At 38.7% G+C, this 55,308-nt stretch overlaps 1 protein-coding gene across 1 annotated transcript; it reads left to right on the top strand.

Moving 5' to 3' along the window:
• Positions 1–6,964: 6,964 nt before the first annotated feature.
• Positions 6,965–47,118, top strand: LOC139718156 (uncharacterized). Its single transcript, XM_071629643.1, has 27 exons — positions 6,965–7,034; positions 8,728–8,892; positions 9,181–9,392; positions 11,085–11,310; positions 13,686–13,802; positions 14,409–14,487; positions 15,112–15,239; positions 16,131–16,231; positions 18,071–18,316; positions 19,452–19,547; positions 25,184–25,301; positions 26,591–26,670; positions 27,794–27,917; positions 32,365–32,463; positions 36,120–36,215; positions 36,614–36,701; positions 37,826–37,899; positions 39,564–39,688; positions 40,474–40,699; positions 41,291–41,438; positions 42,278–42,444; positions 42,804–42,889; positions 43,463–43,529; positions 43,638–43,808; positions 44,722–44,928; positions 45,731–45,916; positions 46,858–47,118. Exons 1-27 carry the CDS (start codon positions 7,017–7,019, stop codon positions 46,978–46,980), a joined length of 3,573 nt encoding a protein of 1,190 aa, XP_071485744.1. The 5' UTR covers positions 6,965–7,016; the 3' UTR covers positions 46,981–47,118.
• The last annotated feature ends 8,190 nt before the right edge of the window (positions 47,119–55,308 follow it).

The following is a 55,308-nucleotide window of genomic DNA, read 5'->3' on the forward strand; positions in this document are numbered from 1 at the left end:
TACTACATGTATATGAAAGAGAAGGAGCGTTACCAGTCTGGTTACAGAAAAACCAAATCCAGTTATACTAGATAAGAAATATGATACATTTACTGCTTTATAACAGTAATTTATAGATGAAACGAAAACACACATAGAAAGACATGTTAAAATGATCTGAAACAAAGAAATAGCATGATTTGAATTTGAATGAACACGTTTGGAATTTGACTGTCTTTCTCGAAATTTAATGACTGAAATACCCTTTTCGGCCAGTCAAGGCGAATTTGAATGAACGTATAGGGTACCAGCCACTTTGAATACCCATTTAACGAATTTGAACCTTCTATCAAATGAACCAACAAAAGTGCGAAATTGGCTGGGAAAACCTAACTGGCTTTGATGTTTTGGGTATCTATGATGTAAACTAAGGCCTACTTCGATTGTAAAAGAAAAACAACTATGACTCTTTTCAGCTAAATGATGTCATAATAATTATGTGGGGAAGGGGCACTTTATGGCTACTGTAACCTGGGCCCAGTACAAGATGAAATGACTGATTTTCGTAATATGGTCATCTTGGTTGTGCACTATACAGAAGTATGCTTCCTTTGCAAATTTCTTGAGTGTTTTGCTACTGTAACCTATGGGACCCCGTATACAGGATAAGATGACTTGCTTTAGTGTTTGTGATATCTCTGTTCAGTAGGCCCTGATATTAACGTTACAAAAGAATTTGTAAGACCATTTTCAGCTGATTCACAGTACATGTGTAGTGGATGGGACACTGTGGAGCTACTGTCTGGGGCTCTGTGCAGGATAAAATAACTAGCCTTGGTGTATTGAATATCTCTGATAGGTACTTCTTCCAGTGCAAAAGAAATTACCCGTGTTTGGGGCATTACTGTGCGGGGCCCCATATACAGGATAAAATAACTGGCTTTGGTATTTTGGATATCTCTGATGGGTACTACTTCCATTGCAAAAGAAATTAGCCGTGACCCTTTTCAGCTGAATGAAACTAATGTGTGTGTGTGTGTGTGTGTGTGTGTGTGCGTGCGTGTGTGTGTGTATGTGGAGGGGGGTACTTTAGGGCTACTGATGATGATGATGAGGAGGAGGACGCGTTGTCGTTGTCGCGAAAATGAAGACGAAGGAGCGATATTTAAGAAGAAGAGATGCAAACAATAAAGAGAATAAAGCAAAACACATTGGAGCTACTGTCTGGGGCCCCGTGCAGGATAAAATATCTGACTTTGGTATTTTGATATCCGATGGATACTACTTCCATTGCAAAAGAAATTAGCCGTGACCCTTTTCGGCTGAATGAAACCAATATATATATATATATATATATATATATATATATATATGTGTGTGTGTGTGTGTGTGTGTGTGTGTGTGTGTAGGGGACACTTTGGGGCTACTGTCTGGGGCCCCGTACAGGATAAAATAACTGGCTTTAGTGCTTTGGATATCTCTGATGGGTATACTTCCATTGCAAAAGAAATTAGCCGTGACCCTTTTCGGCTGAATGAAACCATATATATATATATATATATATATATGTGTGTGTGTGTGTGTGTGTGTGTGTGTGTGTGTAGGGGGCACTTTGGGGCTACTGTCTGGGGCCCCATTCAGGATAAAATAACTGGCTTTGGTGCTTTGGATATCTCTGATGGGTATACTTCCATTGCAAAAGAAATTAGCCGTGACCCATTTTGGCTGAATGAAACTAATGGTTGTGTGTGTGTGTGTGTGTGTGTGTGTGTGTGTGTGTGTGTGTGTGTGTGTGTGTGTGGGTGTCTGGTGTGTGTGTGTGTGTGTGTGTGTGTGTGTTGGGGGGGTGCACTTCGGGGGTACTGTCTGGGACCCCGTGCAGGATAAAATAACTGGCTTTAGTGTTTTGGATATCTCTGATGAGTATGCCTACTACTTCCAATTGCAAAAGAAAGTAGCCATGACCCTTTTCAGCTGAATAAAATCAATGTGTGTGTGTGGGGGGGGGGGGGGAGATCAATTTGGGGCTACTGACTGGGGCCCCGTGCAGGATAAAATAGCTGGCTTTGGTATTTTGGATATCTCTGATGGGTACTACTTCCATTGCAAAAGAAATTAGCTATGACTCTTTTCAGCTGAATGAAACTAATGTGTGTGTGTGTGTGTTGGGGGGGGGGGGGGGGGGAGCTTCTTTGGGGCTACTGTCCGGGGCCCCGTACTGGATAACATAACTGACTTTGGTGTTTTTGATATCTCTGATTGGTACTCCTTCCATTGCAAATGAAATTAGGCGTGACTCTTCTCAGCTGCACGAATGAAATCAATGTTTGTGTGTGTTTGTACGTATGGCCTATGGGGGGGGGGGGGCACTTTGGGGCTACTGTCTGGGGCCCCGTACAGGATAAAGTAGCTGGTATTGGTGTTTTGAATATCTCTGATGGGAACTACTTCAATTGCAGAAGAAATTAGCCGTGACTCTTTTCAACTGAATAAAATCAATGTTTGTGTGTGTTTGTACGTACGCCTATGGGGGGTGGGGCCCTTTGGGGCTACTGTTTAGGGCCCCGTACAGGATAAAATAGCTGGCATTGGTGTTTTGGATATCTCTGATGGGAACTACTTCCATTGCAAAAGAAATTAGCTATGACCCTTTTCAGCTGAATAACACCATATTTGTAGGGCCCTTTGGGGCTACTGTCTGGGGCCCCGTACAGGATAAAATAGCTGGCATTGCTGTTTTCATGATAAGTACACCCAAAGGAACAATATCCACCAACTTTTGTCCGTGACCCCCTTCGGCTGAATAAATCCATTTTTCGGGGTCCCTTTTTGTGGTCCCTAGGCTTACGGTACAGGATGTGACTTGCCAGCAATTCATTTTATTGACCCTTGGACACATCCTTATATGATGAGACCATTAAAAAGTGTGACCCTTTTCAGCTGAATAAATCTTCTGGGCCCCCGGTCTATTTAGAGTTTAGCATTTCGATGATCTTGTGTGTGAATAATAGACAGAACTTGGACAGAAGAGATTCCCGACATCCTCTACAAAATCCCGTATTTCTCTTTGACCACTGAAGCATATCGAGAGGGGTTATCTGTAAGATGTGGGCAATGAGTTATAGTATCATATACCCTGAATTTGTATTTAGATTGATTCACTATTTTTAAAGATATCATTGCGGAGGGCCCCGTTGTAATTTTTTTTAGACATACTGTATATATATATTCTGCCAAATTATATTATAAAAATACTTTCATATACCGTGGGGTACAAAATTTCATGACAAAAAAAAAATCAATACTACTGTACATAAGAAACAGATGTATACATACATACATAAAATCTATTCATATATCGCAATTGTATAAATATGTTTCAATAATTCTATACCAAATATATATATATATATATATATATATATATATATATACATATATATATATATATATATACATATATATACATTTAAGTTGCTGTAGTGGAGACTTGAGAGAATAGGAGACACAAGACAGTTGTAAGGAAGAATGGAGAGAATCAGTTAAAGGGTTCACAGGTCAGTGGGGGGGGGGGGGGATATGAACCGTAAAGAAGAGAGGAAAAGGAGAAGGTTGGAGATCTCGACTCGTGGAGATAAGAGAGATATAGAAATAATGAAGATGTGAAATTCTCAATGCAATTTATCATGTCAGCCCAGCCCTGATCATCTGGTATGTTATAATTTCTCACTAAAACCATCTTCTATCACTGCTTAAAGATAATTACCAAGGCTGAGTAAAGTTGGTAATTTGTCAAGGTGTCCTCACAATATTGGAAGTTGAAGTTCACATATTCTTCCTAACAGTCTGAGTTGATTGAAAGAATCATTTTTTAAACAGCAGAAAGAGATAGAGATAATCATGACAAATTTTTTAGGGTTTCATTTCAAGCAGAATGGGTATTGCACATCATATTTAAATTTACGAGTATATAGTGGCCTATGGCAGTGTTGATGGATAGAACATAAGAGAAGCTCCATATATGATTGATGGGCCTGTATGGCACAGAGAGATGGGGGCAGAGGAGAGTGGATGGTTTTGTTGAAAAGTGGAGTGAAAAGACCATCACCTTGTAAAAATAAAACAAATTAAAATGCCCCCAATAAGCCAAACAAATGTGTAGTAAACTGTGAACATGAATGGTGCCCTGAATTTTGCTGTCGTTGTTAGGATCATCAATACTTGCAGGTCAAGTTTGAGAGCCAATCTCGGGGACCGTCCCTATGTACACCTGTACTTGCTTTATACATAGAAAGTGATGAATAGATAGTGCATGGTATACATATACAGGTATGTGAACATCTGTTGCAGAGATGCCAAGTTCAAAAAACTTTTATGAGTGAGATTTTCATGACTCGGCGTCTCGGCGCTCGCGCGCATGCGCGCGCGAACGATGGGGATGTCCCCTCTCCCATGGTAGGGAGCTTTTTTTGTTATCTGGTGCATACTTACCGGTAAGTGACTATATTTTTATTAATTTTGAAAGACAAAAGGGAAATATACCTTCAATTGCTATTATCACTTTAATCCTTTGAGCTGTGCTCCTCATTTTTGGCCCAAGTTGCAGACTTCACCCGATGCGTGAGAAAAATGGGTGTCATATGCGCGAGATCGTGAGACAGACCCTATGAAAATGCTTGAGTCTCACGCAGAATGCGTGAGACTTGGTAGCTCTGCTGTTGATAAAAAAGAAATAGGGATAGATTGGTGGATCATAGATGGACAGAGGAGTAAATCTCGTATACAAATAAAATACATGAATGTAACTAAGATATATTCATTTCAAGCCCCATCCCCAGAAATACAAAATACAAACAAATAGACCGACAGACCGACGCAAAAAGCAGACATGGCAGTCAACCTTTATTGATCGATCCTTTCCGATAAATCACGGCAAGTGCTGTTTGGTCCTTGTAGCACAATCAGCGTCCGATCGCTCTTTGAGTGCGCTCTCGCAGTGTATCATCGCATCGCTCGAGGTCGAGCAACTACAATGATGTGTACCTGGGGGAGGCGTCTTCCGTTGTTATGGTGAGGATCGTAGGGGACCGTACGTCGCAGGGCGCTGGCTCGGGCTGGAATGGCTCGGCTAGCTAGCTCTGCATGCATTGCGTCGCGTCTCTGGTCGTCGGGGCCATGCCTTATGGGGGCAAGTTGACGCACTAGCTGGTACAGTGGTTGGTCGTAAAGTGGTGTTGATGTTGCACGCTCTGTCTCTAATGTGCTGCATCTACAAATACACGTAGAGGATTTTCTAGACTCTAATCAAACTCAAGTGGATAGTTGATGTGCCTCCTGAGCATCCCTTACGTCGTTTGGAATATCTGCAGCTAAAAACTGAGGCATAACATAATATTCAACATTATCCTACCGTACTGGGGTGAGTGTGTCGTTGATTTTTTATCCTACTGGTAGGCCTATGGGATATATGCGGCTATGGTACGAGTAGGAATCGCTTTTGGTTTTTTAGTATTAGAAGTCAGTTCTAGATAGTGTATCTAGACGTCTATAAGTATAACCCTAACTGGCCTAATTAGCTGCCTAACTTAGACTGTCAATGATATTATCACTTTAATTCAAATAAGATGATTATAAATCGGTAGATTAAAAGATGACTATCACTCAGATTATTTTGGGAAGATTTTCATATGATTTTTAAACAAACCTCACAAGTGACTACAGGTACCCCTTCCCTACCCTAAACTAGTAAAACCCCGGAGCACTCCTTGCCCTAACCGCAGCAGCGACCCCATACGGACAAATACGTACCGTAATGATGTTACTGTGTTACAGCGCCCCGCGACGGGGTTATCCTTGCCCTTGCTTGGCCACACTCCACAGTTACACTGTGTGAGCGTTGGAGCTGGTCGCAGTTACCCGGCCCCTACCGTATCCTGGTCTGGGTCTGTTGAGTCTAACGTTAGGCTTCCTGGAATGAAAGTTGTAGCAGATGCAGCAAATAAAAAGCAAAAAGTAGCAATCCTGCTCAATGCTAGAGGTATGACTACCTGCCCACTAACGCGTTAAATAAAATCCCTCTTCTAACAGGCTATTCTCATTCAGTGAAGACTTGAAGTAGAAATCTAGAATTTTGCAATGCATGACTTTGCTCGTTCATTAAAGCGTATGGCACAGTGCATGAGTGTGCTGGTTCATACCATTTGCTGACTATTGCTATAGTCATCTTGGGCAAACCATGAGGGGTCGGCATCATTCACCTGTTTTCTTGTGTGGGTGGATATAGAGGAACCACTTCACCTGGTTGGCACCCTGCTCTTGTGATGAATGAATGATCAAGTGGGGCCGGACTTTTTATATGCATATGTTGTGGCTATAACGCACACACGAGACCTCCATTAATGTCCTATTCGAGGGACAAACTTTGCTCATAAAGATGCCAGTAAAATTTCCTCTGATCTCTGCACAGTTTGATGACCAGAGATGGGAAAGGGTGGCCATTTCCAGTCAGAAAAAAAATAATATGATCCTTGCACACAGCCCTAGTCCTGTGAGTTTTAGTTAATTGATTTAACAAACAATGATCCTTGGACGCAGCCCTAGTCCTGTGAGTTTTAGTTAATTGATTTAACAAACACAGCACATCTAGATTGTATCTATACGATGATCATAGGTTTGTATGGTGCACACTCTTTGGTCCAGACACAGTAATGGTAGTATTATGGTATTTAAAGAACAAAATAAATTAATATGACTACTAGATATCCATAGCGATATTTTTAAAGGGAGGTATGATATTTTTCTAGTCAATCATCAATTCTCTCCTCAATCTGATGTCCAGGTGTACTTGGCTTAGCTGCTGTGGGACCTTTCCACTGTGATGCTAATTGGGACTTAACTAAGTGGCCTACATCTCTGCACCCGATGACGACCAACCCATCACCATGAGCCGTGCTGCTCCACAGGCTCCAACAAGAGCCCAGTCAATCAATACTGGCAGTGCTTTACCATCCAGACAGTCCTTTCGATCCTCCCAAGGCATGGCTGGTGTTCCAAAGGTTTGCAAGCAGTAAAGAAAAGCTTTGTTGAGAAGGGGGTTTGTGACTGTCGTGTCAACTCAACATGGTAGCAATCTATTTATTATTCAAAAAGTTTAGGCCTACTGTGTGCATTGTAAATCAGTTATCAGACAGTCTTGACTCTTGATTTCTTTTGCCCCCATAAATGGCAGTTTTTACTATATGGAGCTAAAAGTAAAGTTTTCAGTCCTGAAGGTGATAATTTTGAGAATGTATTTTCTAGTGCGTACTTTTTGATTTGATGATATTCTGCATAAATTGCTGCACTCTTGTGTGGATGTGTTATGTTGAGCTACATGCTGCATAGCTGTTTGACTTTCACATCAATACCACTCCATCCACCAGTATGTGATTGGCATGGATTCAGAACATATTTTTGTCTTAAAACTGTCCATCATATGGCCCTCTACTGTTCATAGCTTGTTTTTCAGTTATTAGTACACTGTATTTACAAGTCTGTAAACTTTCTTTGAAAAAAAAAATCACACACAAAGAATGTGACCAATCTAATCTTCTGTGTGAAGTCATTTTGCTCCCTCTGATTCTAATACAGTGCACTCCCGTTACAACGAACACGGTTATAACGAAATTTCGTTACAACGAAGTAAAACTTCTGGTCCCAAAATTATTGCCATTAAAGTCTATGGTACGAAATTCGCTTATAACGAACACGGTTGTAGCGAAATTTTCGATATAACGAAGTTTTTTCCAAGCACCACTGACAAAGAAAAACAAAAGAAATGTGCTCCATTATAACGAAATGCAGATTGCTTTCGAAAATACGTCTTGTAGTGGAAAAAGGCATATTACAATGTCTCTGCATGGGTGAACGCGTCACATCACTGTGTCTTCGCTTGGTGTGTCACCCACAGTTTCGGAGGGGAACTTGTGTTATTGTAATACAATAATCTGAAATTGATTAACTATTTGTTTTATTGTTCACATAGCTTTCCAGTGTATGACGAGTATTCAACAAACAGAATATCATATATGCGTGGCTTCCTTGTTTTCGTTATATATTGTATTTGTTTGGTTATAACGAAATTTCGTTATAAAACGAAAGAAAACTGCCGGTCCCGAGCATTTCGTTATAACGGGAGTGCACTGTATGTTTGCTCGGCTCTCTGTGAAACCATTGAAAGGGATTATGCAAGGATGCAAGTTAAAACCAGGGTTAGGCCACTTTTTCTTTTCTTGTCTTTTTATGTTGGAAGTATTTTACACCATACCAGTCACATCATGTAGAAATTAGCATAGGGATTCAAGGGTTTAAGTTCAAAGCACAGATCAGTCATGTAAACTCAGTTGATTCAAATGAAACACCTGTATGGACAGGCATCGGTTTATCTGTTGTTGCTGTGTTGGAAATGTGTTTTCTTGAATGGTTTATAAGCATTATAGCAGATATTGTACTTGTCTCACTGACCCAGATATACACTGTAGTATGAAGAAAAAAGAATAGCAATGGATGGCATCTATGTCACACTTTAAACAATTTCCAAATGAAAGGGATAATTTATGAATATGTTTATATTAATGGAGGATTACTGAGGTATTGCAAGAAGACAGAAGATGTGAGAACTGTATCTTCATATGGAGATTTAGATGGAGATGGAGTTGGTAACAATCAATGTGAAGAAATCATTGATATTTTCACACCCTTGACTGACAGGCTGTCTACAGACCCATGGTGACTGTTGCTAAGCACCGCTCAGTCAGCAGGATGTCGGGGTCCAGCACTGAACCACCACCCCTTGGCAGACACAGCACCCTCAATCAGGACAGACTGAGCACCATCAATGAGGACAGACTTGATACAGACTCCATCATGACTGTGGTAGGTTCAGGGATGGGTGGTAACAGGAGTGAAGAGTAACCACCATGCAAGGGGACATTAATGCTTGACTTTAGGTTCACTAAACATCTATCAAAATGTTTGCATTCATCATACCCAGGCTGGCATTCATGTAAATATTTGCTAGCATATTGCCAGGTATCCATGCTAAGTTTAAATTGCTTATGGATATATTTTTTACCCCTTTTCACAGCATATCATATAAACATTGTCACTACTTTTAATGGCATTAACTTCAGAATAAAAGTCGTTTGTGCTTTCCAACACCAGCTGACAAATGACATACCCAAGCCTCGGTATGTATACCAGCCTCCATCAGATGAGTACGCAGCCCGTGAGATGAAGACCATCACAGACTATATGGCAGATACCCATGTTAGTGATCACATGCAGGCTCTATGCCAGGGACTGCTATCAGAGGTGAACCTGCCATACAACCCCTACCCGGCATTCCTGAAGAAGATGCGCCATTTACCAGAGGGGTATGTATCGATTATGGACTAGATTTTGTGTCAGTTGGAGAAAAACAGGAATTCTGCTTCTCCATACACACCCCAATCCCCCCCCCCCCCCCCCCCATAAAAAAAAGAAGAAGAAAAAGAAAAAGAAAAGACAAACACACACACACACACACACAAAGATAAAAAACAAAAAACAAATGAGTAAACAAGCAAACAAATATTACACAAAGAAGAGCAAGGCAAAACACTGGTCTAGATTTCTACTTAACAAAAAAAAAATTGTCGGGTGTTCCATTCTCACAGCCTTTTGTCTGCAGATCTTCTTTATAAACCCTGCTATTTGCAGAGTCTTTTTTTTATCCTTTTATTCTCAGAGCACTTGTCAACTCTTTCAGCATCAGAGCCCTATTTTTTAAAACTTTGTGTGTTCTCATTGCTTCTGAAACCTTTCACTTTGAGCCTTTAAACCCCTATACATTCTTAGAGCTTTAATGTGAGCCTTCCATCTTTGCGGAGCCTTTTTCTCTTCATCTAGGCATTCTCTCAACCTTCAATATCCTTCAATCATCATCTTTATCTACATACATGTACATGTGTAGTTTGGCATCCTTTTGTGTTAGCTAAAGATCTTAATTGTTATAATGGCAAGGAGCATCACGGGAAGGGTGCATCAAGGTCAAATCTATGTTGAGGCTGAGATAAAGATGTATGTTACATAGATTGTAGCATACGGGTAGATTATGTCTGTGATATGTATTGTGTAGTTTATAGTGCCATTTAGTTGTAAAGAAGAACTCTTGCGTGGTCTCAGTTTGTTGATATATAATGCTTTGGTGAAATATTAAATATATAATCTATTTGTATTATAATAGTAGCTTTGTCAATTTATTGTTTTGTACCTTGAACTTGACAAAGACTATAACTTGTGAGTACCAAAATGGAAAGCTAGTAATGACCCTATTTGTCCCATATCCATACATAGAATACCTGAAGAGACAAGATTTGTATTATGATTTGTTTGTTTTACTTCTTTTTGTGCCCTTTCAGGAAAAAGAATATTAAAAGACTTGGAATTTAGATTTAAAAAAAAGAAAGAGATATTTCCCTGTAGAAAGCAGGTCTCCAGACCCAAAGTCTCTTTTTCAAAGATTTCATTAAAGGGAACCCTAACCCAAAGAGAAATGTGGATTGAGTGAAAGCAGCAACATTAGTAGAACATATCAGTGAAAATTTGAGGAAAAATGAACAATTGATGCAAAAGTTATGAATTTTTGAAGTTTTGATGTTGGAACCGCTGGATGAGGAGACTACTAGAAATTATGACGTATGTGTCGACAACAATATAAAGGGAATTCCACAGAAATTCATTTTTCATAAAAATTACACATTCCATCAACTTTGTACTGACATATGTTAGGGTAGCAATCATTCCCCCTGCTTTCTGAAAGTGGTTAGTCAAGTGCTCTTTCATTATGCTAGAAAAGTGCATTTTTGTGGAATTTTCTTTATATTTTCTTTATATTGTTGTCCACACATGCGTCATAACTTTTGCATCGATTGTTCAATTTTCCTCAAACTTTCACTTATGTGTTCTACTAATGTTGCTGCTTTCACTCAATCCACATTGCTCTTTGGGTTTGGGTTTACATGATAGAGAAAAAACAATCTCACTACTGGAATTGTTATGTTTTACATATTGTGCCATCCCTGCAGATTTCACATGTATGCAGAAACCAATGAAAACATCAGGGCCAAGCTACTGAGCCCTGTGCAGAAGACCAGCAGTCCCATAATCTGGGGTGTCAAAGGTCAAACCAATGTTTGGGGCCTGAAGGACATTGTCCAGGTAGTAGACCCACAGTCCATCAAGAATCAGGCCTGGCTGCTGTCCACGGTACTGCCCCTGAGGCTGGCAGAGATGGAGGGGAGTAGTGTTAAGGTAGGGGCTTGACAATTAAGAGTATGTATTGTAATTGCCTTCAGTTCATTTTATTAACACTGCTTCAGATCAAAGAATCCGACATTGCCTATACATTAAGATGATGTGTATGGTGGTGTGTCACTAGAATGTATGATGTGGGTTTGTGTGTGCATTCACATTAATTTGTGTAAGACTAAATGCCACTGTGTTCCAGTAGCTGTGTTTCTCACCCAGCTGTGTTTAATGTCTGTCTGTAGGCTAACATAATTCAAATACAGTGGAAACTCGATATAACGAGATGGTCGGGACCGAGTCATTTTCCTTGTTATAGCCGATATCTCGTTATATCAGTAGGCATAAAAGAAGGCATAACATAAAGACATTAATTTGCACATGTGGGACTACCCAACATATTTCAATCAATACTGATAACTTGATGTTGTGTGTGAGGGAATTACTCACCTTTATGGGTAAGACGATGTTTTTCGCCAAGGAAATCGAATATCAAGAATGTGTTTCTTATTAATTGTAGATGTTTGAATTTGTAAATTTATATAGCTTGCGATTGTATCAAGATCGTCTGTGGATTGGTATGTGGTTATCGTATATATGGGTGTGTGTTGTGTGGAAAGCTTGAATATGGTCTGCACAATGCTGTGTGTATGTGACACATTCTGTATGTACATTATGACTGCGTGTGTGTGTGTGAAGATGGGGAATTCCCTACGTAGAAGGCCAATCACAGCATCAGATTGCCTCACACCTGCTAAACGTCATGATGATGTCATGTATACAGATGGCCATCCCACCACATTTTCTGCATGTATCAGTGTGCGCGCACACACACACTTACACGTACAACATGCAGTGCTAGCTGGAGTGCATTGAAGAAAATGATTATGTGTGTACAAGACAGTTTTTGGCGCATCAAGCTTTTAATCTCGGAAGATGATAGCACAGGCGAAGTAAAGCTTTACCGAAGGCATTTTGCTTTACCTCGCTATAGCAGGTTTGATTGACTATGTTTTTCTTTGTTTGGAAGTCACAAAATTTACCTCGTTATAGCCGATCTCGCTATAAGAGTAGCATTTTACATAGACTTGTGTGGAAGGAAATTTGGGACCGGGAAAATTTCCTCGTTATAACCGATATCTCGTTATAGCAGTGTTCGTTATACCGAGTTTCCCCTGTATAATACCATGCCTGAACTGTTGGTTTGTTTGCAACTGATTGACAAATTGCCCGACATCGATGTGTTGGCTTGTTTGTTGGTTTATTAATGTTTGTGGATTTAATCCATGCAGGGATGTGCTTCATTCCAAAGTATGTTATCATGATGAGAAAAAATGAGTGATTGCAATAAATAAAGCCAGTCTAGTAAGTGGTTATTTCACTTTTTTTTTTTTAAGTGTACTTCTAAGTGAAAAGTAACTGGAATGAAAGTAGGATGATAACAATTGCACAGTGAAAGTGTGAGGGAAGTTGGCAAGTAAGTTGACACACTTCAGAATCTCTGTAAACCATCTTTGTGATGGACACCTCGGCTGCTCTGTCTTAACAGTTGCTTCACCTTGATATCAATTCAGTTTAATGGTTTGTGTATTTCCATCTTCCAAAAAGAAAAAGAAAACACGATTCAAAGCGTTACAAGTTGTTGATTTGTCTTTCATTCAATCTGATAAGGACAGTTTTTTTCGAAGACAGTATAAAGTATATGCACGAATGATGTCATTAAAAAAAGAAACAATGTACACTTTGTCATGGTAACAAAACAAAAAAATTAAGTAATCATAACGACGGAAAACAGTGTTCCACTGAAAAGCTAAGCTTGTAAGACGTGGAACACTGGAAACAAAACAACAACAGCACCAATTTGTAATACCAATAAGATATGTTTATATTAAATTCATCTATATACCATGATATGTCATTCTTCTATAATATCTCCCATCATTTGAATGGAAGTGTCACTAAATTTAACATTTTCTTGGAAAATATACAACTCTGCATAGATACTTTATTATGATCATTGCATTTAAGTTCAAATTTCTGATGTATACTGAAAAATGACACAAATTGTTTTTCACAGATAGGGTGTAGAAAGAATTATATTTGTTGTCCTCTGTTGTCCACAGTAAATAAGGAATATGTGCTAGGACATAACCACGTTATCTAAACAGCTCTTTGGTCTTAAAAGAAATATCACTCTTCTGATTTTAGTATCAACGTTAGAATCAAAACAAGGATAGAACTGGTCTTGTTCACTAGAGTGTCACTTTATTGCTGTTGTTCTATTGCACTCTTTGGGAAGTGTGGCAAAATCTTTGATGTGTATTTCAAAAGCTCATTTTATGTCCATGTTTCAAGAGTTTTACGATCTGGTTTCCTTCCAGGGTAACATGCTACTTGCTTTGACAGGGCCTGCAGTATTTTCTGGAACTTTTTACAAAGAGTATCCTTCTGTTGATTTCATTCTGGAATTCATGCTGTATGGAACCAACATTGACATGGTAAGTTTCATTTAGTGTATGTATATGCAGCTGTATTGGGCTTTTACTTTGTTTTCAATCACACTGTTCATAAATGCATTGGGCAGATATAGACTCATTGCCATATAAAGGAAGCCTTTTACTTCCTTTAATGGGAGATGAATGATGATCAAAACATGCTTGAAATCTCTTTTCAATGTCTGTACATTATTTAAAGAATACATGTTCCACATGTTGGAATTGTTTCAAAAGTCAAACATTCTACAGGGTTTTTCTTAATTTTTCCCCTTTAGATTTTATTTGTTAGCCTCATATTGAAGTAAGAATGTCATATCAGTCAAAATATTTACATATTAGTTTTCATGAAATACATGTAGATGATTTTTTGTGTGTAGATGAAGCGCAACTGATTTTTTTTTTTCAAAGAATATGATCAGTAACATCTGAAATATTGTCAGAGTCTGGATGAAAACAGTCCCAAACAAATAAGTAAATGGATATATATGCATATGGGTATCATGCTTATACCATTTGCTGTAGGTATGTCTACATTGAAGAGGCACAAAATGAACATTTATCAGTAATTGAATTTTATCTTGATAATGTCATATCACTGTTAATTGGCAGGCTTTGCAAGTCTTTGCCATGACCTTGAGAGAAGATGTGAAAAGAACTGTGTCCAGCAAGAGTCCACATCAGTGCCTAGGTAAGCAAAACAGAGTCACCATGTCACATGCAATTTTCTTTGTTGCTATTTTCCAACACTCTTAATGATGAGCCAGTAGAGTGCTTTAAAACTCTGGCCTCTCCCTCTCTTTAAGCCGTATATTCTCTTTTTATTTCATTTATTTATTTTTTTACTTTTTCACTTCTGAAGAGCCTCTTACCTTTTATAATGCTTTAAATCCTTAATTCTTGAGCCTGTTCTTTTTTAATGTATTCTCAGATCATGTGAACTTTTCAATCCAACATCCTTGTTAACTCCTTTATCCTCAAGAGCCCTAAAATCCTTATCAATTCTGAACTTTCCACCAGTGTAATACAGCTATCATGTTGCTATAAGCGACCCGTATAGGAAAAGGCTTATGATTATTCATATGGCCTTGTGAAAGGCTAATTGTATTAGTTAATGGTAGGGGACACCACTGGGAGATTACATCAAAGTCAAATTTATCGTCAAGCACAAGTTAGCATCAAGCCCCACAGGGCTATTGTCTTTTACAACTTTGTGACTCTGTGGATGCCATGAAGTTTTTTCATAGCTAGTCCATGAATTCATTTAACATAATTTACTTTTGAGTACTAAGTGTGTAATGATTTGTGACTTCAGGTATCTCACTCCATACTGCCGATAACAAAGAAGTTCTGTGGGACAGGAAAAGGATAGAATCGGAGAAGGATGAGTTTTGCACTTCAGTAGCAGTGGCCACAAAACAACGAAGACCTCCAGTAATGAAGGTAGCAAGCATGTTAATTGCTTTGCATACAACAGTTGATTTTGCTGTCCTCCCCTCTCTCTTAATCAGAGGAAACATTTATCTCTTGCGTCATTTTCACTACTCAAATAATATTATTTCTCCAGGACATCATATTGTTAGAATGCTGTGAGAGTATGTATTTTCACAATACAAACACTGACAGCCTGTTTTTTGAAAGAGTAAATATCAATGTATTCCTTTGAACATATGACAGACTATTGAATTGTCTCCTGAAGGGAACATTCAACTAATCTTTCAATGGTATCTAATGGTATGTGTTGTTCTACCCCTGATATTTTCTCTTTGTCATCATAACTTTAGAATGACTCATTGCAATGGCATTTTTCAGCAGAATGTATATAGTTCAACAAGAAATGGAATGAAATGGCTGAGTACAGACCAATTAATTGAAGAAAAATATCGGGGCCAATGTCATCTTATTGGATTACTCTGTGACATTTGGTTTAATTGTGCTTGTGATAGGAGCATTTTGCCTGGAAAATTCTATTCACTGAATGAAATATAATTCATGATGTCTCAATAGTCAGAGTCCAAGGATCAAATTAGAACATTTTGTCAAAACTTTTAATCACTACCTTCAGAAAGGATACGAGAAGGTAATCATGCGGAGAAAAAATGAGCATGTAGTGGTAAAATAGGATGGACATAGATGACAAAGTTGAAGGCATTCCCATTTACACGGTGATATCAGAATCATTCAGTAATCAAGTGTGCATTGTCTTTCAGTTCATGACAAATAACTTTGCAATAGCTGTCTTCTTTTCTTTTCTTTTTCAAGATGGCAATCTGTCTAACTATGTAAGAAACTGTGCTGTGTTACGTCACTAGTAATTGATTTTTGTGCACACAGTGTGTCTTTGCCACAGACGGTGATATGAAGACTTTCAAGAGAGGAACTAAGAAGTATGTTTTCCATTTCATCGAGACGGATGATGACACTGGAGTTGAGAGGTAAAAACAACATAGTCTGCCATCCATGCAGTATGTATCATGTGAAGTGCTAAATCTTGTTGTCCCCGCCGAACGAGTTCGAGCAGGGGACTATGAAACGGGCTCCGTATGTGTGTGTGTCTGTGTGTCTGTCCGTCTGTCCGTCCATCCGTCTGTGCGTCCGTGTGTGATCAAAATGTTCAATTTGCTTCTTCTCTGTCATTTATGAGTTAATTTTGATTCTGTTCGCTTTATATGATAGCACTACATGGGAGCTTTGAAACTTCTACACAGAATTTCAGTTGTGACCTTTTACCTTGACCTTTGACCTATATTGTACATTTTGCTTCAAAATGCTACTCCTTCGCCATTTCTAACCCGATTTTGATTCTGTTTGCTGTACATGATAGCACTACATGGGAGCTTTGAAACTTCTACACAGAATTTCAGTTGTGACCTTTGACCTTGACCTTTGACCTATATTGTACATTTTGCTTCAAAATGCTACTCCTTCGCCATTTCTAACCCGATTTTGATTCCGTTTGCTTTATGTGATGGCACTAGGTGAGGGCTTCAAAAGTTCTACACAGAATTTTGACCTTTGACTTCTTTGACCTTTGACCTTGATTTTTGACCTATATTGTACATTTTGCTACAAAATGCTACTCCTTCGCCATTTGTAACCCGATTTCAATTTCGTTTGCTTTAAGTGATGGCACTAGGTGAGGGCTTCAAAACTTCTACACAGAATTTTGACCTTTGACTTCTTTGACCTCTGACCTTGATTTTTGACCTGTATTGTACATTTTGCTACCAAATGCTACTCCTTCGCCATTTCTAACCCTATTTTGATTCCGTTTGCTTTATGTGATGGCACTAGGTGAGGGCTTCAAAACTTCTACACAGAATTTTGACCTTTGACTTCTTTGACCTTTGACCTTAATTTTTTACCTATATTGTACATTGGCTACAAAATGCTACTCCTTCGCCATTTCTAACCTGATTTCGATTCTGTTTGCTTTATGTGATGGCACTAGGTGAGGGCTTCAAAACTTCTACACAGAATTTTGACCTTTGACTTCTTTGACCTTTGACCTTGATCTTTTTACCTATATTGTACATTTTGCTACTAAATGCTACTTCCGGCGGGGACATATATTACGCACCGCGTAATTTCTACTTTTCCTTGTTTGAGATTACAATTGTGATGTGAGTCCAAGAATGTTTTTATCAAATAAATTATTTCACTATGAATTCAGATTTCTTGTGCTATTTTGGAACACTTCATGGCCCCTTGAGACTTCTTAAAAACATTGTGAAATTCCCCAGTTATGAAATTGTATGCTATCATGTGAGACGGTCAGAATATTCCCCTAGTCAAAACACTGAGTGCACTGAAACAGCGAAGAAAAATAAAGCTCGGAAAGGACATCTTGCCTGAATATCAAACAGGGAAATATGATAACATTAGTGCTTATTCTCTCTATCTAGCCATCAGCTTACCTAAAACTAGTAACCAGTTTTCCTGTTACGTAGGTCAGATTTGTAATTTATAGAAATGGTGCATATATCTTTGATATATCGACATAGAAGAGATCCTTCATTTCTTTGAGATAGATAATGGAATAGCAGAGTAGTGTATAATTTACAGCTGTTTTGCTAAATTTCACTCTGCACTGTTTGCACATTTTTCTTATGGCTTGAAAATATTACTTCCTAAAGACAAGCCCTCCTTTCCATCTTTTATTTTTTCTTGTCTACGTGTGTGATATGAACAAATTGATAAATAAGTAAGTAAATAAATTAATATATGTGAATGGCATGCTTTTGTTTTTGTTTTGCTTTGTCCTATTTGCACAGATTTACAAGTTTCTCGGAGCACCCCTTTGCCACTTTGTTTTCATCGATCTTCCTGAGGAAGGCCGATGCTGAGGCATATGTTGCAGCCTTCAAGCGGCAGCACGGCAGTCCCACCCGGGCCACCACCACCCAGGCCACAACAAGGGATGGAGGCACCAGTCGAGCTGGAAGAGGGCGGAGACAGGAACAGCCACAGAGACACACCAATGTGGAGGCCCTGGGAGAGAATGTGAAAGTTGTCATCAGGTGAGTTTTAGATCTTGCCAATCACAAGGGATTTTACCAGAAGATTTGAAGGACAGTCCTGTGTAAGCTGAAAAGGTATACAGAACATATTCATTGGAACATATGAATTAATTCACCAGCCCACTTACACCATCTTTAACGGGGCTGCATATGCAAATATCATCATATCTTTTGCAATGAAACTCACTTGTATGATTGAGATGATGAATCAGGGCATTGTCGGCTTGCTTCCTTTCTTTATATTGTAAGGAAAGTTAAAAAAAGGGGGGATGGAGAAGCTTAGCCCCGTATAAATCTTGTTCGTTAGATGAGACATTCCGTACCCTTGCACTGATTATAAACCAATGTTCATAGAAAATTACTGCCTGCCTAGTGGTGGGTTGTTCATACCTTCACAATTTAGAATGAAATGATAAATGACATTTAGAGAGTAATTGACCAGAAAAGTTGTTCCATAATTACTTTATGGGTACACTTAAGAATTAACTCTCACATGTTAGAATCAAATACGCATGAATGAAATAAGTAAAATGAAGAGGTTAAATGTTACCAAATATTTCTTGGTTGTTTGCATTTTTGGGATTCATTTGAAATTACATGTACAAGTTGTGTTGAGAAATGAAAATCTTTGTCAAACTCTTTTTAATGATATTGTACAACAGGGCATATTTGTATTGCTTACATTGCTCACATGTTTTTGCAAGTAATAGTGAAGATCATTATGGGATGCACCTGAAACTGCTTTGCATACACTTTTGTTTGTGGAAACAAATCAGCCAATATGGTTAGGTCAATACATCTCTAGTTGTGTTGTAAGGATTTAAACTATACCTTTCATATTTTAAGGAGACGATTCAGTAAGATTGTAAGTAATAATGAAAATGACGATAATGATAGTAATGAAATATTTAGATAGTGTATTTTCCATGTACATGTTGAAATGTGCTGTACAATTATTAATGAAACAAGTGAGTCTTACAATGTTTTTTAAGATGTTGAGAGATTGCTGGTGGTGGAGAGATTGCTGGTTGTGGGGAGTTTGGGAAGGAAAGACAGTTGCTGCTTGTTGATCATGCCCCTCACATAGATACAACATGTGCTTTGTGTTTTCCTTAATTTGCCAATGTTATCCAAGGAATGACATGGAAAGAGAACTGGCCCGACTGAGCTTCCTGAATGGAGAGAGCTCAAGAATCTTTCATCTCTTGCTGCTGATCATCCTGATGGACAGGTAAGGTGGATTCATTCACTGACATCCATTGGACTTGGCTCAAGGTCTCTAGAAATCCAAAGGGCAAGCAAAGCTCACATAGCTTATTGGAAGTACAGTCAAAAAGAAAAAGAAACAAATGTTGATCTGGCTTTCATTGTGCTGGGTCACATGCACTGAAAATATTAGGAACAAGAAGCCTTTAACAGACTACCAATAAGATTGCTGAAGTCACCTGTCTCAAAATGTCTAATTAGTAGTGTGTATACCTACTGTGATTACTATCCTGATTAAAAGTGTAGTGTTGTGTATGTCCCTTTCGTGCTATCCTTGTTGCAACAGTGAAAGGAAAAAGAAAATACATCGCAAAAACAGAGTAAAGCCCGTGAACTTGTTTTTATACCGTTATATATACAGTTCAAGGGGTCTGTGTTTATAATTGGTGTGTGTATTGTAAAATACATTTGGTTGTACTAAGTACAATCACATTCAACAAATTCTGAAGATGGCTCGTCCTGGTGCTTCAAATTTTACATCTGAAAGCCAGCTGACATCTATTTGTGTGCATTTGTGTCTGTCTTATTGCTTGTAGGGCCCAGAAGAGGTAGTTGCAATTTCCTTAATTACTAATGTACATACCATTAAGGGACATTGCAGAACAGTTTGCATCAAGGTTGAATTTTGATCTTCAAGTAAAGGTGTTTTGGTACCATCAGCTTAGCTTTTTCTGAGATCTCTACTTTTTATGCCTCCGCCACGAAGTGACGCTGGAGGCATTATGTTTTCGGGTTGTCCGTCCGTCCGTCCTTCCGTCCGTAATCAATTTTGTGGACAGCGTATATAAAAAACTGTTAGAGGTATCCCAATGAAACTTGGCATGTACATGTATGAGTGGGTGAAGTTGTGCCTATCAACTTTTGGGCGCATATGCTCAAGGTCAAAGGTCAAAAGGTCAAGGTCAAATGCTCAAAATTTCACTATTTCCCCTATATCTATGCAATGTCTGGAGGTATTTTCTTGAAACTTGGTGTATACATGAACTACCAAATAAAGATTCCCCAGAGAGAACTTTGAGTCATGAGGTCAAAGGTCAAGGGTCAAAGGTCGAGTGAAAATTTAAGATTTCACTATTTTCTCCATATCTCACAAATATTTCAAGGTATCTTCATGGAACTTAGTATATATGCATGTACTGACTGGCAGTGATCATGTAGGGAATTTAGGAGTCTGGGTCAAAGGTCAGGGTCAAAGGTCAGGGTCAAAGGTCAGGGGTCAAAGGTCAAAGTCAACTCGTCAAAATATCACTATTTCTCTCTTATCTATGCAATGCCTGCAGGATTTTTTTCTTGAAACTTAGTGTATGCATGTATTATCCAATACAGATTCTCTTTGAAGTTTCTTGCCAAAAGGTCAAAGAGCAAGTGAAAGTGCTAAATTTCACTTCTTCTTTAAACTTATAAAAGGGTCAAAAGTTGGTTACAAATCCTCAAATCCCCAAATACCTGCACTCTTAGACAGTATATCCATTCATCCAAACAAACCTAGTTCAAGGAAAGTGAACACTCAATGCATTTGTGATAAACCTGTCATTTTAATATTTTGCCAGTTATGTGACACTGTCATCACACATTGTCAAGACATTGTGCTATAGTTCTATTTGGTGAACCATGCATTATGGCGGAGGCATACCAGTCGCAATAGCAACATTTCTATTATTCTCTGAACCTCTGTGTACCCTTTCATTTTGCAACAAAATTTAATAACCCTCTCATTATCAGCTATTTTGTAGGCCCTATGATATAACATTACCCTTTAATTAACCCCTTTATTCTTAGAACCTCTGTCCACCCTTTCATTTTCCAGAAAATGTTCAGTATCCCTTTCAGTCCCAGCTATTTTGTAGGCCATTTGATATTACAGTTCCCTTTAATTAACCCCTTTATTCTCAAAACCTGTGTGCTCCCTTTCATTTTGCATAAAATTTTTAATAACCCTCTCATTCCCAGCTATTTTGTAGGCCATTTGATATTACAGTTCCCTTTAATTAACCCCTCTATTCACAGAACCTCTGTGCACCCTTTCATTTTGCAAAAAAAGTTTCAATAACCCTTCCAATCCCAGCTAATTTGTAGGCCGTTTGATGTGGCAGTACATCTGGTTAACCCCTTTATTCCCAGAACCTCTGTGCCCCCTTTTATTTGCCAGAAAATTTTCAATAACCCGTTCATTCCGAGCTATTTTGTAGGCCCTTTGATATGACAGTTCCCTTTAATTAACCCCTTTATTCTCTGAACCTCTGTTACCCTTTCATCTTCCAGAAAATTTGTAATAACCCTTTCATTTCCAGCTATTTTGTAGGCCATTTCATATGACAGTTCCCTTTAAATAACCCCTTTATTCTCAGAATCTCTGTGCACCCTTTCATTTTGCGAAATAGTTTTAATTATAAACCTTCCAATCCCAGCTATTTTGTAGGCCCTTTGATGTGCCAGTAAACCTGGTTAACCCCTTTATTCTCGAAACTTCTGTGCACCCTTTTATTTTCCAGAAAATTTTCAATACCCCTTTCATTCCCAGCTATTTTGTAGACCATTTCATATGACAGTTCCCTTTAATTCACCCCTTTATTCTCAGAACCTGTGTGCACCCTTTCATTTTCCAAAAAAAAAAAGTTTCAATAACTGTTTCATTCCCAAGTATTTTGTAGGCCATTTGATATGGTAGTACATTTTGGTTAACACTTTTATTCTCTGAACCTCTGTGAACCTTTTATTTTGCAGAAAATTTTTAAAAACTCTTTTATTCCCCGCTATTTTGTAGGCCATTTGATATGACAGTTCCCTTTAATTAACCCCTTTATTCTCTGAACCTCTCTATACTCTTTCATTCTGCAGATAATTTTAATAACCCTTTCATTCCCTGCTATTTTGTAGGCCCTTACATATGACAGTACCCTTTAATTAACCTCTTTATTCTTAGAACCTAAGTGCACCGTTTCATTTTACAGAAAAGTGTCAATCATCCTTTCTTTCTCAGCTATTTTGTAGGCCGTTTGATATAGTAGTACATTTTGGTTAACGCTTTTATTCTCTGAACCTCTGTGTACCCTTCATTTTGCAGAAAATTTTTTGATAACCCTTTCATTCCCTGCTATTTCATAGGCCATTTGATATGACAGTTTCCTTTAATTAACCCCTTTATTCTCTGAACCTCTCTATATTCTTTCATTTTAAAGATAATTTTTAATAACCCTTTTATTCCCAGCTATTTTGTAGGCCCTTTCATATGACAGTACCCTTTAGTTAACCCCTTTATTCTTAGAACCTCTGTACACCATTTCATTTTACAGAAAAGTGTCAGTAATCCTTTTATTCCCAGCTATTTTGTAGGCCGTTTAATATGGTAGTACATTTTGGTTAACACCTTTATTCTCTGAACCTCTGTGTACCCTTTCATATTCCAAAAAAGTTTTGATAACCCTTTCAGTCCCAGCTATTTTGTAGGCCCTTTGATGTGGCAGTACATCTGGTTAACCCCTTTATTCCCGGAACCACTGTGCACCCTTTTATTTTCCAGAAAATTTTCAATAACCCTTTCATTTCAAGCTCTTTTGGAGACCTTTTGATATGACAGTTCCCTTTAATTAACCCCATTATTCTCTGAACCTCTGTTTACCCTTTCATTTTGCAGAAAATTTTTAATACTTTCATTCCCAGTTATTTTGTAGGCCATTTGTTATGACAGTTCCCTCTAATTAAACCCTTTATTCTCAGAACCTCTGTGCACCCTCTCATTTTACAGAAAAGTGTCAATAAAAGTGTGAATAATTCCCAGCTATTTTGTAGGTCGTTTGATACGGTAGTACATTTTGGTTAACACTCTTATTCTCTGAACTTCTGTGTACCCTTTCATTTTGCAAAAAAAAAAAGTTTCAATAACCCTTCCAATCCCAGCTATTTTGTAGGCCGTTTGATGTGGCAGTACATCTGGTTAACCCCTTTAATCTCGGAACCTCCTTGCACCCTTTTATTTTCCAGAAAATTTTCGACAACCCATTCATTCCCAGTTATTTTGTAGGCCATTTGTTATGACAGTTCCCTCTAATTAACCCCTTTATTCTCAGAACCTCTGTGCACCCTTTCATTTTACAGAAAAGTGTCGATAAAAGTGTGAATAATTCCCAGCTATTTTGAAGGTTGTTTGATACTGTAGTACATTTTGGTTAATACTCTTTTTCTCTGAACTTCTGTATACCCTTTCATTTTGCAAAAAAAAAAAAGGTTTCAATAACCCTTCCAATCCCAGCTATTTTGTAGGCCGTTTGATGTGGCAGTACATCTCGTTAACCCCTTTAATCTCGGATCCTCTCTGCACCCTTTTATTTTCCAGAAAATTTTCAATAACCCTTTCATTCCCAGCTATTTTGTAGGCCCTTTGATATGACAGTTCCCTTTAATTAACCCCGTTATTGTGTGAACCGCTGTATACCCTTTCAATTTGCAGAAGATTTTTAATAACCCTTTCATTCCCAGCTATTTCGTAGGCCCTTTGATATGGCAGTATATTTTGGTTAACTCCTTTATTTTCTGAGCCTCAGTACATGCTTTCACTTTTATGCCTCCGCCCGAAGAGTGCCGTAGGCATTATGTTTTCGGGTTTTCCGTACGTCCATCCGTACGTCCGTCCGAATTTGTTTACGCGATAATATTGAGCGGAATTTTACCATACATGGTCCAGGTGTAAAGTATGATCCCAGATGGGGCAATTACTTTTTTGGATGAAATCAGCTGAGGTCAAAGATCAAAGGTCAAGGTCAAATCATGAAATTGTATCCGTTTACGAGATAACTTGAGACTGGATGAAGCAAAGTTTACCAACCTTTGTCCAGAGATGACATTTGATGAGGCAAGTGCTATTGTTTTAGTGAAATAGGCCAGAGGTCAAAGGTCAATAGTCAAGGTCAAATCCTAAGATATATCTGTTCATGCAATAATTCAAGACTGGATGAAGCAAATTTTACCAAACTTGGTCCAAGGATGATATTTGATGGGGTAGTTGAATAATTAGTTTTTTAATGAAATTGACCAAAGGTCAAAAGGTCAAGGTCAAATGCTCAACATTTTACTATTTTCACCATACAATTCCTGAAGGTATTTTCTCGAAACTTAGTATAAACGTGTACTACCAAATAAAGATTCTCCAGAGAAAGTTTCAGGTCATGAGGTCAAAGGTCAATAGGACAAAGGTCAAGTGAAAGCATTAAAATTTCATTTTTTTCTCCATATCTCGCAAATGATTCAAGGTATCTTCATGGAACTTGATACATGTACATGTACTGACTGGCAGGGATTATTCAGGGAATTTAGGGGTCTTGGGTCAAAGGTCAAGTCATCTCAAAATTTCACTATTTCCCGAGGAGAACCATGCATTATGGCGGAGGCATATCAGTCGCCATAGCGACATTTCTAGTTCTTTTTACAATGTATATGTTTCTTTGGCTCCCACTTTTTCTTGAATGAATGCAGGTTGATGTTACTGTTCTCCTGGCTCTGAATTCTTTTTCTGTATCATTTCCTTGTAGTATGTCTTTGTTTGCTTGAAATTCTTTGGATTTTTTCCAGTAATTCCTCCCATTCCAATCCTGATATCTCCCACAGAAACTTGTATAAGTTGGAGCACTTGGTGGACATCTATCGGTTTTTTCGCAGCACGTCCCACATCTTTCACACAGTGTCATCCGTCAATCTCTACCTGCGGACATATATCAGGCAATATGTAAGTAATCCTACCCTATGCAAGAATGTATGAAATACTCATCATTTCTCCTCATTTTACACTTCAACAGGTACAGGTTCAGATGTTCAGATGCAAACATTTTTACCTCACAGTTGTTGCAAGTAAATGGCATGTCAGATAGGGAGCACTGACTTCAACTTCTTGGCATGAATAGTTGTGAGCTATGTTTACCTCTCATGTCCAGTGTTGGCATTATGATATCAGATATAAAGAATTGACTATTACTGAACTATGTGGAGAAAGGAAAGCTCTTTGAATGATCTAGAAATAATGTCTTTTTTTCTTTTCATCAAAGCTTATCATTCTTACGTGGGATGACACTAACCCGAAGGAGTGAAAATCATTAAGAATGAGCAGTGTTCAGTGCTGGTTGGAAATGATGTAGGCCTATCCAATAACCGGGGTAATGATAATATGTATAGGCCTTGAGCACTCTACAAAGTGGATTTGGCGCAATATAAGTCATATATATTATTATCATTAAGTGTGGAGTCATACGTCATCTCACTGAAAAAACATTTACATTAATCAATTACTGTTCAAAAGCCCTTTTGATACATGTCACAAACTTACAAATTACTGAAAGTACTGTTTAACTCTTTATTTGCCATGGTGGAAACCCCTGTGTGCCTCGTTATTCTGAGACATGAAGGTAGTCATGCTTTGAGAAAGAATTCTGTTTTTCCAGTCTATACAACTTCTATAAATTTCCGCTAAGCTGGACATAATAGTGAGCAAAGTTTAAGAGGAATGCCAAGCTTTGATATAAATTGTATGACAAATCTATCTCTATTTATTTTTGTAATGACCAGTTGCTCCATTACTGTAAAGGCATGACTTTTGCACGTGAAACCGTGATAGGAACTTAGAACTTACACGCAAATTTAGTTGGGAACACCGCTTGATAGTCAATCACCACATAGAATGCAAGTTGTATGTGAAAGGAACAAAAGAACGAGAAAAGCTTTCATTGTACCGCGGGAGTAGGCGATTTATCGATCAGTTTAAGCGGATTAGTGCATTTGAGCGGAATATGCGAAGTTGGCACGCCGTCGACTGAGTGGGATGTGCAAACATGGCACATAAAGAGTTAAAAACAAATACACTAAATTACATTCAAAATGGCATGCTAAAAATAAACAAATTGTGAATTAAGCTCAAGAATATGGATAGAATGCTGTGGAGGAAATAGTTCTTCATGTCTAGTATGTATTGCATTCGATGGCATGGAACAAGACTGTGTGTTTCTTGATTTCATCACTAAACAGGATGACAGCCATCAGGAGTTTGCTCTCAAACTCTTCCTACAGTACAAGCATTGCCTGCTACACACCTTGGATCATTCACTGTGAGTGTACTGAGATGGCTTTAAGAGCACTTTTTCCTCTGAGATCGCCTTCTGATGTAGAGAGTCAGTACAGCTACAGAAATAGTTTGAACCATGAAATGTAAACACAAACAAGAGGAGCACTCTGAGAGCGCAGACCTCCGTCAAGCAGCTCATTTTCACCACTGATCTTGTTCTTCCATACGTATGCGTGCTGAAAGTCGCCTGTTTTCCCAATCTAGAAGCCTTTTGTTACATCATAAACTTCCGACGCACCTCGCCCTAGCAGAAACTGGAGCACGCACTTTAGTGCTCGTATTCAAACCTCAAAAAATGTGCAGCTTGAACTCCCAAGTTCATTGACCCTACCTGCCAAAATATTGAAAATCCTTCATAAAATCCACAAAAATTGCTGGATCACTACTAAAATTTAATCATCTGTTACTTGTGTCATTTTCAACCTTTCCTGTAAGTTTCATCCAAATCCATTCCCAACCTTTCAAGTTATTTTGCACTTGGACAAACCAACAAACAAACGCCGAAGAAACATAACCTCCTCCTGTGGCGGAGGTAATTATAGATAAATGAGTTATAACTCTCAATGTGTATTAGATTAGTTTTGCTAATGACAAGATATTGCAGACACTGACAAGTACCCTTTCATTCCTAACTCGTAAAGCCATATCAAAGACTTTTCAATTCTAGAGGGCCATTTTGTTGAGTTAACCCTTCAATCCATGGAACCTTTTGTTTGTCCCTTGTATGGGCCTTCCTTATATCTAATTTAGAGAAGACCCTGTATGATATCTTATTCTCAGCCTTTTGGAGTCCTTTATCACTGGGGACCTTTCTTTTTTAACCCTTCAATTCTCAAAGCTTTCATGGAAACATTGCAAGTTTGAAGAGCCTTTTTCATGAAATCAGCCCCTCAATCCATGGAGCACTTTGTCTGTTCCCATCATTGAGACCCTCCTCTGTTTACCCTTTTTCCATTCTCAAAGCTTTTGAACCTTCAAAATTGTTTGAATTGATATCATTATTCATTCTTTGGCAAGTTTCCTAATCTGCCAGGGTAGCAAAAAGTAATCCATTGGCCTTACCACCTGAGTGTATCAGCCGGTTTTGTGTTTCTAATGTTTTTCAGACATGAAAGATCTTCAGAGTATGAGGCAGTGCACAGATTTCTCAAGAGACAGCTAGACAGGGTCACAGAGACTCAGACCAGGGCAGATGGATCCACAACCACTATCCTTCCATTTAGACTACAGGTATCTAATCCACTGTTGACAATAGCTACAATATATGCATTAATCGAGGATGAAGAGAGTGATGCGTGCCATGGGTAAAATGTGCTCTTCCACATATTGGAACCCAGCATTTTGTCAGCTTGAAAATATTCGAAGTATTTTCGTTTGATATCTTACAATCATAAAATAAATAAATAAATAATTTGAAGAAAGAAGAAAGAGGCAGCAATACTAGCAAATCATGAATGTCTTAGCAGAGGAACAGTGAATGCTCAGTGGACAAGAGCAAGGACTCTCAATCTTGAGATCTGTGGTTTAGGACCTCCTGGCAGCAGCAGTAACACCCCTGGACATGGCACTGTATCCTCATTACTTGGAGAGGACCCTAGTTTAGGACCTCCTGGCAGCAGCAGTAACACCCTAGACAAGGCACTGTATCCTCATTGCTTGGAGAGGACCCTGGTATAGGATCCCATGGCAGCAGCAGTAACACTCTAGACAAGGCACTGTATCCTCATTGCTTGGAGAGGACCCTGGTTTAGGACCTCCTGGCTGCAGCAGTAACACCCCTAGGCAAGGCACTGTATCCCTATGGCTTGGAGAGGACCCTGGTTTAGGACCCCTGGCAGCAGCAGTAAAACCCCTAGGCAAGGCACTGTATCCTCATTGCTTGGAGAGGACCCTGGTTTAGGATCTCCTGGCAGCAGCAGTAACACCCTAGACAAGGCACTGTATCCCCATTGCTTGGAGAGGACCCTGCTTTAGGACCCCTGGCAGCAGCAGTAAAACCCCTAGGCAAGGCACTGTATCCTCATTGCTTGGAGAGGACCCTGGTTTAGGATCTCCTGGCAGCAGCAGTAACACCCTAGACAAGGCACTGTATCCCCATTGCTTGGAGAGGACCCTGCTTTAGGACCCCTGGCAGCAGCAGTAAAACCCCTAGGCAAGGCACTGTATCCTCATTGCTTGGAGAGGACCCTGGTTTAGGACCTCCTGGCAGCAGCAGTAACACCCTAGACAAGGCACTGTATCCCCATTGCTTGGAGAGGACCCTGCTTTAGGACCCCTGGCAGCAGCAGTAAAACCCCTAGGCAAGGCACTGTATCCTCATTGCTTGGAGAAGACCCTGGTTTAGGACCTCCTGGCAGCAGCAGTAACACCCTAGACAAGGCACTGTATCCCCATTGCTTGGAGAGGACCCTGCTTTAGGACTGCTGGCAGCAGCAGTAACACCCTAGGCAAGGCACTGTATCCTCATTGCTTGAAGAGGACCTTGGTAGGACCTCCTGGCAGCAGCAGTAACCCCTATACAAGGCACTTGTAGTGTATCCCCATTGAGTGTGTCCTTCAGTGAGGACTCAGAGCTGTCAGTCCCATGGGTGCCTGTTCAGTCCTAAGCATTGAATTGCTCCTGTAGTGGCCAATGTAGAATAAATCTAAGCCAAAGTGAATATGAGATGAGAAGTCAGCTTATATGATTCGGTACAGCTGTTGTTGGAGGTAGCTTTACCATTAGTAAACAATGCATTTCTTAGCATGTGCGAGTGTGTGCTACTCAGTTTGCATAAGCACTAAGACTAGCAGTTGGAGTAGAGCTATAGACATTATTTCTGTTTTTGTGCTATAGTTGTATGTACCATTATCCACAAAATTTAATCAGCTCATCATCAATTTACACTGTCAATAGCTTCAAATGAAGATTGGTAAATCACATCTTAGACTATAGAATTTTGCTCCTTTTTTTTTTTTTTTTTTTTGACAAGGGATTATACCCAGAACTGTAGCATGGTCATAAGAAGTAAAAACCACATTGACTGCAGCCAAAGTAATTGTGAACATTTTTGTTTCTGTTTCTGCATCTGTATCCAGCTGCATATGAGAGAACACGCAGTTGTGGAGGTACTTAAAGGGGAAGTCCGGACGATTATCAGCCGTTTCGTGTGTAAAGAACAATATTTCATGAACCTATTACCCTTTTCCTGACGAGAAAAGACCATCAGATACATTTGCTATGATTTTTTTTTAAAATAAGGTAATTCTTCATGTTCGAATCCGTCGCGAGCTGCCCATCGTACTATCTGTCCCAGGATGCATTGCGCGTGACGTATCGGGCGCAGTTTCCTCAGCTGAGAGCACCGCGAGCGAAGCCCAGCTACGCATCAATCTCCCATTGCACTGCTGACTGCGGGCGGTATCTGCATGCCTGCATAGGTGTGCCTTGTCGGCGCTACTGCAGGAGACCGTACACCGATTTAGGAGTGCTGTTGCCAAACGCTGTATTCCTTTATTCAAATAATCTTCGTTATATATCTATATAAAATCTTCAAAGATTAATGTAAAATAGTTGCAATGCTATAACATTTTCGTTTAAATTGAAATATGTATGTATTATAATACTGCCTACTTATTAGTGTCCACCCCATCACTTACAATGCATTAGCTGTTGTCGGGCTGTGCAGGCATACATTTACGTCTGCTGCTGCCAAGTGCTATCACAATCCGCGATCGTTTTTTCGACTTCTGAGTGTGAACAATCTGAAATCAGTCTGTCAATGTCAGAATTATTGCCTCTTTTGTTGTCCGAGACTGTTGAAAAGTGTGTCTGACGGTGATAAAATACGACAGTATACATGTAACTTGAACCGCGGAAGAAACGCCAGCGCCAGCTTGGTACCGCCGCCGCGCCGCGCCGGTAACTACGACCAGCAGCCCAATACACACAGCGTAATCGGGCTGCGTGTTGTAGCATTCAGGATCATGTAAAGGTAGTATCGTGGATAAATATCAATTTAAAATCGAAATATTTCTTCAATTTGAAAACTTACTAGTAAAGTTGAAGTATTGACAACACCCTAACACTTGACACATCGGCATTTTTGTCCCCGCCGAATGAGTTCGAGCAGGGGACTATGAAACGGGCTCCGTACGTGTGTGTGTCCGTGTGTCCGTCCGTCCGTCCGTCCGTGTGTCCGTCCGTGTGTCCGTGTGTGCGTCCGTGTGTGATCAAAATCTTCAATTTGCTACTTCTCTGTCATTTATGAGCCAATTTTGATTCTGTTTGCTTTATATGATAGCACTACATGGGAGCTTTGAAACTTCTACACAGAATTTCAGTCGTGACCTTTGACCTTGACCTTTGACCTATATTGTACATTTTGCTACAAAATGCTACTCCTTCGCCATTTCTAACCCGATTTCGATTCCGTTTGCTTTATGTGATGGCACTAGGTGAGGGCTTCAAAACTTCTACACAGAATTTTGACCTTTGACTTCTTTGACCTTTGACCTTGATTTTTGACCTGTATTGTACATTTTGCTACAAAATGCTACTCCTTCGCCATTTCTAACCCGATTTCGATTCCGTTTGCTTTATATGATGGCACTAGGTGAGGGCTTCAAAACTTCTACACAGAATTTTGACCTTTGACTTCTTTGACCTTTGACCTTGATTTTTGACCTATATTGTACATTTTGCTACAAAATGCTACTCCTTCGCCATTTCTAACCCGATTTCGATTCCGTTTGCTTTATGTGAAGGCACTAGGTGAGGGCTTCAAAACTTCTACACAGAATTTTGACCTTTGACTTCTTTGACTTTGACCTTGATTTTTGACCTATATTGTACATTTTGCTACAAATGCTACTCCTTCGCCATTTTTAACCCGATTTTGATTCCGTTTGCTTTATATGATGGCACTAGTTGAGGGCTTCAAAACTTCTACACAGAATTTTGACCTTTGACCTTGATTTTTGACCTATATTGTGCATTTTGCTACAGAATGCTACTCCTTCGCCATTTCTAATCCGATTTCGATTCCGTTTGCTTTATGTGATAGCACTAGGTGAGGGCTTCAAAACTTCTACACAGAATTTTGACCTTTGTCTTCTTTGACCTTTGACCTTGATTTTTGACCTATATTGTACATTTTGTTACAAAATGCTACTTCTGGCGGGGACATATGTTACGCACCGCGTAATTTCTACTTTTCCTTGTTTTAAATGAAGCAATAGATCATGCCGCGTGCATCCGCTGTGTGGTCAGAGACTGTCGAGCGGTACGCTACTACAGCTTGCTTGGCCCGTATCACCGTTGCTCAAGCAGGGCTCCCCCGAGCCAGCTGACGCTCCACGCAAAAAGCAATGTGAGGATGATACGTCACGCTGTCACGTGATCTTTCTCGCCGGCGTACAGAAATCGAACGGTTACGATTCAAAATTAGTGATGCTAAAAAATCGATTGTGGCGAGTTGGGAGGGTCTTTTTCAATGAAACTTAGTCATTATGGTCCTTTATTTATGTAGATTTTGGTTAATTTTTTTCAAAATCGTCCGGACTTCTCCTTTAAACCAGAAGGGTAATACTGGCTATGCTCTCCTATTGAAGGCTGCATTCAGATCTTAATTGACAAAACTTACATGGACACCATGGCATGAAGTCACCATATTTCTCCCACCTTTTGTTTTAACAGACAGTCTTTCAGCTGCTGCAGTTGGAGCATTACTGTCACACAGTCCAGCTAGCTCTCACAGAGGAGGCCCTGACATTTGTCAAGCATTTCGACCTGAAGGTAAGGGAATTCTTTGTTGTCAGCCACAATATAATAATTAACTCTTTGTGTGCCACGTTCGCAAGCCCGACTCAGTCGATGGCTTGCCAAGTTCGCATATTTTGCTCAAACGCACAAACCCACACAAACCGATTGATAAATTGCCAAATGCCACAGTACGATGAAAACTACATTCGCAATCCCCTTCTGCCCACACGTATCTTCCATTTTGTGATGATTGAATGTCAAGCATTGTTCCCTATTGGATTCTTGAGCAAATTCTAAGTTTCTAAGTCACTGTTTTGTGTTTGTAAGTCATGCTTGGACAAACTTGTAGCTACCAGTCATTTGAAAGAAAAGTAATTGGAGATTTGTTATAAGATTTACATCAGAGTAACACTTTGAATTTTCTTTACGACTTTGCTCATTGCATGTCCAGCAAAACAAAAATCCATAAAAAGTTATACATGGAGATGAAAAACAGAATGTTTTCCCAAATCATGCCTGCGTTGCAGTCTCAGAATAATGTGGCATCGAGGAGGTTTACACTGTGACACAAAAAGAGTTAAGTATGGAGGGATCTGAGGAGCTGATGTGAACATTTATTATGTGCTCAAGTTGACCTAGTGAACAGAACAGTGAAGGTTTCATCGGAAGTAGCCAATAAAAGTAGGAAAGTTATGGTGTTGTAAAATTTTATGGCTTTTTCCAGAATAGTGATATGTGTCACAGTGATATTGGCAAATTAAACAAGGTTATGATTATTAGTACCTGCCTTCATAATCTTAACTATTTGCTTACTCACAGATGTTCCTTTTTTGTATGACCTGAAAGGGATCGTATAGTTTTGGTTGAGACCTCATTTCAGGTTTCTAACATTTTTTGGTGAGATAATGAGAAACATCTTATGAAATATGAAAAAGCATGTAATTCCATGAGGAATTCAACGTTTATTTGATGAAAATTGGTTTTGAAATGGCTGAGATATCCAAAACAGAGCGATTCTAATAAAGTGTGGGACCCACACTTTATTACGATCGCTTTGTTTTACTTTGTTTTTGGATGTTTCAGTCATTCCAAACGCGATTTTCATCAAATAAACTTTGTATGGTGTGCTCTGTACTATTTCATAAGTGTTATCTTGGTATCTTGCAAAAAGTTAAAAGCCCAATTCTCATCTCCACCAATACTGTACCATCCCTTTAAAGCAGAAATTTATAGAGAATCTAGAAATATGACAAGTTTGATATCTACGGAAAGCTAAGAAGCTAGTTAACAAAACTGGATATCTTTTAGACGATGTAACTTTACCCCCAAACTGTTTTTGAGATTGAAAAATCACCCCATTTCCATGGCCACGTAGCTCCGTTCGCTACAAGAAACATCGGATTTGAGTGACGTCACCAAATGTGTATGAGCTTATTTGCCGTACGGCTATATGAGACCCGCTCTGGCAAAACCCGAAACTTCTCGGCAAATGTGATTTTGCGCTACAGCCCGAAAAAGGTCAAAAAATGCCCTACCTCATGGACCAAATTGACATTTTGGTATCACGTTGTAGGGGAAATTTTCTAGTTTCTGATTGATATCAACAACATTTTGAAATACAACCTACAAAATGTGGAATTTTGAAGAGAAAAGTGGGATGTCAATCTCAAAAAGTTGGCCAAAATCTTACATCTAAAGACCAAATCGCCTTCGCTTACAGCGAAAATGACTGTTCTTTTGGCGATCGTGTCTTAGATATTCTGCGTTGAACCCTGACACATTTGGTACTAACAGAAAGCTCTACCTCTGCTTATTCCAAATATGGTCATGGCATGATGTCATGGTACTCACTTTCATTCATAAATTCGTCTGAAACATGCGTACGTTTATGCAAGTCGTCTCCCAGTCGTGTAAACAGCCTTGTTGCTTACCAAGACACGTGATCGAAATACGTGTGCACGATTGGTCAACAGCGCCGAGGACCCTCTTGTTTCCAAGCAACCTACGTGTTATACTATGGGGATCGCTGCAGCAGCGGTGCAAGCACATGCAACACATGTATCGTGACTGCTGCTCAGCACGGAAATGTTGCAGTTTCCCGTTTTGTTAGACTGTTTTTTTAGCAAGTTGAGGTAGAAATTAGAATTTAAACCAACACACAAGAGAAAAAGAAGGTCACATGTATCTAACAAACCTTCATCATGCCATTTCGAAGAAGAATCAAGCTGAAATCACAGCATCAAGGAATACCTCTTCACTGCCGATTCTGCTGGTACTGTTGTGAGTACACCTGATCACGGCAATCGCGAATCTTGAGCTGATTGCAGTAGGTTTTGTGCTTTTCAAACGTCGTATTTCCGTAAATTTATGGGTGTAAAAATGATTTCCAATCAATTACAGCTCTTTGACTTAGTTATCATCCTTCATGAGTATGTAAAATTACATCAGCTATACGCAATTCCCCCACAATGATCGATTTGTTGTGTCAATAATAACAGCAAATTGTGGCTGTACGAAGGAACAGCTGATCACGGCAATCGTGAATCTTGAGCTGACGATAGGTTTTGTGCTTTTAAAACTTTGTTTTTTCGTAAATTCATGGGTGTAAAAAATGATTCCAATGAACACAAACAAACAAACAATTTCACAACATGAATATATAGTTTTGGCGGACGATTTATTCTAGATTGACAACAAATTACACACCAATTTCCTGAAAAGTGCACACAGTTTGCCTATAGATACGTAAATCCCACTAGGTTGCATACACATTTAGTGACGTCGCAGATTTGGCACTTTTCGTAGCCGCATTGAACTTTTTCCAGTGCTCAAATTTGGTAAAAATAAAGATTCTTATATTCAAAGCAGAGACAACTTTATTGCATGATTTATGTCAGAAATTAATCAAAATAACATTAAATGTTGGAAAACAGTCAATTTATATGATATTATTTCCTATAAATTTCTTCTTTGAGAAGAATGTTTAGTTTCCTGTTAAATTGTTGAAGAGTTGTGACATTTTAACACTGATGACTTTGTAAAGGATAGGAGTTGATATTGCTGAATAATTGACAAAGAGGATAATTTTTGTTATACCTATAGATACAACTCTTTGAATGAGGTTTGAGGCAATGATAGTATTGTTTTGCCTAATGTGTGATTATGACAATGGGACAAATACCACTTTTTGTTGAGAATATGCCAAGCCGCAAAATTTTTTAACTTTCTTATATTCCATCTGATTAGAATGAAGGTTCTTCTATTCAGTTTGTCTGAATTTCCTCCTCTGTCTTTCCTCATAGCTCCTCTTCCTCATGATTAGAGAGTGCAGCCTTCCTGTAAGCCATGTGTCACAGGCTTACCGGCTGGTGATGGGAAAAACAGGGCTCAAGAATCCATGACTTCACAATAAGCCAGTTTGAAGTTACATTCTGCACATGAGGAGATAAGGGTCATGTGAGAAAATTGACGTAATTATGACACAAAGTTGTAATTTGCAATGTCATGGACAGCACCTGAATGGTTTCTGTATTTTGCAGTGAAAAAACGTTCAAGAGAGCTTGTTAACAGTGAGTTAATAATATCTAGATTTGCAGCTGTTTTGTTTTCATGGTTTAAAATACGAAGTCATTTGCATCACGCTAACTTTGAACTGGTCTATTAAATCTTTGTTGGTGTCCCCAATACAGGAATACATTGTTCAGCTCAGAAACAAGTTTCCTGAAGAAGTACCAAAACTGAAGACCAGAGTCAAAGCCATTCCAGAAAGCAGCATCAAAAAGAAGGTGAGAGATTAATCCATCTTCATGCAGCAGGCAATAAACTCTGATCGACTTTATCTATCACAAGGACTAACCAGTACAGTGGGGTATTCGTAAAACTTTGGCAATCATATCATGCATGTGACTAAATTTTCAAGGAGTATTTGCTGTTCTCTGTCTTATAAGAGGTAATACGTAGGGTAAGCTGTGTGTATTTAGCTCATTTTTATCAGAGGCTTGGTGGTAAGCTAGTGCGATTGGTATTGATCCTTCGTTGTCTTTCGTTGTTTCTCATTTTTGTACTCTTTAACTCGTGGCTCTTGGCACCAATTCTTGCTTGTATGTAGTCTTGACCATTTATTGAGGAATTGCCCATTTTTTATGAGCTTATGTAATAGCATAATACCCTTTTTTACCAGCAGACTACCAAGGGACAACCTATCAAGACGCAGCCAATGATTTTCAAGCATGGTGTGGAGACCCTTTCCATCATTCAACAGAAAAACCTTGGTATGTCTTGAAGCTAGTCTATCAAATAGGAGATTTATCTTCCTTTTTTATCACAATAATATGTGGCGGTGCATCACAAAACCTACAAAATGTCGCACCCCTTGATTTTTACGTGAGGACTCAAAAAAAGGTTACTTCAGGTCAACCAAGTCAATTTTGAGTTTTCCATATTTTTTTAAAGAGCTATACTTCTATATTATTCCTAAGTTTGGGATCATGAAATGAATGGGAAAGTGCTTTTTCAGCAGTTTTTCTACAACTTTTTTGGTAGAGTAGTGTGATTAAGGTCTCGAGGCCCCTTTTCATTTCTTGAAAATCCTTTGCACACTCTTCACTTTCAACTCTTAATAACTTTTGAAAGGATAATGCTACTAAGTTCTTTGAAAGTTGACATTGATCATGGACAGAATGTGTTGATAGAGCATGATCACTTTCAGCTTAATCTGATAATCCCTTCATTGTTGTTGCTACAATGGTTTACATCCTCTTTTTTGTCCTATTCTTCACACACCTAGCACAGCTTAGTATTAAAATGTTAAGCGCTTGAATAGACCCTGCACTTCAGAGCCTCTTTTCTCAGTTCACACTTTTCCAGAGTGTGTGCTCTCTTTCCAATATTCACTCAGATTAGGAGAGTCCATTTGAATTATACATCATTTTAAAGCTTAAAGTCTGCTCTTTCAGAATCTGCCCTTAACTAAAAATCTATGTCTGGCAACTTTTTGCTTTTCTTCATATGTTTTGTGGTGCAGGGTCACATTTTGTTTTTCTTCCATATGTGGATAATGTCATGTGTTTAAAAGGAATGTTTCAATCCAAGGAATGGACTTCATGTCTTTAGCAGCTTGTTGAAGCAGCTTGATAGAAGTAAATGTGTTCAGGTCATGGGTTTAACTTATTAATACAATGGATTCATTCCAAAGTACTGATTGTAATTGTAGAGTATGATATTCTTCCCTCAACAAATCTTTTCTCAACCATTTGAAACACCAGCCACAGCTTGAATTTGCATTACCAGTACTAAGAAATGTTACATGAAACTATTCCCAGAATCATTACTCTATGAAAACTTAGATTTTTTGACAAACTTGATAACTGATTGATGTCTATTTTTTAATCATCAGTTGTCAATGTACAGTGGTCAGTCCAAACAAGCATGCATCCAGTTGTCATGGCAACAGAAGGAGTCCTTATGCAGGTAATTCTTAATTTCTCTGTGATATATATACAGTATCGTTTTGTATTTGTGTTTGTAATATTCTGATTAAAAATTATGTAAGCAAAAGTGAACTTTGATTTTTAAAACTGTTATTCATAAAGTTGTTCCTACATTAGAAAAGTATATATTTGCAGAGTTTATCTTTGAATCTTAATTGAAAAGGTATAACATTGTTTATTTTGAGTACTACAGATAAAGTGATTTGAAAATGTCAATTTGTTGTACTGTCAAGGAAAACAATGAATTCAAACCAAAGCTTTGAATTCATTGTAAGAAAACCATAAGGTGTCCCAAAGAGCAAATAAAATGACGGCAAGTGACAAGCCAATGAAATATTACACTGTATCTTGTGTGGAATAGACAAGTGCTGAGTACTTTTTATGCCTCCGCCATGAAGTGGTGCCGGAGGCATTATGTTTTCGGGTTGTCCGTCCGTCCGTCCTTCCGTCCGTAATGAATTTTGTGGACAGCGTAACTAAAAAACCTTTTGAGGTATCCTAATGAAACTTGGCATGTATGTGTATTAGGGGGTGATGTTGTGCCTATCAACTTTTGGGTGCACATGCTTAAGGTCAAAGGTCAAAAGGTCAAGGTCAAATATGTAAAATTTCACTATTTCCACCATATCTATGCAATGCCTGAAGATATTTTCTTTAAACTTAGTGTATACATGTATTACCCAATTAAGATTCTCTGGTGAAAGTTTGGGGTCATGAGGTCAAAGGTCAAAAGGTCAAGTATTAATATTGAAACTTCACTTTTTTTCTCCGTAACTTGGAAATTGTTCCAGGTATCTTCATGGAACATAGTATATATGTACATGTACTGACTGGCAGTGATTATCTAGAGAATTTAGGGTTCATGAGGTCAATGGTCAGGGGTCAAAGGTCAAGGGCAACACTTCAACATTTTACTATTTCCCTTATATTTATGCAATGCCAGCAGGATTATTTTTTTTTTACACTTGGTGTGTGCATGTATAACCTAATAGAGATTCTCTGGAAACTTTTTTTTTCGGTTTTTTTTTTTTCTTTCTTTTGCCTCAAAGGTCAAAAGGTCAAAGATCAAGGGAAAGTGCTGAACTAACTTTTTCCTCCATATCTCAGAAGTGGCTCAAGTTATCTTTTTAAACTTTCTACATATTCGTGCATGTTCTGCCTGACAGTGATTATCCTATGAATTTTAGGGTCAAGGGCCAGATGAAAATGGTGACAATGTACTTTTCAACACAGAAATTGCACTTTTTCTCCATACCTTGAAAATTACTCAATGCATAAACTTATGAATGGGCAAAGTCAAGTCAAAGTCCCTAAATCCCCAAATACATGCTCTCCTATTCATCCAATTAAACCTAGGTCAAGGAAGGTGAACATTCAACCCATTTGTGACAAACTTGTTATTTTAATATTTTGCCAATTTTGTGAAAATGTAATCACACATTGTCCACATGTACTATAGACCTATTTGGAGAATCATGCATTTTGGCAGAGGCATACCAGTCGCCATAGCGACATTTCTAGTTTATTTTGTTTTGTTTTGTTTTGTTTTGTTTTATTTGTTTGTTTTTTAATGTAAGACATGAGAACCAAGTGCAAGATTGATAATGTAACTTGCTTGCAAAATAATGTTACTTGCTTGCACAGTACCTGATTGATGTGAAGCTGGACCAGGTGTGGAAGGGGTTCTTGATGGAGCTAATGATGGCTGAGAGTCTACCTCCCAACCCATACCCTAGACTCATCACCAGGCTTAGACAGGCTGCTTGCAAGTGAGTTCCATCACTCCACTACAGACTTCATTGCGCTCATTTGAGAAAATGAGCAGGTTATAAGTCTTCACTCTTTTGATCTTTGCAGTTATTACCTCATCAAAATGATACAGGAACTTGTGATTTCATGCGCAAATCATGCATTTTTTTTTTTAGGGTTAAATATTAGTTTTGATATTTATGTGAGTTCCTTAAGATGATAAAACCTAAAGACAGACAGCATGGGAGGTCACCAACAGCTTCATTTTTATTGTAGCTAATCACAGCAGCATATTACACATGTACACACACAAACACACGCAAAAAAAAAGAATCCATATATGTCACATGGCCGTAATGATGTAACATCATTCAAGCAGTGGGTTGAGATCCTTTGCAATTAATCAGAGGAGCTGATAGACAAATTTCAAAAATATTTTTTTCTTATGTTTAACTTGAAATCTATTGATCTGGGCTCTGTAGCATGAATATTTGTGTGTAAAAGCAAACAAATATTTGCATTATGAATGACTGATGGTTAATGTCAAGTTTCATTTGACTTTATAGACAATTTCTGTAATGCAATAGGACCTGTGCAAATAAAGATTACAATGAGAGATGAATTGGGAAGGGTTTGCAAATAAATATATAGGCAACAGATTTAATATAATGGTAACAGCTAAGAGCAGATTAAATTTAAAAGGGGAAGAAATCTTCACCACTCCTGTTGAAGACCTGTGACCTCTGAATAATGAAATCATGCCAAATATCACAGTTTACATCCCCTTCCTGATTGCATCCACCAGGATGGAGCTGTGGAGGGAAACAGATCAACAGCTGAGGTCGAGGACGATGCATGGCATGGTCCGGCCGGCTGACCGCACCAATCATGTCTCCGTCCTGGAGGAATGTGATGGCTACGGTCTCTCGTCCGCTATGGCCGGAGTGCAGGCCACCAGCCTGAAGAAGCTCTCAGTCATGATAGAGATGATGACCAACCATAGCATGGCAAGTCATAGAGGGGAGTTCCAGGTATGTTACCTCCCATGACTAACCACAGACACTGTGAGAAGGTTTTAATTATCATCAAGTCCTCCAGAATTCAGAATGAAAAATTCAAGACCAAGTCTTAGTGTTATTGTCCATGGGAAAGCTACATTTGAAATCCTTGTGTGAATGCAAGCTATCGAATTTTAAAGGAATAAAATCACATTCAGTACTCACAACAAGTATGTGAAATTGACAGGTATGATAAAAATATTGTTTTCATTTGTTCATTTTTGTGACATATTACTACAATTTTGATTAATTACAAGACAAATGTCTTATTTGAAATCCAGACCACACAAACCTATTCTAGTCTAAGAATTAGTCACAATTATTTTCTTCCAAACAATTTGTTGTAATATCAGATATACTGTATATCACTGGTATACATGTTTTTTAATTGGTTGGGTTTTTTTTATACGAAATGTAGCCAAGCGGTCTGTGTGTTTCGGTTAATGGTATCTCTGCAGAATGCTGAAGTCTATTCTAAATTCCATCAGTTCAGTGAGTGATATGTGTGTGTTGTGATGCGATAAATTAGTCATTTTATATGTGGTGTATTTTAATGTGGACCAGCTGTCATCAGGACTAGCCATCAGTGGACACTCGCCCCTCTATGGCCAAATGATGCCCTACCTACCCTTTCTGGAGCTTCATGAACACTACTACATCAGGGGACCAATGGGTAGAGACCACAGTGCTATCAACCTCTTTGCTAAACTTGGTATGATGGTCTGATTTCTCTAAATGTACAAGTTACTTATAATGTATAAAGCTGAAAGCAAGAGATTACTAATATGAAGGGTGAAGATTGAGACATGAATTTTCTTCAAATGTACAAATTTCATTTGTACAGAGGGAGACAAATTAAAGAAAGCTCATACCTCAATGTATGAAGCTGTTTGTTTGAAAAAGATGGCTCAGACTTGATAAGCCATTGTGTAAAATTTGAATGGTAATTGAAAGAATTGGTCAAGGCTCTTTGACAAGTTGAGTGGGCCTGTAATGTCAAGATTCCAACACAATTCCTAAAAACTGATATCTGACATTAATATATTCAAATTTGACTGCTATAGCCATTGCAAGAAGAATTATTTATGTGTTCAGTTAAGTTATTTATCACTCTCTTATGAAAAAAAAACCTCATTTGTCCATCAAGTCTTATGTCTTGTGTCTAACCTATATTTTTTTTTAAGCAATCTTAATGTTAATGCCTTCTTATTTCAGAATTTTCTTTTATCATAGTCATCAATGTGTTCCACTTCAGAACAAGGAACAATTCAGTTTGAATCTTTACATTTCAGGTTATAGTGACCGTCACACATACTTTTCAAAATGTATTGATAGCAAAGTCGGGATAAATCCTATTACTTCGTGAAAAGTAGACCCTTTGTGATACTCTAATCATGCATTCAAAAGAATCTTAGGTGAATTCAAATTTGGGGGGAAAAGTCAGTGAAGTTGGTGTGATTGCGTAGAAATAGCTTGACATCTTGTTTAGAGTCAAATTAGGTAGAAACCATGCAGATAACCAAGCTCTATTTCAATGTTTATTCACTGTAGTCTATGACCACATAGCAGACCTGTGCAGCTCAGAGAAGTATGTGATAACAGGACTCTATGTCAATGACCAGCTTGCTCTGAACCAGGACAAGTTGGAAGAAGATCAGCAAGGGGCGGAGTCAGTCATTGTCAAAGCAGCCAATCAGAAAAGTGCTCTGTATTTAAAGGTATTTTGAGCCCATTTTGTATTCTAGGGAAATGTGTTGTAAAAATATGGAGTGGAAAATGTTACTTGGTTGACCAATAAACTTTTACGTGAAATTCCTGATAATTTTTGTTTTCTGCAGCTGTTGTGGTTGTATAATGCTGCAAAGAAAGCTGATACACAGTGAACTGTAGTAATGCACAGTGAACATTCATCGACAAGATGGCTTACCAGACATATAGAATTAAAAATGCTCCACTTATTTCAATCATAAAATGTGGATGATCGTATTTATTTTTGTTTCTTCATAAGAAACACAAAATAAGTCACTATGTTGACATCTGTGTTTTGTGGTACATGTATCTGCTACTGTTTCTTCAGGTCTACACTGCTATTGGCTGGAGGTATGTGGCTATCCATAAATATTACATGATGCACTACCTCTTTGTGGATCACGCTGAAGACAAGTAAGTCTTGGTAATGCCACTAGCTGTATATCATAGTACAAGTACATTTATATGATAAGGATATGCATGTAATAGCATTCTTATGTTATTTCTCTTTTTCATTTCTTTCTTCCTTTCCTTTCTTTTAATGATTTTTCTTTCTGTATTATTTGCTGTATGAATCATAAATGAAGAGCTAGAATTTAAAAGCTGTAAATTCGGTATGGTGCGGTTTGGTATTTTGGAGGAAAGAATTTGTGAAAGAGTAAATTTTTAACATCTGAAGTAATTTGACAAAAAGTAAAGAAAGAAAACAACATAAAAGATGACAAAGCAAAGGGACATGTATTGTATCCCCTTGAAGACAAAGTCTGATCAGGATTTCTTTGGATTCGACAGCACTATGCTGGCGCTGTCTTGTCGCAATTCTTGTTTTAAGGTTTGTTTGTTCGCAAACCAGTTTTCTCATGTATTTCCAAATGAAAATTACACCCCACTTGATCATGGACACTCTCGACTTTTCAGGCTACGTGTTAGATGCTGGCAAGGGTGCTCATGAAACCCTAAATATAAGTCTTGAACTTTTATTTTCAGGCATGTGGCTTATTTCCAAGATGACCCCATCTTCCTTTACCAGAATGTCTTCTTGTCATTGGAGGAGGTAAGCAAATTGTTCTTGAGGATTTCATAACATACGAATTGATTGCTCGTTTGAAGAGAATACAAACTTGTTTCTAGTAATGTTTGGTTCTTTGTATACTGTAAACAGGCCATCAACCACTACCAGCAGAGTGGTGTCTCTGTCATTGAAAACCCCCTCGGTGCTACCAACGTTGCTGTCATCAATAAGTCCATAGACAAGAGTGTGCTGGGCCGGCTAAGGGACCAGGATCTCATTGGGGTACACAAGCTGCTCATGACCAAGTCCCTCATCAACAAGGTTAGTCTTCATCCAGGCTCAGAAATTTTCAAGTTGATACAAGGACTAATCATGAGTAAGTTCTACAATTGTTTGAAGATGAGCAATTTGGTTTACTGTAACTTGACTGCAGTGTGGTCTTGAAGTTTCTTGTTCCGTCTACCACATGCGTACTGCATGTTGCCATTTACTGTGCTTGAAAATAGCTATTAGGAAAATTAGATCTTTTTTTAGTATTTTCTGGGTTTGGTCATCAATTATGAGACATTTTTTGAAACAATGGCAGAATTTCATCCAAAATATGCTGCAGAATGTGAGTTATGGTCGTGATTATGCAGTGAAAATAACACTAAGCAAATGTGTTAGCTGAAATTACGTTGCACTTTGACTTAATTGGGGTTCTTGCTAAAGTGGTTCCCAGTTAAAGGGTGAGCACTGTATTAATATGGCTTTTAGGCAGTAGTCAATTTGTTGACTTACAAAACACCAGCTTATCTTCAGTCAGAAGTTGCATACCTGAGCCAATTCTCAGAATTGATTGTGATCAATGGACATTCATTGTTATCTCTTCTATAGATTGTCTATTATGCATATAGGCCTCCCACATGCATTGTGCATTCATTTAGTTAGGTATATCAAAACTGGGGTTATTGCTTTATTCATGCAAATGAATTAGATTTTTTTTTTCTGAATTTTGAGTTGGTGCCATAATTGCATCAGTGATTGTGAACTTTTCAGTATTGCTCAGAAGATTGCCACTAGAAAGGAGCATAGAGTGCTGTAACTGTGCCGAACACCACATTTTGACACTGAGAATTAATATGTTATTTTAACCTTTCAGAATGTGATTTTTTCCTCTGTGATATAAAAGACTGACAGCTGAAAGACAGACTAAAAGAAAAGACTTCCATCTCATTTTCTTGCTTGTGAGCAGAATGCAGAGTACTTTGCTGATACATGGCGCATGCTGCACAGTGTGGCCTTCAAGTTTGAGTACATCTTTGCCCTCACCAATTCCTTGTGTGATGTCATCCGCTACGTCCTTCAGCATCCTAACACCATGGAAACCTTAGAGTACACGGAGAGTGTAGAAGCAGCAAAGGCAAAGGCCAAGAAAGGGGTTACCATTCCAGTCAAGAAGGTTGGTCACTAAGATGATAATCTGTGAAATATGCAACAGGCAATTTACCTCCGGACCATGCATAAACATTTCTGCCTAGGACTGGTTTATTGTGCTGAGCAGGATGTTAAGACAATGTCCAGACCTTATACTCCACACACTGACTGCCCTGATCACTTTCTACTCTCCTTGTTTAATAAACTACATTCTGTTTGTACTAGCTGCTTCATGGTCACCAGTAGATGTGAATTAATTTCATTCCATCATCTCCCTAAACCTGATCATGAAATTATAACGTTGGTCGCCTATCAGTGTATTACTGAAAGTGAAATCTTCACTTTCTGAATAGGGAAGATGAGTGAATACCTTTTTCTGTGAACAAATTAAAGACACAGAATTTTATATTATGTGGTGTTGACATGCTGAGTAAGTTCAGTGGGGTAAGAGTGAAATGGTCTATGAAAGCAGGTGACAGTATTAACATGAAATTTAAAAAAAAAATGCCAAGTCAAAGCTTGTGGTTAACTAGTTATTCCTATCACTCCTCATTTATGATCAAGTCTGCCTTTTTGTGTGTACTAAATCAAAGCAGTTCAAACTTCCTGCTTGTAGTCAAGATTTACACATGATAAATATGTCCTGTGAGTATCAGATGTGGTAAAATACATATTTGATTATATCATGTGTCCCTGGTTTTGGACATTTATGAAAGCACATGTGCACAAAATATCTACATTTAAGTAGACAACTGTTATATTCACCTGGCTTACCCAGGATAAAAGTCCTGTCTAAACTGATGATGTCCTATAATTTGCAACCATAGTTTCCTGTGAAGGAGTCTACCCTTGGTAATATGAGTACAGCATACCTGGAGAAGGTACAGGAGGTGCTGAATGAGCCAGGCAGCCTTGTTCCCCAGTCTCTACCCAGAGTGATTGGTGACAAACTAAGGGAGGTAGTGGAGAAGCACCCCCAGACTGGTGATCAGACCATCGTCATTGAGAAGCAGGTTGGTAACAATAGGACTTTTGGTTGTGTCATCACGTTTGGTGGGGAAATCTTCAACTGGCTCAAAATTTAAAAATTAAAGAACTAAGTCACATTTTAACTCATGGGGTACATAGTGACATGTTGTGGTAGTCTTGTGTAATATGCAGCCCGTAAGGGCCGCTTGCAGTACTTTGGGGTTACTATACTGTTTCCTCTTGTTACAGTGTATGTGTACCATCAGATGGTAAAGATGATAATTTCGCTTGTAATAACCAAATCCCCACTGCCCCTTGACTATGATTCTCAAACCAGCTTCCACTACCAGAAGTGCCCAAGCAGGCTCCAATTTCCTGTAACTCTCACGTTGTGCACCCTGTACAGTTATGCTAATTCATAAATTTAATGTGCTAGTTTATTCTCTGTTTATGTGCTCATTAGTCTCTATAAAATGTTACATGTATTTTTCCCCCTTAGTTAGAGTACCTTTAATTACATGAGATTTATGGGCTATATCATGGCATGTGCCATACACACTAGTAGGCTCCTGTATATGAAGCATGCCAATTTCTTTGTCACCTACTGAAATTACACTGAATCTCTAGCAGAATTACAGGGTAGCGTCAATAGTATCTCAGGTAACAGCATTTGTGTAGCCATGATGCAATACTACATGTTAGGGGATTTGGTGTAGTATTTGAGTGTTTGGAAAGTTTACGCATTTTCTCTTCTTTTTTTTGGGGGGGGGGGGAGGGGGAAAGGAGTCTACATTGACAAGTATATGGTTGGTGATTATGATATTTTTATCATATGATTTCCAAAGTAGTAGAGCAATGCTGTAGTAAATCAGCCACCTTTGTATGGTTTTGAGATGAATTTTCAACAATTGTGAAAGTTTGCTTTTGCTTATGTCGCCAACTAGCTCAATCACACATTAGTTGTTCTCTACATTCTATTTCACAGTCTAACTTGAAGCTGAAGGAAATTCTGGACCTCCTCCTCCCTGTCAAGGTGGCAATAGAACATGATGTCCACCAAGCATGTAACAAGGTCCAGGAAACTCTTAAACAGTTGGCTGGCACATGAAGATGAAGGTAGAAGAGAAATACATCAAGAGAAAGGACTTTTCCAGATAGATGTCTTCGCTGGTTGAGAAGCAGAGTTAAAATTGTAGACTGGCAGTTTGAACATTTACAGTTTAATGAAGGAGGTTCCTCTCTCTGTGTGGAGCCAAATATCTTCTTTTTTTTTTTCTTTTCTTTTTCTTAACAGCTGTAACCACTAGGAACCAACAGGAGTTAGTGTGCCAGTACCTGGTGCCTGGAGCCTCTAGCCAAGAACCTCCTACACAGGAATTGTCAATCTTGTGTTGCAGTCAGAGCCAAGAGCCTGGAGGAAACATGTTACCAGACAAGCCAGGAACCAACAGTCTCAAAATATAATGGGCTAATACCCAGGAATTAACAGGTTATAAACCAAGGAAAGACCCCAGACTCTTATGACATAAACAGAGCTGACAGCTAAGAGTCTCATGTATTTGTGGTAACTTCAAGAAGAATCAGTAAACTGAAAAATAATGCAAATAGTGAATGAAAATGAATTTGTGTAGAGTTTGATTTTTATTGTCACAGGACTGGGAGTTGAGAGCTACTGTATACACTGTTATTTTCACGAAAGAGGAAGTCACAGACATTTTCGCGAGATGTTTTTACGAATGGACACAGAGGCCTTCATAAGCGCACTATACACTTCATGCATTTTTGCATGTTGTTAAATTCACGGTCTAAATGTGATTTTGTGGATTTCGCAAAAATAACAGCTTATACAGGAATATGGGAAGCCTACTAGTTCACACTGCAATCAACATTAGTTGCCCAGGCAAACCTGTATGTGGCAAAAAATGACCTCAGTGGATTGCCCATCGTTGATCTGCCAACATTTCTTAGGCAGGAGGTTTGCCTTTGAGCTAAAAAGTGCAGCCACTGACATTACTTTTAGTAAATCAGAATATAAAGTGTAAGTCAAAACTTGTGACCGACTTTCATACCCATGGAGTTTGAATTGAGGAAGAAAGTAGATGGCATGTATACTCACAACATCTACCATAAAAACTCCAAACTTAACCAGGTTAAGTTCAGTTAGTATTTGTTTTATATCTGTAAGATGCATTGCTCATTGAAATTAGATAATGAAGTATAAAGTGGACACATTTTTCGTCAGCAACTTGTACTTTTATATCAGGCAAGGTTCTGATAAAATAGCACTTTTAGTAGAAATGCAATCTTGACGTAGTACACCATAGTGCATTAATACCCTATAGTGACTCTCAAGTACTGCCAGGGAGGAGTGAGATTTAATTCTTTCTGTCAGTTTATCGTAAAGCTGATTAAAGTTTGTTAATGGGACCATCTGCATTGAGGACATATATTACCTTTACCACTGTGACTACCATGACCCTTGTTGAATGTTGTCAGCTAATGGTGTCAACACCTGCCCAATGTGTAGTGTCTTTAATCCATCTCGGAAACAGTCGTCTGCTGACTCAATGGTGTGCTTTCCTATTGCACATGAAAAGATGCTTATCTGTCCCCCCAGATATACTGGTACATTCTGTGCACTCCTTTAGTATCTCAGCACACAGCATCTCTTCTCAACTGAATAAACTCATTATCTGCATATGCAGAGTGGATGCATAAAAGTTGTGACTATACGATGTGCCATGTGTACAATCTTTTCACAACTCTTCATAGGCAACATTAATTCTGCTCTACCATTGTAATGTATGATTTTAAAATCTGTCTCAGAATTCTGACTGCTTGGTAGATGGGCTGCTGTCAGCCAAATGTTTTGGTTTATGCACCACTGCGAAAAAACACAAGCTGATTGCAGATGGGGAACTTCAGCCCACAGGTGTCGTATTATCTCATCTTGGGAAGACATGCCTATCTCTCTTGTCTGAGTAGAAAGATTTTCAGGGCCAACCCTGCAGCTTTGTCTGGATCTAGCTCTTACAACCACTTAGCCTGTTCCTTTTTGATGGATGGAGAAATTTAAGATTAGGGAAGAGGAAGTGTCTAAAAGTCATCCTTGGCTCATTATCAATTTTGCTCTAGTGTCTAAGATAAGCCCTACAAAAAAAAAAAAAAAAAGTTCTATTCTAGGAGAGAAACCTCTGAATGCATTATGACCTCAGTTCTGATAACAGGCTAGTGGTGGTCATAAGGCCAAAATACCTTGTGAATGTCTGATAATATTGTGTTTTTAATGGCAACCCACATAAAAATACATCATTCTGTGTGAAGATGTGGGAAAGCTAACTTAAGGACGTTCCTCAGTTATGTTCGTGCACATCCTAGCTGCGCAGGTTGGTCAGTGACGTAACAAAGAGCGTAGAAGGGCACGCACGAGTGATGAGCTGAGCTAGCTGAGCTGAGCAGCTGCTAGTAGATCGAGCTAGAGTGTAGTACGTACAGATACCCGACAGCTCCCCACCGCGGCCACGCTGGGCGGCCTCGCTCGGCTCGTGTGCCGACTGTACGCATTACATTCTGTACGTACTACGCAAAGTTCAGCGGTCCGAGCCGCATATACATGGTTATGGTAGCACAACGCTGATCAACAGAATCGGGAAGCTTGGAAGTGGAACTAAGCTGTTTCCATTTTCAATCCATTGATCTGTTTTGTGACATGCAGTTCATTATCTGTTCATAAACATGATCAAGTCGAGTGCTAAGGTACCTGTCGGGGACTACTAGTCTACTAGACTAGGTGTGAAAAACAACAACAAACATATGACATACATTTCATCTTTAGGTTTAAAGCCTTAACAAAGTTTTGGTACGCCTGCAAAAGTTGTCAAATTTCGCTCCCAAATGTGAACGTATGCTTAGGAAATGTGCTGGATAACGCTTTAATAACAAGCTATTCGATGGTTAACGACGAAAATGCGAAATATTAACTAAAAAGATTCAGTCTCAAAACTTACCCGAGCGGGGTCAGGCCAAACTCGGACTCGGGGATAACTCGGCTTTGCTTTGACGGCGGGATGAGTTGCAATGGTTGTCCATCTGATTGTTCAGTGTTGTCCTATGGGAGCGGCCTGTATAAACTTAACTAGCGCTTGGTGTTCTGACTACTCGCAGTAATGGTCCGAGTTGTTACACCACGCGCATCAAAAACTTCTTTTGCGCGCATGTAAAATTAGTGTGCGCCTATCAAGCACCTCTAAAACAATGAAAGACGCTCGATATTAAACAACAACAATAACTTCAAAGACCGCGCGTCTCGACTCAGCAGCTGAGTTGATGTGCGTATAGGCTTGAGGACCGCGCGCTGTGATTTTTGTTTTGTTTTGTTTTGTACAGGATTACATTAGCACGCACTTTCCTGTCTATTCAGTTAGGCCTCGTTTGGTATTATGCAGTGGCCAGTAGAATATGGTGATCACAAACTGCGTGTAATTTGTCTGAAGTAGGGTTGAATTTTTCCTGAGACCGAGTTAGTCTGGAGCCTTCTGGAATAAAAGTCGGTTTTCCTACTATTATCATTTTTCTCAAAATACTCCAAAACGACTCATCATTCCGGCAAACCGCGTCAGCCAGGTAAGTTTCTTAGTAGACTCTTTTGATATATTGCAAGCAAACATGAAATGGTGCTAGACGGATTCTCAAGCCCTTACCAAAACTTTGTTTTCACTTTAACAACTAAAACAATCTGAGTATCTCTATTAAAATCTAAATTAGATCTAAACTTGTCATTACTAATACAAAATATTAGTTTTTGATTTTTGGTTACAAAATAAAAGGTCACGAAAGTATTACCAAACATGTATTTATCACTTTCACCATTCAGATATTAATTTTTGATTACCAAATCTAGTGTAACAAATTGAGAATCAAAGAATTATTTTTTTTTCGGGGGGGGGGGGGGGGGGGGGGGTACTCAAGGTACATCTCCATAGTTTACAACACACACTTTACCAATCACTGCAACCAACAAATGCAATCTTCAATCAACGCCATTATATTAAGATTTGTTTTTCCTTTGGAGGACCGTCAGACTAATGCCGAAACTCCCATTTCCTTATATTTATTCTTCTTCCTCTAGTGTCACTTTCTGCACGTGGTTACAGCAAGTGGGTAATATAACAAACAAACAAGCATGTCAATGTGGAGTTTTCCACGCTTGCGTCGACATAATATCATTATGGCTGTGCAAGGGAAATAATAACAAAAACGCACATGGACCTTCCTTTCTGAATATCTTTCCACCCATCGCTGCAATTGTGACACATTTTTTTTTTGGGGGGGGGGGGGTGGGGGGTGGGCGGTGGGGGGGAACATGGGGTTTTGAGTGAACCGCGTGAGATTCATGCATCCTATCAGGGTATCCCTGCAATGGTTCCTGACCAAATTTGGGGATCTTACGATGATTTCTGTCACAAGGAGGCACTGCTAGCACAAAAGTGAGCACACGAACCCCCCCCCCCATTTTTGCAATTGTTCTGCAAAGTAATCCTTCTTCTACAGTTTGATCAAGTTTCATGAAAATGACATGGGTTTTGAATATACAGCATGACATTCATGAACCCCACCTAATCAGGGCACCCACGATAGGTTTATAACCAGATTTTGAGGTCCGAGGATGATTTCTATCATATGGGGGTGCTGCCAGCAAAAAAACTAGTAGACAAACCCCCAATTCTTATTGTTTTTCTGGAATTAGTAAGCCGCCTTCTACAATATGGTCAAGTTTCGTGAAAGTGACATGGGTTTCGAATGTACAGCGTGAGATTTATGAACCCACCCTGGCAGGGCATCTCTGCACAGGTTCCTGACCAGATTTTAGGGTCTTACGATGATATATGTCGCATGGGGGCGCTGCTAGCACAAAAACGAGCACATGAACCCACACTTTTTATTATTTTTCTGGAATTGGTGAGCCTTCTTCTACAATTTGGTCAAGATTCGTGAAAATGACATGGGTTTTGAATGTACAGCATAAGTTTTATGAACCTTGTCCTTTAGCTCACCCCTAACAGAAAACGTCCCTGATTTGAGAGATTTCGGTGTTTTCTGCGGCGTGAGGAAGCTGATTGCTCAAGAATGAGAGTGTAAACCCTTACTTTAAAACCTTTTCCTCGTTTTGGGTACCTTTTTCTGCAATTCTTGTAAATTTGGAGAAAATAATTTGGATTTTGAACAAATTATGGGGATTAAAGTTTGTCACTGCAGATTTTGTTAGCAATCATAGTCTCGATCATGTACCGCTATCATTGTCGAGCCCACCGGATGTGCGGGGAGACTAAGGGATCTCCTGCGGCGTCTGTCCGTCCGTCGTCCATCCGTAACGCTACAAAAACTTGAATGACTCTCTACTGAGGACTTCAATATCAATCAAACTTGGAGGGAAGAGTGGTTATGCAAAGTTACACATTTTACCAAACATGAAGGTCACCTCACGGTCAAAGGTCACAGGCAGGGGTCAATGAACTTTAGGGCCCAATGTTAAGTTTTTACGGCGCGTTTCGATTATGGCTCATAACTTTTGAGGTATATGTTCGTTTGTGACCAAACTTGTACTGTAGATGTCCCTTGGGAAGTTGAAGGTCACAAGGTCAAAGGTCACAAACAGGGTTAAACAAACTTTTAGGGCCCAATGTTAAGTTTTTACAGTGCATTTCGATTATGGCTCATAACTTTTGATCCCTATGTCTGTTTGTAACCAAACTTGGATGGTAGATGTCCTCTGCAGAGTTAAAGTTCATCACAAGATCAAAGGTCACAGACAGGGGTCAACGAACTTCTAAGGCCCAATGTTAAGTTTTTACAGCGCATTTCGATTATGGTTCATAACTTTTGATCCATATGTCTGTTTGTGACAAAGCTTGGCTGGTAAATGTCCCTTGGGGAGTTGAAGCTCACCACAAGGTCAAAGTTCAGAGGTGCGGTCAATGAACTTCCTGGAGCTAGAAAAACATTAATTTCTTCTACACGAATGGGGGAGGCACATTTTGGCACTTGCCTTGTTTGGTACTGGATGGCAGATGGTCATATTCTTCAAAGTCCCGTAGAAGAAAAACAAGCACATGAACCTTTGGTTTTATTTACATATTTGGGCTTCGGATGGGTCAAAGTTACAGTATGGAAAGTTTGAAGAAAATGACATGGACTTCACTGTAACTGAGGAACGTCCTTAAGCACATCTACCAAGAGCCTAGGGGCAGAGCTGAAGTGAGGGGGGGGGGGTGGGGTTATATTGCCGTGATTTCTCTTCCAAAATGAAACAGATACTTTCTCTTTGATGCTCGGATAAGATCCGAGTAATAAGCATCTTGTAAATCTATTTAACGAATATTAAAGGTATTGTTTACCATTGGGAACAGTGATTCAAAAAAGTTATCACATTTGATGCATATGTGTAAGTCGGTTGTATCACAAAGCATCCTACTATATAACAATTCAGCAATAAAGCCTATTAAAATATAAGGAGATATCACTATTTTTTCAATAAACCATAACTGTATCTGGCTTATTCTCAAAACAATTTTATTATAAGTATTCACATTTTGTATATTTATCAATACTTAAAGGGTGTGTACAGTTCTGGTCGAGGTGAGGATTTAGCTTTTAACGTTTTGCGAGATATTCAGAAACCACTCTGAGATGTCAAGGAGCATGCAATTCTAAGGGGTATCAAAAGTTTATTTGATGAAAGTCGGTTTTGAAATGGCTGAGAATATCCAAAAACAAGGTGAAACAACTAATAAAGTTGTGGCATGTCGCCTTTTATTATTATCACTTTTTGGGATATCTCAGCCATTTGAAAACCAATTTTCATCAAATAAACGTTGAATCCTTCTTAAAATTACATGCTTTTTCATATTTCATATGAGGTTTCTCATTATCTCACTTAAGAATGTTCAAAACATGAATCCCCACCCCAACCAGTACTGTACAGTCCCTTTAATATTGATGATATCGATTAGAATTTTAACATTGGTTGTTTTTTATCCCTAACTCACATTTTAGAACTACTGTATTTTGAAGCACTGCAGTTTTGTTTCATTTGCAAATGGTAAATAATGCCTTTAAACTTATGGTAGCATTAACTAAGCCACAACAGCTCCTTTTATAATGGACTTCTACACAAAACATTCCTATATTAGACTCTTCAAACCATACCACATATATGGCAATTTATTAGTACAGCAGTGTTTGTTGTATACTGGTAGATACTTAAGTTAGGACAGCAATGTAGTATATGCACTGATCAGTAACAGAAACACTTAAAGACCCATTTGAATGTCAATGTGCATCACATGAACTTTAATACAAATGCCACATCATGTGTAATTACAATGAGAAAAAGAAAGCAACAAGTAACTCTCCCTCAGACCCTGTTTATAATTCTGCCATCATCAAGACTTAGCTGACGACGGATACAAGGAATACCTCTATGGCAAATGTTGCTGACAGTAATTAATATATCTCAAAATGAATGTTTCAGACTTTATTACATTTGATCTCTGATTGCGAATAGCCGGTTTTTGGCTTCTAATGTTTTTTACTCAAAGTAAGTAAGTTAGGTGGCTCTTTTTTTTTCCTTCGGGCCTTCTGTTTGTTTTTGTGAGAATATAGTATGGATGCTGGTACTACATTGACAACAAGCATCCTTCAACATGCTGAGCCTCTTACACTTTAACAAAAAGCTCAAATGGCTTGGACGTGTATGCAGGTAACTTCCAATGAGTGAAGGACTTTTGCAGCTTTTAAACAATTCAACTGGAATATATCACAAATGTTGACCTTGATATTAGATGTGCACTACACATTTCTTGAGTGTCAGAAAGTGCAGAAAGTAACAGTGAATACATTGTAATAGCAAAATAATAGGAAAAAAAAACTTTCAGGGCAAATGATTTCCTCAATTTTAGCTCAAAGCTAACTCAAAATTTGGCTTAAATGTGTTTAAATGAGTTTAAACAATACAAGTGAAATGTTGTTCCCACTTTGTGTTGAGTAATATATATTTATTCTGTACATGAAAACAGACTGAGAAAATTCTTACCCGTGTGTGTATCAAATATTTGATCTTTATCTGAGATAAGTAACGTTAGAGTATCATATAAAAGTGTGCTTTCATCTCAATGCCCTCTTTACTCACACAAGGTAATAGAGTGGGGCAGGGAGTTTAATCACCTTACGTGATGTTTTTTTGTACACATTTTTGAAGCCTTGACTATGAAATAAAAGCACAAAGAACACACAAAAACTTTGCCTGTTTAAAAAATTCAAACCAGTTCATGAACAGAATCCATTTCGTGACTTTGTACAGTATATGTAAACTGCTCACATCAGGATCTCCTCAGTGACAGATGAAAGTGTAATAAATCTTTATTTAAACTTGTTTTAT

Source organism: Diadema antillarum, unplaced genomic scaffold, assembly GCF_040938485.1.
Source record: "Diadema antillarum isolate AM-2024a unplaced genomic scaffold, OU_Dant_1.0 scf00000008, whole genome shotgun sequence".
Taxonomy (NCBI): Eukaryota; Metazoa; Echinodermata; class Echinoidea; order Diadematoida; family Diadematidae; genus Diadema; species Diadema antillarum.

Coding starts and splice junctions, on each gene's coding strand:
- LOC139718156 (XM_071629643.1), top strand. Junction 19,548..25,183: donor CTGATCATCCTGATGGACAG/GTAAGGTGGATT, acceptor TATCTCCCACAG/AAACTTGTATAAGTTGGAGC. Junction 44,929..45,730: donor TTACCATTCCAGTCAAGAAG/GTTGGTCACTAA, acceptor TTGCAACCATAG/TTTCCTGTGAAGGAGTCTAC.